A 67,909-nucleotide genomic window follows, 5' to 3' on the forward strand; every position below is an offset into this window, starting at 1 on the left:
ACTGACTGGCACTTCTGACTTGCTGGGTGCTTTCTACCTATCACGAGAGGTGTTGAAAGATTTTCCTGTCTGAAAAAAAAATATCGAGGCAAAATCAGTCCTAAATATGAAGTTTAAATCAATGTAAATGCAACATGTTAAAAATTTTAGTTATATTGAAATGAGATCTAAACTTCGACTTATTAACTTGTCGTTGATTAAACCCAAAGAATACATAATACATATGACTTTTGATATTAAAAATGTTTAACTAAAAAAGGAGTCGCAATACCAAAGCATGCATAATATTGCTCTAAACACCATTTTTGTAACTGTGAATTTACACAACAGATGTCAGCCTGATAAAATCTACTGATGTTACAAACAAAAGAAATGTAGAAAAGTGTCTTTGTTATTTACCTGTAAGTATTAAGCCGCCCGGAGCAAAAGAAACGGGAAGACGTCGAGAAATTATGTCCATGTTTGTCGGAACGTTAAGCAGAGTTTTCCTCTCGCTTCATTTCAGCCAATAGCGTGACTCCTTTACAGTGCGGCTCATTTAAATATGCAAATCGTATGTAAATGTGATTCCAATGCCGTTCCTGTGACAGAGGAAGACTTTGATAATCAATATTCCAAAAGCAGCAAATGGAACCAGCCTATAGCGTTTAATATCAGAAATGTATTATAATTAAGTTACGGAAAATGCTACGCAATATTCCCTCGAGTTACTTGATATCTCACTTTTTTCATAAATTTTATGACCATTCATTTGATACGATCAGGCATTCTCTTTAACCAAGTTTAAGGCAAACATCGGTAATCAGGACTCAGCATTGAAATCATTGTTCATATATTAAATACAGCAATAGTTATCGACGTCATCCACACAGAGGCGACCCGAGTTTTTCGTCGTAGGAAAATCTAATTAGTCGCTGCCAACAGTTTGAACGCGCAACACCAGTTTCTAGTGACTGTTTACTAAGTGTCTCCCAAATGGATTACCCGTACTTGGGCCAACATAACTCTTTCGATGCATCGTGTACTCTACCTGGGATGGAGTCAGCACTCCAGAACTGTAATATTCCTTGCAGTTATGGAGATTCGAACCCTTTCGGACAGATGGCGGCACAAGGGTATCGGTACAACGGGGTGCGGTCGTTTCCACCCGGTCCGGCTATGGGGTCAGCTTCCTGCAGCATGATGCCTCGACCACGAGATCCGACACAACCTGCTGTATTTCCTTCCGGTAAGTAAACTTGATTTACCAGTGTATGTTATGGCAACAGCGCGGCGAAAATAAGATTTGGACGGGGTAAATTGTTTTAGTACGGCTTAACTATGTTAGAGTCGTCTACTTAGCGCCGGTGATTGGGAAAAATTGAATTACTTAATGTAGAAATGCGAGTTTTGCATAATTTTCACCCAAGCCGAAAATTTTCTATTTATTTATGACACAAGGGTGAAACAAACAGGAAAATTGTTGAAAAATCAAATTTGTCCGGTCATCAAGTGGTGTTAAGGCGACTGTATCTGACTGCTAGTCGTTTCTGGGATACTTTTGGTTATATTATACGCCATGTGGCTTTTAAGAAACTCTGGGAAAGAAATCAAATTATTTTGTAGATTGTAATTTTATAAAGAATATCAAATAACGTGACTTATTTCATTGTAGCCTGTTAAGTGGCCACAAATTACATCAAAAAGGAGTAGAGCACCCGCGTGTCTTTTAATGAACTTAGGTGTCTGGAATAATTTATTTTTGGGGTTTTTATCTCTAAATGAAGACGACTTAAATCTTAATATGCTCTGCTGACCCAATAGTGATCGTTTCTTTCACAGATATAGATTTAATAAAGCTGGCAGATTTGGTTAGGCTAGTCTTGATGAAGTAAAATATTTGAAATTAGGTAAACGCGAAGTATATCAAATCATGTTTGGAAATATGTTAGACATAACCATATTTGGAATTCCCTTGGACAATTTGAAGACTTTATCATCAGGGTTTGGAGAAGATTTTGTAGAATTAAATAAACGGACTCTCATCAAACGTTATTACAGTTTCAAAGCGCAAGGAGAACAATGGTTACCGGAGATGTAGGAATATTTTTTTTCTTTGACAAAATATGCTTCTCTGATGTTCTTTGGATATAATTCTGACATTACCTTTACCTGGACTTATTTAATTAGAACTTTTTTTTGGATAGTGTCATTGGATTTAGTGCCACTTTAAAGTTGTTGGATGTACTCGTTATTCTTACAGTATGAGATAGGGGTATTTTGTCAGTCCGTTATAGAAATGGGACATAGTAATTAAAACTCACTGCCGAATAAAAGACCCATAATTGTATAATATCTATATACCTGCGTAGTATCAGACATGTTATTATCATAAAAGTACTAGACATAAATGACACAAGATGAATTCTACACCGAAGAATAGCGCTTAAACTGTATGTTCTTTTATATTGCGCCACGCCATTGACTTTCGGAAAATTGTTATATCACAAGACTATTTCTGGTTTCGAAAGAATCAAGTGCTGAAATTGCGCGACTTTTCTGCTACTGATTTTTATTTATACTATCTTTTGAATTTGCTTTTGTAATTTATTATGTTCTATATTTGATTTGTCCTGAATAAAATTGAGAAAAAATATAATACGTTCGCTTTGGTAAAGAAAGTTTTACATACATTCCGTACAATAACCGCATTGAATATAATTTAGAAATATGATTGTAAACTTAAAGATGATACGTCGTTGATGGACCAGAATTATGTAAACAATAATGTGAAGTGTATCTTTAATAAGATATTCAAAACAAAAATATGAAGGATATAAGAACCGCGTTCATGACACAAAATGTCTTTATTTAATAATTAACTAAAACATGATTATATGTTTCTTTTTAAATAGAAGGGTTTTTACTGAAACGGAATAGGTCCACAAATGCATATATCATTTAAAATTAATTGCTAGGCAAAATAATGATCATTACTTAAAAAAATATTTCATGTGACTCGACTTCCACCATATACTGGATTGCTGTCACGTTATTTTAGCCTTACTCAAACCAGCTATATCATATGTCTTTAAAAATATAAGTATCAAAAAGAAAATCAACCAATAGGATATTGCAGACAATATTAACTTAAGAAGTACTGAACTAAAATTGTTTCAGTATGGCGATATGCAAGCGGTTTTCGCTTGAACACCAAAATTAAATAACAAGGAAAACACCTTCCAGGGAGAAAGTTAAACATGCAAAAATACAAAACTGAATATATTTTAGTTGCAAATGTACGTAATTGATTACGCAATTAAATCACGCGTTATTCAAAGTACATTCATTTTATTCTGTAGTTCTAATGGTTTGCCGAATGTAGACCGTTGGATATGCACTTGGTAGTGTTTGAAATGATGTTTAAGAAGCCTTGTAATTTACTTGTTATCACTAGTACGACATAACCAGTTTAGTCTACACCCTTGAGCTAGAAGAAAGAATCCAATTCCGAATTTTTGTTTTCATTGAAGTATTGCGACATTCAAGTCGGGAGAACTGAAAATGCCAAAATTCCTGCATTTCAGATTAAATAAATAAATAAATAAATAAATAAATACTTCTGCTTTAAGTTAGGTTTTATATATAATAGTAGTCCTGTTAAGAAACAGATTATCTTTCATGAATATTCTGGTTAGGAATCTACCAAAGCTATGTCTGGGATTTTGTAGAATTTCGACCGCTGCTATGTTTTATATTTTGGATTACATTCCCTTTTCGGCTCATTTGAGTAACGTGAAAGAGAATCAAGAAGGAGAGAGTAAATGAGGCGTACATAAGAAATAAAATGAAATTAAGTTCTTTTTAAAGTTTCATCTAATATATTTTCCAGTAGAATGCAATTTAAAGTAATTTACTAGTATTTCATTCAGATTTCAGTTGCCGCGCGGCATGCTGGGAACAATGTTCATGTTACAGATGCGACTTCGAGATTAGTTTAGTGTATGTTTTAATAAAAATGACCCTATGCCGCATTGCTAATGGTACCACAACAAAATGATAATATGGTAAATGTGTTTTTCTACAGTTGTTTTAATTAATTGTCGTTTGCATATATCAGATTTTCATTTCTTCATTGATAACTTTTAATTTGTAAAATAATAGAGAAATCAGTGATTTTCGTAATTTGATACCGAGACATGAAATAATAACAGACTGAATGTATGTTTTCCCCCAAAAAATGTAGGAACGCTTATCAGAACAGAACAGAACAGAACAGAACAGAATGAAATATATATATATGCATGATATACTGTTTTAAGTTTTCTACTGGCATTAAAATATGGTTTCGATAATGCAAAATAAAAACTGAAGTACAAATTCATAGTTGACTCAAGATCAAACTGTTCTAGCAACCTTCCATTATGAATTAAGTTAGACTTTTAGAAAATGTGTTTAACTAGAGTGTTTAATCAAATTTTGAAATCCCTAAACTTTCATTTGAGATTTGCTTTTTACAAACCAGGAAATTTTAATTAGAACTTGATCTTGTTATCATCAACAACTTCTTTAGAAACTTGTTAAGTTTATATATCTGAGTTATTTTGTGTTTCAGTCTTTTCAAATATTACGGATATATATTAAACATTTCTGCTCTGTATTTTTTGTTTTGTTATTTCAGTAAATTGTAATTTGACATGTGTTTTGCAATGCACAAGAAATTCGTATATTTTCAACATACGGGCAAAAGTAATATTTTAATGATCTTTTATATGTTACAACCTCTTTAAAATAAATTAATTTTCATTTGCATATTAGGCCTTCTCCATTAAACGGCATATTAAACATTGTTCGGACTTTCATTTTTTTCTCATGAATATATTTATGACGACGCCGTTCAAATTACATATTTTTCCTCGTGAAGATAATTGATAAATAAGACTTGCAAATATTGAATTGTAAGAGTCTCTATGTAAGTCTGGTATAGTATAATAAACAATAAATATGACGCATTTCTCGATATGTGGTCTACGGACAGGGAAGTCAGATAAAAAATGTGATATCCCCCTCAGTCCCGATTCCCGTTGTTTGTAAACTTGCTTACAGAACTAACCATCATGTATCTAATTATACTCAATAAGGTCAGTTTTTCTGTTTATTTGGTTCTTGGAGAATTTTGGTTGTTAGATAACTCGTAAAACAACAATAACAACAACAACAACACACATGCTGCATAAAATGTATGTATTGGAGAAGACAGCAATGGAACCATATAAACTAATAGTATGTCAGCAAAAACATTTTTTCACTTAATATTTTGGTTCAAGCAGTTTCCATTTTTAATGTGCATTTACTTTATACAAATAAATGACACAAATAGCGCTATGCTTCCAGATTTATCTAAGCATGTTCCTATATGTGTGTGTTATTGAACTTAAGGATAGTAACAGTAAACTGTTAGTACTAAAGAAGCAAAAATGAAAAAGAAAACAAACAGTAAAAAAGGAACAAGCATTACTTTATTTACAGTGCTAAGACTTTACAAGAAAGAACAATACTAAATGATGTACTAGATATTGTTAAAAAAATAGCAGTACTTCAACAGTACCTGTACCCTTCTTTTCAAATTGAATAGTAATTTGATATATAATGGTTTGAAAGAACCAAATTTTTCGAATGATTATATTGTACAATCCATAATAAGACGAAAACGAATAAAAGGAATAAATATTGCATACAAAAGGTGTTCGGAGCGTTGCAAATACCCACCCACCCCACCGGATCCCAGTCTGTTTTACATGGCGTAAAACTGTTTTTGCATAATAGTTCCACCTTCTAGTACACAATATTTTTTTTTAAAAAAAGTGATACGATTATGTATACATTATCATATTTTTTCAGCGGTTTCAGGATTAAAGACATTAAAATTTATTCAGTAAATTTAATAAAAGGTCTTTATGACCATTGCTACATCTTTCAGATTCATTCAATGCAAACATAGATAATAACTAAATTCATATTATGAGGGATAGGTATGTCATATACCATTATTTATTTGACATGTATACGTTTATGGAATGAATGTGTACAGAAGATAATCTTACAGTAGCATAAACATACACAAATGTCATAAAATTGAAACAATTAATTTCTTGCAAAATTCTATTACACAGTACCCGCAAACATGAAAGAGGGACTAAAATGTAGTAAAATATATGCGTATGGGGGCTACAGATAGTGGCCATACTTTTAAAAAGAACACTGGTGAAATCATTCCTTTAGTTACTTAGTTTTTCTATTACCTGTTCAGAGATTTCCACGACCTTTCCAAACATGTGTACGCTTATGTACTGTCAGTTTATAAAGAAGAAAGATACAAACCTTTATGGCTTCAGCGAAACCATTTCACAAACCTTTTTGTTAAAAAAAAATAAATCATAAGAAGATCACTTGGGAGTATATCACGCAACCAAGCAAAAGATAATAGGTAAGGGTAGATTTCTCGGAACCACAGAGCACCACAAACACAGCCTCAGAGCCATGCATTTGCAAAGTAGGCCCACAACAAAAAGAATCTGTAACGGAAAAACATCATAGACGGGTTGCTTCAAAAATCCAACAAGTACATATTAATTTTATGCAAAATATAGAAAAAGTGGGGAGGAAGGGGTAGGGGGTAGAAAGGAGAGAGAGAGAGAGAGAGAGAGAGAGAGAGAGAGAGAGAGAGAGGTGCGGGGGTGGGGGTGAAGGCGCAGTGAAGTGGAAAGTAGAACAAGGATGAATATTCAAAAGGGAATGCTACGTTCCTTAATCATAGTTACCCTACAACGTAAACCAAAACAACACAGACACTCATGTACAAAAGACAAACACACATACACACACGCATAACTAACTTGCATAGATAAACAGACAAGTAAGATATAACAACACTGTAGGGCACCGCCCAAGACACACAGACGCACAAGCACACAAACGCACACACAAAAGCAGGGAAAAAACAAGAACAATCGGGCACCGAGCTAGGATTCCGGCAGCCAAAATTAAGGTGGGCACGATAACATACTCGTAGTAAAAGGGGAGGGTATGCCAAAGCAAGGAAGCGCAACATGACAGTAACCTCGGTTTGTTTAAGTCTATTTATGATGGGTAATGAAATATGCAACACCTTCATACACTTCAAATACCGGTTTAAACGGAATTATTTGATACAGAGACGTTAAATGAATTCAATGGCTCCAAAGATTGTTCTATAAAATACTGACAAAATCATCCAACGTAGTTTCTAGTTTCTGCTGTACATACGCATTAATTACAAGATCAAAAGTACAACGTATAGCTCAAACAGTATTTGCAATAGAAAAATAATATATAAATATTATGTATTGAGGCCGCTGAATCAATTTGATAGCGAAGAAATTGAAGAGCAGGCAAAAGCATTACACGAGGAAAATACACTTCACTTTCTGAAGAAAATCCCATGTATGTAAGATGACATATTTACAGATATTAACCTCTATGTATTTTAGTGTAGGTCAAAAGCATTGCAAAACACTGGTAATAGTGAGTGTAACTGAATAAGTAGATATTTTCTTAGAAGAAACAACATCAATATTGGGACTGGGAAAGCTAACATAAACAACAAATCGAGTGTTACTGGAAGTCTGTGCTTGATATTGCTGGCGGGTGGAAGAAAATTAAAACAACAATGTCGGTTTTCTTTAAGCAGATGCTTTTCAAAAGAAGAAATGGACTAATGCACCAAGGACATTGTTAGACATGTTGAATATTTCAGAAAGAATCCACTACTCATTTATACATATACTTCCAAATTGCAAGTTTTGCATATCAATATTAATAAATAAAATACAATAAATAATTGAATAGTGTGTCGAATGAATGCAAACTGAAACTTGAATATCCAAAACGTTTGCTTGCATTATTTTTCTCATAGCAAATGTAGGGACATAACATACATACTTTTAACTCTTGCATTGTTGTTGTAACAACACTAAGACAGGAAAGACATATCTTTTTTTTTTATAATTTTACGGATATTTAACATTCGTGTAATAAGTTTTTCATAAAAAAACGAAACATACAAAATTCTGATTCCACCATACAAAAGAATATGGCAATGTACAACATTCTTTCCTCCCTTAGTTGTCCACTTCCCGTCACACTCTCCACAGCCAACACTCCTCTTAATTGCTAGTAAGATAAGAAAATATTTTATTATAGTGAAATGTGTATGGCCTCTATATGTACATAGAAAATATCACAAATTTTAAACACCCGGTCCAACAGGTCTATAAGTCATCTTATATAAATGTCCAACAGTAATTCACGGATATACACACTAAAATATTACAATAAAGAACATTTTAAAGTTAAAGTGCATAAATACTTGTTAAGTGATTACGTAATTCATAAACATCTGATGAACTAATGGATAACATCAATTAAAGAAAATGGAATACCAGTTGCTGATAATCTAAAACACTGCTTTTATTTTGTTTCTATTTAACAATGAACTTATTTTTTTCACGTGCTATAAAATCAGCTATATATAACGATTGTTTTTCTTTTTCTTATGGCAATTTCAGTCGGGTGTCATGTTTTCCTTATGCATGGCTTGTATTGTCTTAAATTGTGCTCACAATGTATCTTGACATAATACTACATATTGTATAATTGTGTAATAGCAAATCATTTTTTGTTATTTTACAAAAAATCCGTAATAGACCTGGCGCATGTATAAATTCCTACTTCAGTTGACAAAACAAATACTGAGAGTAATGTTATTACCTGTGTGTAATCTGACATTTAATATATAGTTGTTATTGAACTAGAACTAGAATATCGTCATATATATGTAAAATGATATCTATGTTTAAAAAATGAAACAAATGTATACATAGAAGTCTGCTAAAAGATATGCAAAATACCCAAAGAATACGACCAATACAATTATAATACAGACAAAATGTAAATTTAAAAGAAAAAAATCACAGCACTGATTGAATACAAGCCATTTAATTGAAAGTAATAAGATTCACAATGCCAAATAAAGATGAAGACAAGGAAGAGAAAAATCAAAAAATATGTGAAAAATTGTTCGAAACAGAAAATCTCAAATGAGCAATATATCTTATAATCTATGACGTCAATATCCCACTTGCAAAATTTAAATTTCATACATTGAGAAAATATTTAATGATGTATCGATCTATTCAAAAGAATAAAGAAACACAAATGCAAGTTAAAGAGAAATAAAAACATTATTTTATTACATGATCCAAATCTAGTATTTATCAAATGATAAAGGTGAGAAATTAATAGAAAAAAAATAATTAAAAAAAAAAATCATGGAAAAAGACTGCTTAAGTAGATTGTAAAGTTCGATTTATCAAACTGGTTATTTTGGGATAAAGTCAAAGTTTCATTCACTTTATCAAAAAAAAAAAAAAAAAAAAAAAAAAAATTAGTCATTTTCTTTAAGGCACTGGACCCGTAATGAAAATCAGCAGTTTCCATTTTATTACATATTTCGGCATTTACAGCCAGGTACGGAAATCCATGTGTTTATAATAATTCCGAAGCAAGATACGGACAATAAGTAGTAGCACGAATTAGCCGTCTACTGCCATGGCCATTAGAAAATGTCTTTGTATAATTCTGGTTCATAGAATCTAAAGAAATATCTAAAACGCGAACATAACGTTTTAATTTTAATATCAAAACTAATATATTGTGAAAGTCTATTAAATGAAGCTGAAGTTTAAAATGCCTGAAAATTGCAAATTGAAATACCCACAACAGAATTGATAAAGTACTCCTTCAAAATTGTTTTTGCGAAAATAACCTCGATGCAGCTAGGGATTTTTGTACCTAAAAGAAAACGCTGATTTTCATTACGGGTCTATTGCTTTAATGAAAATGACTAATTAGTTTTTGATAATGTGAATGAGACTTTATCCCAAAATAATCAGTTTAATATCAAAATAACCCAAAAATTTTGATATGATATAATTTTATTATGCACAACGCCTTAGCTCAAAATAGTTTGATATCCATGCACCTAACAGTTCCTTACTTTACAACATGTGATGGGGTAGGTTAGACATTATCTGGACAGCTGAAACTTATTTGCAATTTTATTTAAATATCACATCGGATTCACAGTAAGTAAAAGAAGGAATTGAGGTCATTAATACGGCATTTACGAAGTATTTAATGACAAGTAAATATGTATATATCAAGCACATTCTAAATATCCAGTCAAACATAAAAGGCTATCTTGCAAATATCCTACTACGAAATGTTCTCCAAAAGAAATCATCCCAACTTTAAAATGATAGACAGTCAAAACTGTATTAAGCAGCCAGTCAAGGGAACTACATAATTCGGCTGCTTAAGTCAGTTGACTGCTAAAGACAAGTTGAAATATGGACATAAATTCAAATTGGGATATAAGTTGGCTGGCTGCCTGCTTAATGCAAAAGGTTGCTTAATACAGGAAGTCACCAAAACAGCTTCAACTGCAAATACATACCAAGCAGTACCGTTTAAGTACAGTGGAAACGGAATTGGTTTATCTCGAAGTAAAACACTCGGTCTCTTCGCGATACCAGGTTACAACTGTATACATATACTAATAACCACAAAGTTAAATATTTTTCATCAAATTAGTGATATTCAATGTTCATCAACATTTATAAAAAATATATAAAAATAAAAACTTTCCGCAAAAAATAATTATACAATCCAATGAGTTAGGCATACCATGGCGTATTTCTTAATGAGTTAAGATAATTACACATGAATTTCGTAGGCGGTTAGGTACAGAAATATCACATTGTTTCCCATATTGAGTCCGTACTTACACATTGAATATGAATAATAAGCAATATATGAGCCGTGCCATGGGAAAACCAACATAGTGGGTATGCGACCAGCATGGATCCAGACCAGTCTGCGCATCCGCGCAGTCTGGTCAGGATCCATGCTGTTCGCTAATAGTTTCTCCAATTCCAATAGGCTTTAAAAGCGAACAGCATGGAACCTGGCCAGACTGCGCGGATGCGCAGGCTGGTCTGGATCCATGCTGGTCGCATACCCACTATGTTGGTTTTCTCATGGCACGGCTCATATGTATGTAATTGAAACAAAACATACGGGAACTACGACATAGGAAGTTACTAGACAATGTTAAGATCCTTATCAGCGGATGGTTAGTAATTAATGTTTTACAGAAATACATAACATAATCTATAAAAAGATCTTTTGGAAGCATAGAAAGAAGCCGAGCAAAGTAACAGCAGACTCGTTTGTTCATAAGAGGTAATGAAATATGCAACGCCACCAAAGTCCGCGAGCACCGGCTGTTTACAGGAAAACTGAATGGACTTTATGATCCAGGAGGACAGAAAATTATCAACCATGTACGGGAAGATTTTGTTTGCACTTTCAGAAGACTCTACAAATAAATGAAAAAGTGACGACAATATGTGTAGAACATCGATGTTGACAGACGATTGCTTCCAATACTCCTAACAAATTAAGGGATTGTACAACTTGTTCACTATGTTAGAAACTTGTTTCTATTAGCACCCTAATAAAGAATCGTTAATTATAAAAGATCAATATGTAAAACAATGAAACCGAATATAGCTAAATTGCAAACGTTTATCGTTTAATTAAGTAAGTAGGATATAGCTTCAATTTACCTGGTGTCTAGTTTTTGTCTCAGTTTTAAGTCATTCCTCAATTTAAGGAATACTTGGATCTTCTGTATGGCATTGAAAAATGTAAAAGAAGTTGGCTTTTATTCCAGCACTACCCGATTTATTTCCATTTTAAACAAAGAAGACTTAAAGTTTGAGTTATCGTGCAACACATTTACTGTTTGTACGTTAAAGTAGTGATGTCATAGCGTCAAAAGAAGGCCACATAAAACAGGAAACTATTTGGAGGATATCTCTAAGGATGTAGACAATCGTTCTTGATAACGTGCTAGAATCGAAACTGTGATTTGCTTTTAATTGAAATCGTTGTTTGTTCTTCAGATGCATATTATTATATGTATAATTCATTCGAACTCCAAACAATGGTTATATTCAACGATAATTCACTGATTGGGATATATTGTTTCTAAGATCCACAGAAAATTGATATGGAAAAATACAAAAGGTGAAATAAACTATACAGCTGAAATAAATTGTTTAACATAAGTTTCTCATTTTTAATGAGATCATTTATGGTACATTGACGTATTCGTGCTTTGCAAACATGGTTATTACGTTATGAAACATATATTTCTAGAGACAACTAGATGCTAATATGTCATTTATAAACAAATAAGGCTTTTAAGATGACACTGTTAAGCAGTCCATGTTTAGCTATTGTTTCTGTTTTTGTGAAGTGGTCACAACAATATACAGAAGTGGTCACAATAATGTACAGATGTAGCTGAAATTCAGATTTAGAAGTGTTTCATTGTCTATCGTAGTTATATAAAAATGCATCCATCCAAATAGCCAAATGGTCTTTCAGATACTCTAGACCAATTATTTAAATAATGACATAAACTGTATTTTTTCAATATTTATAGTAATATTAACTATTGATTAATCATGGTGCCCCATGTATACGCTCTAACCAATGTTCTTAACTCTTCGCGGACAGCTGTTTCAGAAACATATAGTCTGCAGACTTTGCCCTCTGTTAAACAATAGCAGAAAATAAATTAACAAATGTAGCACATATGCAAACTGAAAATTGTGAATTTCTTTTGGAACTCAAAAATATTCATAATCACCTTCAACAAACGGAGCACCCGATGCTGTTGTAGCTATATTAGGTATTTTCACAGTTATTCTTTGGAGTAATTATTCTCGTGCAAAACACACAATGACTGATGCAGCAGCAAGTACATGGAAGCTAAATTCCGAACTTCAGTGATGTATTGTCTGTGCACTTCTGCGTTAGAAAATATCAATCTAACTTTTGAGAGCTTTGTTTTGTCTCTAGATATTCATACATGTTGGGTACGGTGCTTTTAGATTTGTGAGCACCAGATTCTTACATGCGATGCCCAGGTTTTATTCAAATCATGGGATAAGATTGGTATAACAATTACAGTTGACACTTGAGGAAGTTGAATGTTTCAAAGGTAGATTTGTTACCATCTATTGTAAGGTATATGGTAAAATATTTTATATACCGGCGACTAAAGAATAAAAAACCATGTATTCAACAACCATCGGATACTAGTACTGAAAAATATTCAATAATTAGACTACATGCTTTAGTTGTGACGTCAATATTACGTCCGAAATGACGTAATGAATGCGTCTCGAAGTTCTATGCGTCAAACCATTCACCCTTTTTAAAAGAAATTTCAGTCTTATTTACCTTAAGTTATAGTAATTTTAAATGGTATATGTCATTAAAGCAGCACTTAGATCTGCATTGATGCATTCATCCCTCGTGGGTTTTGCCTCGGCGGGATTCGAGCCTGGCAAAATCAACCCGAACCGAATGCAATATTGCAGATCAAGTTACTGTTATAATAACCCTATTACATTATACCATGCCTATGGAACAACCGTTTCATGGTTAACACGTTCAAATGTACTTTACATTCAAAAATACAAAAACACATGCAATGGCGCCAATTCATTCTCTTCTCTATATGGAGTATTGAAAGTAAAATTAAGTAAAACATAAATACGGTACATATTGTAATATTGAAAGCAGAAGTAAGTTAAACATGACTATTGTACATTGAAAGCAGAAGTAAGAAAAAGATGAATACGATACCTAGCACATATAAGTAAAACATGAATATTGTAATAATGAAAGCAGAAATAAGTAAAACATTACTTTTCTAAAATTGAAAGCATAAGTAAGTCAAACATGACTATTTTAATAATGAAAGCATAAGTAAATCAAACATGACATTTTTAATAATGAAAGCATAAGTAAATCAAACATTACTTTTCTAAAATTGAAAGCATAAGTAAGTCAAACATGACTATTTTAATAATGAAAGCATAAGTAAATCAAACATGACTATTTTAATAATGAAAGCATAAGTAAATCAAACATGACTTTTTCAATAATGAAAGCATAAGTAAATCAAACATGACTTTTTCAATAATGAAAGCATAAGTAAATCAAACATGGCTTTTTTAATAATGAAAGCATAAGTAAATCAAACATTACTTTTCTAAAATTGAAAGCATAAGTAAGTCAAACATGACTATTTTAATAATGAAAGCATAAGTAAATAAAACATGACTTTTTTAATGATGAAAGCATAAGTAAATCAAACATGACTATTTTAATAATGAAAGCAGAAATAAACAAAATATATACGATATCTGTTGTAAATACGTAAATCATGACTAGCGGAATAAATAAAACATGACTATCAGAAATACTTAATGAATGAATACGATACCTATATGTAATATTTAAAGCAGACGTAAGTAAATCACTTCTACTGTAATATAAAAACCATAAATATTTAAAACATGAACACGTTACATAGTGCGGTATACGTATTTTAATATTGATCAGACTTTTTTTATTAAGGTATAAGGATGACAAATATGTTTATTGTTTTCATTTTCATGATGAAATACTAAAGAATACGGCACAGTAATCGATGGTGTTTGTTATTCATAGTGTGACGAAAATTTACTTGAAATAATTTTCGTTCCAGAATTGTATAGTAAAAAGTTACATTTGTGTTTTTTTGATTGCAAAGCTATGAACTTACTACGCATTTCATTTCTAATTGTAAAATATTTCAAAACTGTTTCAAATATATTCGCTTGAATTACTTTGAAATGAAATTTCGCCTATGGGTAGAAAATGTAAGTTAAAACTGTTTCTTCGTTGTCATGAGGTTTTAGAGTATACTTGTACAAACAAAGAGAACGTTTAGAAATCGTTGAAACAAATATGACAAGGTTTTGTGGTTAGATCTTCGGGTTAGCATTTTAGAAATCGTCAATTTATAAACTTTTTACTTCAAATGACTTTTATATGAAGTGTATCAATCTATTTGCTTTCATACAACTACTTGTTAGCAGATTTCCAAAGAAGATATGAAACCAAAATATGTTCAACATTTGCAACGACTCAAGTTTTAATTTTAATTCATTAGGTTCCAGAATATTCTCAGTTTTTAAACCAATAATCGTCAATTTTCAAAAACCGAAATAACTAAATGTAATTTTGTTTTTGTCTCCGTGCAGTTTTTGTTATTTCTTGCAAAACCAACTGTCTTTATGACAGAAGCAATGCATTTTCAATTAAACAGAACATCTATTATTCATACCGGTATATAGGCTGCGGATATTATTTCTCAGTCACTTCTTCACTTGTAATTATACCAAAGATATTTCTCAGCGTTTTATTCCCGCTGGATCTTACAGCCACACTCCGAGTGTCGCTCACATTTGGGATGTCACCTCAACGGGTATAAAAATTGCCTGAATTCACACCTTCCAAATGAAACACTTTCATTTCGGGAAATATTTCAGTCCCATGTTACGTTTGGCTCTCTGTGACTGTGACAACTTTGTCTGGGAGTGATGTGACGCCAATAGATATATACAGTGAGGAAAAATCTGCTGCCATTTACAGGAATAGTGTCAGAAGTGTCGAAATAACTTTGCTGAGTGCGGAGATGATGCAGTGTTTTGAACGCTCTTCTCATATAATAACGTCCAATGGTGTGACTTTGTTTTAAATTATTCAAAACTTTCTGAAATATCTACCGCCACTCTGCTATCATTTTTCTGGCTGGTAAAAGAAAACAGTTTTATGACTTGATATAGATAGATTTTGAAAACATTTTATTGTCAACTGACGAAATATTTCCCTAGCTACCGGCTCAGCAGTAATTTGTTCAGTGTATAGAAAATGTGATGCTTATACACATGTTGACTTGACAAACATACTGTTAAATTGCATCTAAGATATTTCCATCGAAGTCTTGCCAATGAGCGTGGACTATCTTAGATTCGAGTTAACGTTAAGACATACAAGATCGTTTTAAAGAAAGCTAGTGACATCACATTCTTCTGTTCAAAGAATACTTACATTTTAGAAAATCTTATATATATATATATGTTTAAGAACGCCTGTTGTGCAGCTGGCGCTTTATTTGTGAAAAAAATTCAATAAGCTAACTTAAAAGTGAAGTTTTTGTTTTTCTTAATTCTCTTGTATTATATACTTTTTCAATCATTAAGATCTGTTTTGTCAGTGTGATGATAAAGAAAAAATAAATATGTATATATGGTGGATAGTTTAGATAGATATAAAAAATGAAAATACAAACAATAAAACCAATGATGATTACTCTTGAACCAATAAAACAATAACCATGAGTTGGTTGCTGACGTTGATAAACGTTCAAATAAACTCCATAGCAACCATAATAAATGACTACTGAATGATACTTTGACGCTTTGCATGTTATAAATGATATTGCGCAAACACAGTCAACCTTCGTTGCTGTGTCTAATTCAATTCTTCAAATCAAATAATCAAGATATTTAATCGTGTAAGTGCAACATATAGAGACTTACACTAAGCCCTCTTTACACAAGGGAAACAATTTGTTTATAGAGTGAAATTGTTGAGTGAACATCGTCCTGTCCATGATATATCAGTGCAATGGAAAAACAAGCTTTCTATGTTACCTGCTATACAGTTATAGGACAAGGGGTAGCTGGAGAATCAATTTTGATTTGGAACTTTCAGGCCTGTTATCTTGTCAGCATGATGTCCCATTAAGAATCAGATAATGTGAATTAATGGCATTGACCAATTTGATAAGCTTGGAATCAGTTCTAATGGTGGTTTGAGAATTTTAGAACATGTTCAATGATTGTAAAACTTTAGTCAAAAGGTTAAATTCTGTGTCTCACAACAAGAATGAATGTGATAACCCAATAGTTGTTTTATTTTGAGATGTGTTTTATTAAAAATCTTTATTGAAACTGTTTTACATAATGAAATTATGAATAAACAATGTAATCATTTTATATTGTAACTTGTGATAAAATATAATGTAAATGGCAATATTTCATAATACTATAATATGAATGCAACTTTGAATCACAAGACTTTAAGCTAGAAATTTATAATTCAGGGGCGTAGTTAGGCTAAAATGGAATTGTAGGCCACTGTCCAAGGAGGGTATGGCATGCTTCCACAGAAATTTTTCATATTATAGATGCAAAATGGTGCTTTTTGGTTTATATCTGGACTTTTATGTTTTTCATTTTTCAAAATGAAGTGTAGACCAGGGGAGCTATTGTACAATTTAGAAAGTACACCAGTGTCAAAGGCGTAGCTGGGCCATAATGGAAGTATGAGTCACTGTTCTAAGGGGGATGGGGTGATGTTACCCCTGAAAAAATACGTTCTAGATAAGACTTGATGTGTTTTGGTGAAGTTCATAATTCAGGGGCGTTGCTAGGCTAAAATTGAAGTGTATGCCATTGTCCTGTGAGTTCTGGGGCATGCTCCCACGTAAAAATTGCACAAATTAGATGCAAAATGTATTTTTGCAAAATTCATAATTCTGGGGTTTAGCTAGGTCAAAATGGAAGTGTAAGCCACTGTCCTAGAGGGTTCGGGAAAAACTGGACATCATAGAGGCAAAGCGGTGCATTTTTTTGTGTGTGTGTAACTGGACCTTTAAACTTTTTCATGAAGTGTAGACCCAGTGGAACTACTGTACCTTATAGAAAGTACACCAGTGTCAAGTGCGTAGCAGGGACAAAATGGAAGTGTAAGGCACTGTACTAGGGTGTTTGGTTGGGGAGGGGGCGCAGTCATGCTCCCCGGAAGATTTTTACATTCTAAATGCAAAATATGGTGCTATCTGACGAAATTCATAATTAATGGCGTAGCTAGGCCAAAATGGAAGTGTAAGACACTGTCTTAGGAGGGTTTGGGAGCATGCTCCCTGTAGAATTCTTACATTATAGATACAAAGTTAATTTCTAAATGTAAAATGGTGCGTCTTGGCGCATTTTGTAACCTTTCCGTTGTTTAAATTGTCAATGGTGCAGACTAAAAGGGAATGCATGGCCAGTGTATAATAGTGATATATTTTCGCACTGCCTCTTTTCAAAATTAAATATGCTAATGTTATATTTAGTACACATATCTATTTCCCCTTTTTCTATAAAACTGCATGCACATTTAGTGAAGAAATAACATAAGTACTTTAATATTCAATTTATATTTTAACATTATGTACAATATTTAAAGGTCTTTTGAATTTACTAATACAGAATATTACTTTTTGTCGACTCTACCTGACAATAATTCATAATACCTATGCTCTGAACCTTTAGACAAGCCTGTAAGGGGTTTTCTAGGCCGGGTAGGAACCTCTGTTTTTTAGAGATTAAGGATCATTACATTTCAAATTTTGTTGAAAATGAAATAACAAAAAAGACTTCATCAGTATTCACCTTAAACTTGGATCTATTAATGCTTTACAGATAACAATGTTCACCCTATCTTTCAAAATGTAAGTAACCGAGAAACACAATTTAAATCACCAAATAAATCACGAGGATTCGAACTGGCAGAAAAAATATAAAGATTAAACAAAATAATGTTAAATAAACAAAATAATGTTAAATATGTTGTGAAAAAAACTATTTTTAATGATAATTAACCCATATGGTATTTATGTTTCCATACATTTGGTAGCCGTTACGAGATACAAGAGACGTTTTCACAAACAGTTTCTTTTACTTAATGACGGTTAATGGATTATTAAACAATCAGTTCCTTGTCTATTATTATTATCTCTTGCTAAATATCAAATAAATAATTGCATATTATTATGCCTATTAGCTCAACTATTCGAAGAATGAGTAGATCTATCCTACTCAACTCAACGTCGGCGTCACACCTGATTAAGTTGTTCAAAACAGTCCCTATTTTGACAGTCTTTTGAGATAAAGCTTTGAAACTTTCAACACTTGTTTACCATCACCATGTCCAGTTATAGGCACGAGTACATAGCTCCATCAGGGATTTTGGCTGAATTATGACCCCTTTTGACTTGAAATTCTTGATTAAGGTTTTTCGTACCAGTTCATATTTTATATAACGAGATTGACATATGGCTTTGAAACTTTTATCACCTGTTTATCATAGCAACCTCTATCTGTAGACAAGAGTACATAACTCTGACAAATATTTTGGCTGAATTTTGGCCCTTTTTTGAAAATTGGTTCAGTTTTTGTACAAGTCTATGTTTTGTCAAAATTATTTGACATATTATGGCTTTTAAACATTGAACATTTGCTTACCATCATGATTTCCATCTGTACGCAAGAGTACATAAATCTGACAACTATTTTGGCTGTATTATGGCCTTTTTTGAACTTGGAAATCAGTTCAGTTTTTCGGACAAGTCAGCGTTTTGTCAAAACTATTTGACACGTGGCTTAGAAAGTTTGAACACTTATTTAATATCATCATGATTTCAATCTGTAGGCAAAAGTACATAACTCTGTCAACTATTTTGGCTGAATTATGGCATTTTTTGGACTTGGAAATCAGTTAATTTTTTTATAATAGTCCATATTTTGCCTAAACTCTTTATCATATGGCTTTGAAACTTTGACCACTTGTTTACCATCATAGTCTACATAATTATGTAGGCAAGACTTCATAACTAGGACAAGGACATTAGCCCAGTTTAGCCCTTTTTATGCCCCCGAAGGGAGGCATATAGTTTTTGAACCGTCTGTCGGTCCGCAATTTTCGTGTCCGGTCCATATCTTTGTCATCGATAGATGGATTTTCAAATAACTTGCATGAATGTGTACCACAGTAAGACGACGTGTCGCGCGCAAGACCCAGGTCCGTAGCTCAAAGGTCAAGGTCACACTTAGACATTAAAGGATAGTGCATTGATGGGCGTGTCCGGTCCATATCTTTGTCATCGATGGATGGATTTTCAAATAACTTGGCATGAATGTGTACCACAGTAAGACGACGTGTCGCGCGCAAGACCCACGTCCGTAGCTCAAAGGTCAAGGTCACACTTAGACGTTAAAGGATAGTGCATTGATGGGCGTGTCCGGTCCATATCTTTGTCATCGATGGATGGATTTTCAAATAACTCGGCATGAATGTGTACCACAGTAAGACGACGTGTCGAGCGCAAGACCCAGCTCCGTAGCTCAGAGGTCAAGGTCACACTTAGACGTTAAAGGATAGTGCATTGATGGGCATGTCCGGTCCATATCTTTGTCATCGATGGATGGATTTTCAAATAACTTGGCATGAATGTGTACCACAGTTAGACGACGTGTCGCGCGCAAGACCCAGGTCCGTAGCTCAAAGGTCAAGGTCACACTTAGACATTAAAGGTCATTTTTCATGATAGTGCATTGATGGGCGTTTCCGGTCCATATCATTGTCATTCATGCATGGATTTTAAAATAACTACGCATGAATGTGTGACACAGTAAGACGACGTGTCGCGCGCAAGACCCAGCTCCGTAGGTCAAAGGTCCTAAACTCTAACATCGGCCATAACTATTCATTCAAAGTACCATTGGGGGCATGTGTCATCCTATGGAGACAGCTCTTGTTTGACATTAGTCTGTTATCAACAGTTTATAATCAGGAAGGAACAGTGTATTAATTTGGAGTTCCTTTGTTATTTAGGTTTTGAAAGAGAAGGTAAACAATAAGGTGAACGCTGGTATCTGTAAACCATTTTGATCCAAGTTTTAATTGTACACTAGTTAATTCTTATTTGTTATTTCATTTTCAACAAAATCTATGTAAGTAACCCTGAATCTCTAAAAAAAATGGAGGTCCGTACCCCTAGAAAACCCCAAACAGGATTGTCTAGCGGTATGGATCCGTACCCTTAGACACTTCCTTTTATGTGTTCTAATGTTAAATCAGTTTGTTAACTGTGCACACTTATAACAAAAATGACTTGTTTAAGTAACTACAGTTACATGTTTCCTTTTTTCGTAATTTCAGAGCTCAAAAATAATTGATTCAATATCTGAGTTACACTTGAATCTGTATAAAAAGTTTTAAGCTACAAGTACTTTTCTGTATGACTGTCTACTTCAATTTTTTTAGTTTACACGTTAAATATATTTTAATTCACAAGTTTTTGTTTCATTTTTTTAATGACTTTACTGATGCTTGAACAGAGTTGTTTCAAATTCATGAGCTATGCCATTTTATGCTGTAGTGTATCACAATGTTGTGGTTTTACATGTTTTACACATTCCTTCTTATCATTTCACACACTGTCCAGATTTGACCACTGTTGTAATTTATAGCCCCACTGCTGAGTTTAAATGTCCATTTTATTGACTTGGGGGCTAATATTAATTACATGCATCATTTTAGCAATCTAGGAGAAATTCCCTCTCTACCCTTGTCCTATAACTGTATACAGGATAACACAGTCACGCATCTACAATAAAGTTTGATAGCAGCTGTCTCCATTTTTTTCCAAATATTTTACGTAGGATCATTTTTTTTTTCAGCTCAAATAACTCTTTTTCAGAAAATGATATATAAATTATTTTTTTCCAGACTGTGTACTTTGATGCAGTTAACTACACAAATATCTAAAATAGGTAGTGCCTACTTGAAGTTTGTGTTTTTAGTTCCACTGCCCATAACGTATGATAAAATAGAATATATATAAATTAGCCCTTTCGGGTAAGATCACGTTCTAACATATTACAATTTTGCGTTTTGTATTTTCTTTAATGTTGACTAAAGATTTATATCCTAAAACCTACTATATCCTGAACATGGCCCGGCAATCTACCCTGTGTATGACCTGGCAGTCTAATGCAATCAGAATGTATAGTATAAGTTACTACAAGAATTCAGTTCTGTTCTGTTTAAATATGTAAATTTAAATCATAATCCTGAATCCAAAGAGATTATTATGGACATATAGTCAAATCTGGTACGAATTACTTTTTCGATTTCTACCATTAGGGTATGAGCTGTATCCTATATAACAACAACAACAACAACAACAACAACAATAATAATAATAATAATAATAATAATAATAATAATAATAATTTCAACAATAATTTTTTTAATAATGATAGTAATCATTTATAAAATAGTAGCAGTGATAATAATAATAATAATAATGATAATAACAATAATAATACTAATTAGCGAAGAATTTTCTATATCAAATAACCATTATTATTATTATTATTATGATCACCATCATAATATTGCCATTATTCTATTTATTGTTATAGTAATAATTATAGCATTCATCTGATGCGCAATATTGTTTTAGGCATGCATTTCATGTATGACTTTTCTCAAATTTAAACATATTTCCATCATTTTGAAAACAACTTAAAGAAAATAGCGCGCCATATTTTCAACGATTTTATCGTAATACTCCATAAAAGCCATTTTCTGAGACTGTAATTTTTTGAAATCAAATCCCTATCACACCTAAACAAGCGGACGTTTATGGAACATCAATCAAAACTGTAGCCATCTAAAGTCCCCACCCGCGGCGAGTGTAATTAATATCCCGAACACAGAGTTAAAGGACCATTCCGCCTTGTGACCTTGATTAATCAAAGTCACCGCAAAAGTGATCAAGTTAATCAAAGCGCAAAATACAAGTGTAAAATTACCGATTTTAAGGGGAGAGCTGTAGCAGAAATGACGAAGGAACTGGTGAAAAATGAGCTGAAATTATCGCAGCAGAATGTATACGTTCGGCGAACAATTTGTTATAGTTTACCGTTCCGCTCTGTTGATTTAGTCACGTGGTGTCATGGTGTTGCACGCGTTTCTTTCAGATTAATCAGCAGGAATTTGCATGCTAATCATAGATGCCTGTCGCAAAGTCATTAAAACTATATTGCCTTCATTTAACAATAATAACAATTTGTATAACATTTTGTAACGGTTTGATGTCGCACTATGATAACCATAGAAACACAATGGGTGCCTGTCACGCGACGCCGTCACGAAACATGTTCAGTTACTGAGCCTTTTGTTATGTTCATGTAAAGGAGATGTTAATGGTGTTATAATATACTTTCACGCTGACTTAATGGGCCCTAATTGAAAACCTGTTTTCTATTGTTTTGACTTGATAATGTGTGTGGTATGGACATCCCGCAATCTGTTGAGGAATTAAATGATGGAAACGTTTTCTAGTTCACACCACGGTTATAGAATATTTAAGCTGTATACATTATTGATATGAATTTAAAGATAAATATTCTTACTAAATTTGGAAAGAACATATTTGAACTGTTTAAGCTAACCGGACGTTATACCAGAGCGACCTAACAAAAATATGTATGGTCTGATTTCTTATTTAAATATTCAACGTAGTCTTTCAAAACCTTTTCTTTTCGCGTAGTAAAATATGAGAAAATTCTATCAGTATTTTACAATTGATCTAAATCATAGATTAAAATGAATTCATACCTAACTTGATGTTGCGAGGTTAGTAAAGTCCTACAAAAAAGGGAAGGAATGGGTGGATTTTTATCATCCATTGTATTACTCGCCCTTAAAAATACGCTCTTGGTGCTTTCATTTCAGACATTCATTGGTGGACTGATATCTTGAATGGACCCTGTTCATATAATCGGAATTTTTGTTACTTATTTTAGAGCTTATCTCAGTGGGGAAATATTTTATTAAGTCTCCTCTAGCAAGTTGAATATAATGTGAACGCAAGTTTAGCGTACTCCGGGGTACACCAGTTCCTTTTACATAGATAACTGACCGTACCAAGGCGCCCATATAATCAACGTAGTTTTATATGTCCTGTATGTTGTCCTTTATGTTCTTCTATCATTTTACGCTCTCTCCGTTTTTTTAAACTCTTTTGTACCTCCACTCTCCCTTTTAAATACATGTATATCGTTCATATAATTAAATGTGTCTTGTTTATGGTTGTATGCGGTATTGTACCGCCACAGTGTCTATTCCGGAGAGGTCTTCTTTGCGGTGTGTTTACTTGCTCAATGCTTCAAAGGAGACAACTCTTATTTTTTCATTTTTCACAATTAGAATTATATGAATGGTTTAAATCTTTTCTAAACTACACAATATATTAAAATGGATTTAACCGATTTTCATACATTTGAAATACTTCTATAACAAACATTTTTTCAGTATTAAACAGATTTTCGAAATTATATTAAAATTAATTGAACCGATTTTCATACACTGTGGAACCACGTAACAAGATTGTTGTTATATGATATAGCTATAAATCAAGGAAATAAGAGAAACACTAACTCAAATGTAATAAAACATGATTATTTAAGCATACATTTCTGATTTACAAATACTGATACGGAACATACTTTTTTAATCATGTTACACATTGCAAAAATATCAAGCATAGCACTAAGTAACAAAAAATGAACAAAACATCATTTAATGAGAGAAACAAATTACAAGTCATGTCTTTTGTAATAACGTGTGACCAATCATTCGAATTGCATGTACATGCACAATGTATATTTCATACAAGTATAATGCTATATACAATGGTGGACATGTGTCAGATTGATGTTATGTTCATCTCTCATTTTTGACTAAAACAGACGAATTCAAGTGGAGATATATAGCTTTAACAATGTAATAATCATTGGCAAAAAAATGCTAAATTTCAACTTGTGAAGCCAATTATCCAGGCAGCTTTGTCAAAATGCCACTAGGATGATTTTTTTCTCTTTTACTTCATTTCGATGTTAGATTTAAACTTTTGTTTCTTGCACGGTTCTGTAATGTTTGTTGGGTCCAAATACATAAAATGTAGAAAAATAATTCGACGGTTTCAATTTAGTTGTTCACTTGTCCTCTAGTCATTGTGTCATATAATATCATTCCATAGGTGACTTGTCTTAAGGTCACTGTATCACGTAAATGTTATTCCATAGTTTAAATGTTTGCTGTGATCATTGTGCGACATACTATCGATTTAGATGTTAACTAGTGACATTGTCGTATAAAATTCATATGACAACTTTGATGTTGACTTATCTTGTAGTTTTTATATAATACACGATAATTCGACGGACGGTTTCAATTTAGAATGGTAATTGTGTCATATACGATGATTACATTGTTTCAATTAGAGAATTAGTTATCTAGTTGCCGTTGCTTCTAATATATTAAAAGTCTAAGATAAAAAAGCAGGTCTCCGAGATAGAGGTAAGATAAAGAAATAGTATTACTAATATAAGTAATTCTATATGTTGTAAGTTACAGGATCTTTACTGATACCATATAACTATGAAAATGATCGTGAAATATTTACTTTTTTGTCACAAAAATACCCGTAACATTTCAATCCCGTCATTTCACCATTTTACGTGTATAGTCTACATATATAAAAATCTCAGTGGACGCGGTATAGTGTGATTTGTTAGTGGCATCATCGCGACAGAGACTTCGGTGAAAAATTCGTCTGATTAATTATTCAGGGAGAGAACGGGGATTTATTCATCACAGAAAATACTTTAATCAGTTTCTTCGCTTCTCTCGGCAAAACGACTTCGTACTTGACAAATTACACGTCATTTGGTTCGCCCTTAATTGGAAATTTATTAAATAAAATTTTACCAAGCGTCCCACGGCACGATGCCGTTGATCATGTGCTTCTACCCAGTCTTTCTGTGATCGTCCTTTTATGATTGTGCGCAGTTTCGGATCAGGGCACTGAATCTCCGCAATGAATACAAATGTAATCCATGCCAAATAAATTCAATTATCTCGGTATAAAAACTGATATCAATATGCGCCACTGAAAAATTCTTGTTTGGGGAAGGTATGTCTGATATTCCTTAAACTTGTTACGGCACCCATGGGTATGAACGGAGTTTAGGCAGGAATATTGGTACACAGTAATCGATAGAGAACCAAATTAAAATATACGCTTATACATACAAATGCAGGTTCCCGCGCAGTAGGAAATATTAAATTGAAATATTTTTTTTCAGAAATTCTAAGATAACAAAACAGTTCGAACGTAACAATATTGCAAAAGATGAAGTTTAACCAGTTACAAATCATTTAGAATCGGAGACAACTAGACAGATTGACATACGTTTATTATTTGATATGCTTAAGCCAATCACTTAACAATAAAATATTTACAGTTTATTTACCGACAGACTGTTGTCAGAATAATAGCTGTGTTCGTACATATCAAATATTAAAGAATAAATCTGCTTTTATCAATATGATCAACTGACACTTCACCCCAAATTATTAGTACTTTTTCTTAGCAGAAACTGTTGCAGACATTGGTTAGACAATTACAGGCAAATGCATGCTTACTCTACATGTATGTAAGTGTAATTCCAACTCTTTATAATTATACAAGTAATACAAGTAATTAATACTAAAGTGGCTATTGAACAACAGTTTTCGAAGAAATACTGCCACATATTTGTTATACATGTATATTGTTTTCTTTTTTCTTGTGGAGAAGGAGAACAGTTTAATGTTCTCTAATATACCACACTGTAAGAAGGTGCTAATATGTATTATACATAAATGAGTAAATTCTATTAATGAGTAACATCCAACACGCTGGTGTATGTGACCAACTTTTCAGTTTTGAAGTTATTTTCCCATACTATGATTTAGATTCATTAAAATCAATTTTGAGAGCCATGGACACATATATAACATCAGCGTAATTGCCAGAATTGCTAACTTTATCCAACAAGATTTTCTTTTCAAATTTGCATTCAGAGCAAAACACTGAAATTGCCGTTCTTTGCGGAAAAAATCATCAGGTGTTTGAAATTCAAATTGATTTGTCATAGATTAATTTACTTTATGCTTTATCAGGTATATTTCGATTTTTAAAGTTCCATAAGGCTGGAAAAATTTATCTTAAAAGCAGATAAAGCAGCTGTCCAAATAGATGTTGTACATACTTAGAGGGCTTGAAAAACACTTATTTCAATATTGCACATGACGGTTTACTGTAGCACTATAAAGGAAGGTAATCAAAACATCAAATTGAGTAATATGCTATACTGTGTTAACCCATATTCAAACCTTGGACAATTACTATGAGGAAACAATTATCGAATATAAGATATAAAAAGATATTAATATATTTCATGTTTACAACAAAAATGTGGCAGCAACATTAATTAATACACAATCCCAAAACCATAGGTGTATACAATATTTTGTCTTTTTTTATTGCATATACATTTCTTACAGTATTTGACACTATCCCAGAAGAAAACATTACGTCATGTCAAATAGCCTTTCGTGGCTTGTAGGGAAAACCTTTGGACCCACGATATTTTTAGAATAATGCAATAAGAGTATTCAAAAAGAACGTTGTTTCAACAGTTATTTTCATAAATATGAAAGCAGATAATGAAATCGTGAAATAAAACATATCGTGTTTAATACTCAAGGTTGCTTTGAATGATACACCCTTTCACAATATTATCATATCTTTAGATAAATGAATATCATAGTAAAACGATTTTGAACATTTATTTTAACTCGTCTGCTGAATTTTCCGTTACAGTTCCTTTTTGTTGCGGGCCTTCTTTGCGATGCATGGCTCTATGGCTGTTTTTAGGGTGTTCTGTGCTTCCGGGAAATCTACCCTTACCTTTTATATTTTAAGTTGTCTGTTGACTGTATACATATCAGAAAGTTACTCCGTGGTACAATACAGTAATTTAAGATACAGAAAACATAATTCTAAAAAAGTATCAGTCAAAAGTAAACTTTTGTATTATACAGATTTATATAGTCTGGCAAAAAAGGCAAACGGAATGACTCGTGGGAGCTTTTGCCAAAAAATTAGATATAACTAAATTCATTGTGTAAGAATTAAATATTTGCCAACAAAATCTGGCAGCTACAAATTGAAAAAAAATGTCTCGAAATATTTGTCTGTAAGTTTTTTTCTCTCCTTTATTAAGATTAACACAGTGATATGTTTGATGGATACCAAACTAGAAAGTCCGTAAACTTATAAAACTTACAAAGTGTGAAACAATTTTTTCTGTTAGTACGTAATATTCCGGTCTAAAAGACTCTTGTAAAAAGTACATATTTATTTTGAATATTTTAAATGCCAGTTTGAATTAGGTTTAAACATCAATGTGCATGGCGAGTTTTGATTTAAGCATTTTATGCAAGTAATATTAAAGGCAACGATGATGACGTAGACAAATAAATGACAGAAAAATATACATTGTATTTGTTAGTTTAAATTTGTTTATTTTACAAGGATTGTAGAGAGCGTTCTTACAATTTAAGACTGCTTGATCAATTCTTAAAGTGAACAGATGACGTAAACAAAATTGTCAACCTCCTCAAATTCTATTGTGTATTAGGAGTAATAAAATTTAAAAGAGAATATGAAAAGTATTATCAGACGGTGCTTCATTCACTCACTAGTCAGGATTAGCATAATACACAAAATCGGAAAGGAATACGACGTAAATTGGCGAATCCAAACAAAATGTCAGGCCATATAATACTCAAGAATAGTGTTATCTCAGGAAAACGTTTTCCAAGCTTTTCATTTTTCAAGATATACGACATACAATACGGATCAATAGTAATTATGGACGAAGCGATTCATTACAAATCGTTGATGCGGATTCGATTCCTTCGGGATGCCATTACGTCCCATTTTCGATCTTCCGCGAGACATTGACAAACTCCAGACCACTGTGTAAAGGATCGTGTTTTCTATAGGTTGCCCTCTCTTTCCATTGTTCCAATTTTGTGCCAGCTAACTCGCTGGAACAGACAAAATGTAGGAAAATTATTAGATAAATATTTAGATAAATAGATGTAAAAGATTGACCGTTTAGTATTGATCAACTGAAGATGGTAATGGCCCGTCTGGACTATCGTATAATTCGCTTTCCCCGTCGGGTTAAGTCCAATATTAAAATGCGGTGCCATCTAATTTTTTGCTATGGGAAAATCGGCCCAAAATACGAAATCCCTAATTTTGTAAAGACAGTCCTTCCCGTAACGTCCTGTTATTGAAGAGTAATTTTTTAAGTGATGTAAAATTGCCAGGATCTTATGTCATGTTTCTGATGTCATGATCGATAAGAAATCCCAGTTGGCACGAGATCAATGGGCGATATCGGCTGCACGAGTTAACTGCTATTTAATGAAACAAGATGGAGCTATTTAAGGGTAAAACGAGTAGTTTAAAATCTCTGATAGAATAGACAGAAGTTGACTCAAATGTTGGTTAGATGAGTAGTTCTTTTTATGAAAGAAACAAATGGGCAAAACGAAGACATAACTAGATATTAATCACCGCTGCCGTCATTCCAAAGTTGATGATAAAATGATAGTTTAACATTTAATGGAAGATGTATTAAATCTAATTGCAATCTAATTAAGCAAATATCCTAATTAAATAACTCGGCGAGATTTTCATCTGTTATATTTAAAAAATTCATATATCAGTATTAGTGATCATTATAGTTTTGGAATTCTTTGATGAGCAGTAATTTGTAAAATGTAATGACTTTCGTAATAGTCTCTTCATTATGTATGACACAGCATAAATGAATCGTTAATTCAAAAGACATAGGAAACATGTTTTTAGCAAAGCAATTGTCCCATCTAACACAAAATCGTTTCCAAATCAACGTTCATGTACTTGTTTATTTCACGTGAACATTCATTTTGGAACGTTATACTACATACACCATTACTCTTGATAATGCATACTAATTTGTGCAGAATATTTAAGAAAAATCTGTCAGAAACATTGCAACAGAAAGGTCTTGTTTTTGTCACGATTTCTGACTGAAACACGAGATGATATACTGATAGTCATACACGATTCTTATCAAATACAATTATAGACGATACTAGGCAAGTAGCACTACAACCTGATTATTTGAGTTTTATTAAAATTCAAACAAGGATCTGATTTTTTTTTCTAATTTTGTATTATAGGGCTTTCGTACAAGATGTACCAACACAGTCACGAGAATGGCATCAGTCCTGAGAAACGGAAACAGCGGCGTATCCGCACAACGTTTACCAGCGCTCAACTAAAGGAGCTTGAGAAAGCCTTCTCAGAGACACATTATCCTGATATATACACACGAGAAGAAATAGCCATGCGTACTGATCTCACAGAAGCAAGAGTACAGGTGGGGAAATACGATTTTGGCAGGATTCATACACCAAAAACAAAATTCAAATTTCGCATATACTAAGTCTAGGTGTAGTAAAAATAATTCTTTAACACTACACTTTTAAATAACAATTTGCTTTGGATAAGGGAATGATCATAGTCACTTTAAAATAAAACGTTAATATACATGATACCGTGTATACATCGAGTTACAAATTAGAATTAGAAAGTGCATCAGTTAATAGATAAATGTTTTATAGATATATTTTTGCTAAACTTGAAGTCTAGGATTTAGCTGCCTGTTAAATCCTTAGAACAGATGTATCTGTATACAAATACTATGAGTTCTATTATTCCAAAAAGTGAAAATATAAAAGTGAAAACTCAGTTTTTTAAACAAAGTACGAAGGTCGTTCACAAAATAAGTAGATGGATGATAGCCAACAAAGATTTCTGAATTTATAACACTTTAACAAATATAGTAATGTATCTATTACAGATGTATCAATTCTGAGATTATTACCTTGTATTCTATTTGTTTTGTGGTCATTTGTTTATGTATAGGACACACACCCCACGTCTTCATAATAATCATTTCTGTTTAAGCTAGTCTTTTTTTGTCATCGATAAAATTACTTCTTTTAATCTGAACAACTTTTCTAATTAAAACCAGAAGTTTCAACAAGATATCAATGTATGTTAATGTAGTAAATACATTTAATTGAAGCTTTTCTCCTGAAATCATAAATCAATTTATTAATAGGTATATTATGTCTTATGTGGCGTGAGGGTGTTGTACATTTCAGACGTCAAACGTTGACTGGGCATCTGACGCGTTATTATAGTTATTAGATAACTTCTATTTTGTATAGCGTGACCTTATACTATTTAGATATTTATACTAAACTGTACATAACGGGAACAAAGCTTAACAGCCAGTATACGTATTAATTGAACACCCATCATAAATATCTGGTGTAGTAAAATTGTTACCAAATTATTAAATTGAAGATGTATTATTCAGGTATGGTTCCAGAACCGCCGAGCAAAGTTCCGTAAAATGGAGAGAGCTAAACAACAACAGCAGAACCAATCACAGCCACAGAGTCCGCCAGTAAAACAAGAAAACAACACTGGAAACAGCAGCAATAATAACAATAACAGTAATAATAGTAATAACAACAACAATAACAACAATAATATTAACAAGGACAAACCTAAACCATTGGAGGACACGCAAGGTATTTCATATTATTAAAGACATGAATATGAAAAACAAAAATAAAGCAATTAATTAATCATGCATGTAAAACACATATTACTGCACTGAATCGACCCATACATCATTCAGCCATAACATGTTTTTAATAAAAAAAATGTTCACCTTGGTGACCATTTACGATATTTTCTGTTAGTAACAAAAGCCAAAATGTGCCAATATAACTCTAAAGCAATCTCTTTACTATCAAAGGTACTAATTTTTTTTTTTCTGTTTCAGCAAAATCTCCAAACGAACCACCAAAATGGTCAAATCAACTCAGTAACGCCAACAAGATGACGTCATCAATGTTGGGCGTGCCTGCACTTCCGGGACCTTATTCCAGTATCCTATCTTCGTCAGTTTCTGACTACCCACAGAGTGCAATGGACACGAAAATACCCATATCGGCGCCAATGTTTTAATATATAATCTCATTTCATATTGGTCATTTTCTGATGGTGAATGAAAATAAACAGCAAGGGAGGCAAAAGTACCAGCCCATAAAATGGAAAATATAATGTTTGTGATGGGCCTTTAACATGAGATAGAAAGGCGAGTTACATTATGGGTCGAAAGTGGTACACACTCTATGGCTATGGACAAGGGAACTTTGCATCGTATGAATACAGGAAGCAGATAGGGAAAGTGCGAACACAGAGACTAATTCGTTTGTTCTTTAAAAACTATTTGTGGGTGTATCTGATTGCTTTTTACTACTGTGAGTAGTTGATTTAACTGAACTTAGAGCTGGCACTGTACTAACAACAGTGAGGCATAATATCATTACTAATTTCATCATTTTGGCCTAGCTGATATATAAAGAAGTCCCCCTCCCCTTTTTGAAATAACATTTATACTACCTGAGTTTTACGGAAAAGAAGCAAAACAATTCTACTGAACGTCAAGGGAATGAACATAAATAAACTGCCCGAGAACAAATTGGTATGCATTCACATCTTTTATATTTATATGTGAAGTGACAAGAAAATTTCTCAGCACAAAAGCGTCACTGCATATTGCATTATTGAACTGCATTAAAACATCCTGTCTCAAGTAGTTACTCATGTCTCCCTCCTACGGTACAGAAAGAACTATCCCAATTTTGTGCAACTGAACAAAAACTAAACGATTCTGGAAACCAAAAATTAAAGACAAGAGTGATAAAATACGTTATTTATTTCGACACATTTTACTATGCACAACATTCTGATGGTTTCCAGTAGGAACATTTAGGCTTTATTTATATTTCTGCGGCGCTTTCTTGCATTTTCAGGAACCTTTGTCGCACATGTCAAATTTTCTTTCGTTGCAATATTTTAAGAATACAAATTACTAATAAATTGATCACGCTTTTTTTTTCAAACGTACTAACTTGAAACTTTTATCTTCACTTGTATAACATGTAAGTAACCGAATGCAAACATAGCTTTTCATGACCTTTGCAAAATTGTGCATACTTAAATGGACAATGTGTAATACGCCACTATATTTTCTAAATTTTATTAGCGAAATAAAAATGCATCAAATACTTTTTAGAACTATTGTTTTAAACAATACTCATTACTGAAAGAGAGATTAAAAGTTATGAAAGGTTACTAAAATTAGAACACAGATCCATTTATACATACAAGTTAAGTGAAGATTCAAATTTATTGTTTCAACGTTTACATTTTCTCGATTTATTTTTGAAGTTGATATAGGTCAATATAACTTTTTGTATGAATGCTTGTGCTACGGTTTCAGATGAAGCTGTGAAACACCACTTGTTTACATATATATAGTACTTGCCGTTCCGTTATGATTCATGTATACATTGTGCCAAATATTGATAGAGCTTCCATTCAAATTTATATGATTAGTATTGTCGATATTCCACTGAAAATTGTACCAAATATTGACAGAGCTTCCATTCCTACCTTTATGAGACGCATGTTTTATATAACATTGAACAGTGTTTCAAATATCGATAAATTCACCTTTCTAAATGTATATGATTGGTATTTTCAATATTCCACCGGAAATTGTCTCAAAATACGGATGGAGAATCCATTCAAAATCATAAAGCAATATGATGGTCATTTTCAATATACACTGGACATTGTACTAAATATTGATAGAACTGCCATTCAAATTTACATATGTATATGATAAGCACTAGACTTTATGAGGAAAAGACAGATTTATGTAATTAGTATTCAATAGTCCACAAATATAACCAGAGAAACCTTTAAAACTTATTAAATGACAAGGATTTCCCGCTAAACATTGTGCAAAGTAGTGACAAAAATTTCGTTGAAACTTATTTGATTGCCATTTTCAATATTCCACTGGACATTGCGTTAAGTATAGACAGAGCTTTTATTAAAATGTATATGATTTATACTGGACATTGTAAAAAATACTGACAGAGCTTCCGTTCAGTTTTATCTGATAAGCATTTAAAATTTTCCACTATGAATTGTGCCAAAATATTGTTAGAAATACCATTCAAATTTATACGATTAGCATTCAGTCCACTGGACATCGTGCCAAATATTATCAGAGATTCCAATAAAACTTAAATAATTAACATTTTAATATTCCATTGCACACTGTGCCAAATATTGTTAGAGATACCATTCAAATTTATACGATTAGCTTTTAGTGCCAAATACTATCAGAGATTCTATTAAAACTTAAATAATTAACATTTTCAATATTCCACTGGACATTGTGCCAAATATTGTTAGAAATACCATTCAAATTTATACGATTAGCACTGGACATTGTGTCAGAGATTCCATTAAAACTGACTGATTTACATTTTCAATATTCCACTGGAAATTGTGCCAAATATTGACAATATTTCTGTGAAACTTATATAGATGGCCTTTTTTCAATATTCCACTGGACATTGTGCTAAATATTGAGAGCTTCCATTTAAATACTTATATATGATCAACATTTGCAATATTCAACTGGACATTTTCTCAAATATTTTTGATCTTTCATTGTAATAGGAATCTAGTCAAGCAATCATATATTTGTCTGCAAATACATTTTTGTGACATGTTTAATACATTGTAAGACGTTTGTCTTTCATCTTATCCTAACTCTATTTCATTTTACATTTCTTTTGGAGTTATCTTGTCACAGTATCAGACTGAGTTGTCATTGTTACCCAATTACATAACTATTGCACATTTTTAACTGTGTTTCAAGACAATGATCTGGCAATTAATTATGAAAGTTAACACGAACAGTATAGCCAAACAAAGTGTTGAGCATCCTCTTACCAGAACAGCAAGTTTCTAACCTTTGATTTGTGACTAGTAAAATATGCTTTTACACGTCTCATCGTCAGAAAAATCTGCAGTTGGTATTGTCTTTGTTACGGAAAGGTGTTTGCAGCCAGTCTTTACGACTTACCGTTTATATTTTGATATTGTGTATACTTTTTCGTCAGTTATTTAGACCGTCTTCCATGGGACTCATCTTGCATTTTACATACAGTAATATTTAGAATTCAAAGGGTACTCATTTATTTTTTTTTGTAATATGTGTCGTTCTTCCATATATAATATTTCATTGTAAATAATTATCGTGCATACTGAGCAAAATTTGATTTTCTTTGTGAGAAAATAAATAAAATGTGTTTATTACTTCATGTTTTGTGTTCTGTACTACTGGTATTTCAAAATTAAGTGGTTTGTTATATACTTACTATATTGATATAAAATATATTGTACTGTTTAAGGTGTATGGAGGTCGAAGGCGCATACTTTAAGAAACCCAGTATATCTTATATTGGGATGGTAAGTAAATAATTACAATTTACTCCTTATATTTAACAGTTTCGGTAGGTGCAACTATCTTCACATTGATTTATAATGCGTACCTTTAAAGCAAAGTAACAGCAAGCCTGCTGTTGTAATATCAAAAGTTCCAACGTCGCATTACAGTGTATACATTACTTGGTCACGCAGGCAAATTTCCCTTTTTTGTTTTATTTCTTTTAGAAATAAAACGACCTGTATAAATGTAAATAACAGCTATATTAATTTATTAAAGTAGGCTTTGCTATGCTATGTGACCCCTAATTACTTGTGGTCATCAGGTATTTATAATTAAACAGTCTAGGAAATATGATCAGATAATTTTTTAAGTATTTTTTCCTATATAACTCATATAAAAGTGACCCCCGGGGTGGGGCCTCTTTTCACCCCAGGGGCATAATTTGAACAATCTTGTTAGAGAACCACAAGGCAATGCTACATAACCAAATATCAAAGGCCTAGGTCTTGAATTTTCAGACAAGAAGTTTTTTTTAAAGTTTTTTCCTATATAAGTCTTTGTAAAACTTGGGACCCCCAGGGCAGGGCCTCTTTTCATCCCAGAGTCATAATTTGAATACTTTTGGTAGAGGACCACTAGCCAATGCAACACACCAAATATCAAAACCCTAGTTTTCTATTTCTATTTTCTATTAAGAATGGCATATGTATTTTAATAACATTTTATTATTTTTTATTGTGACATACATATGACGAGATGTAAATAAACTATTTAAATTTTGAATTTGAATTTGAATTTGGCGACTGGACGTATTAAGGAGGTAGGTTACCTTGTTACAAGGGTAAATTCAAATTAGTTGAACTGCAGCATCTTTTTGTATTTCGTGTAATATGAAGTTTTAACTGCTACAATCTCAGTTTCGTTTGTCTCTGTTCCTTCAAGTTCAATTTTTATCCAGGTTTGAAGAACATGACCCTCCAAAGGTATTTCATATTGAAAGAAGAAGGAAAATACGGATATTTAACACTTTTCAGTGTATTTTAGTTTCATTGATATCCGTAGAAGTCAGCATAATCTATACTTTTACTAGTATGCACGTTAGCTTTCTAATATAAGCTTAAAATGTATATGTCGCGGGGCTCGTGTTTCCGTGGTAACGCATTTTCTCTAATTTTTAAACAACTATGTATAAAAATAGGGGTTTTCGACGGCTTCAGTACCATTCTGTTAATGACCAACATGTAATATCTGGGTAATATTATTAGCAAAATACCAAGCACTATACATGGTACCCTATTTTTCTTAAAGTTTAAAGTAACCATGGCAACAGAGATGTTTAAAATGGCTTATATCTTGCTTTTTGTCGTAATTTCTTATAAAATGATATTGAATAAGATTATCTTTCTAGTTGATGTAGCTTTAAAACATATTATTTCTAACGTAAGTTATATTTTCGTGTTATCTGCATTTATTCAAACAAATTTCTAAGCTTAGAATACTTACAGCAGTACCCCTCGTCTGGCATTTTTCATGGAAAAATCGTTCAGCATGCTACTATTATTCTCATGGATATTGTTGAAATGAAAATAAAAAGCCGAAGCTGTGTTTCTTAAATAGACTAGTGTCAACGCTTTTGAATTTTACATTTAGATACATAGGTCACGGGCTTCGTTTCCATGGTAACATCAATTCCATTCAAGAAACAACAATTTTCTACTGAAATTTGAACAATTTTAGATCTTAGTTTTAGTATATAAGTAACAAATTATCAACGGAACCTGAAAAATAGGTATAACAAATCAAACTGCTAGATTTTTTATTTGAAAATGGCCGTAACAAGTAACCTCACACCAAACTGTATTCCAAATAACATTGGTTACCATCATCCATTTTCTTACATTCCGCATAACATTTCAATACAACTACATAAAAGAAGCAAAATATTGATTATTATTCAGAGCAAAAGACTCATAAAAATATTTCAGCAAATATTGGTTATTTGAAAATACTTTGAATGAAGAAAATGCACAGAATTATGTACTTTCAAGATAAAAGCTATTAAATTTGCGCGGTAACTGACACGTAACGTCATGACGTCAATGACGTCATTTTAAGGCAACATTGTTTTGAAGCGTTTCTGCGGCAATTTATTCATTATTTCTGCATTATTAAACCATAAAGCGTCAGATCGAAGACAGGTCTATGATTTGTTTTTAGAAGAATGAATATACAAACACATTTAGTTTGTCGTAAACGTCGTCGTAAATCGTCACGTTAGCTTCCGGTTGGACATGCGCGCATACAAATATAAAGGTAACCTACCTCCTTAAAAGAAATGTAACGGTCTCTGGAATGCTCCGCTCCGTCTATGCGGTCCAAAATTCAATGGAATTTGGAATGCATCAGCAGAAAATTTTGGCTAAGGAATCTAGTTTGGACGATGGACTTTGGACTGTAAACACTATTTGTGATAGGGTATGCATAAATGCCGTAACATGTTCTGTGAGACCATTTTTGACATTTGTCTGGTCAAATATCAATAAGTAAAAATATCTCATCTATAGTTGATGACTACCTTTATGAGCCAGGTGAATTGTCTCATACCTCCTTTAAGAATTACAGATAAATACAGACATGAGTCCTATTTCAAACATGCTAGTACACAAAGACTACTTTAACGTGATATTTCAACGGATTTAGTTATGATTATATGATACAGTTCTAACAGTAAAATCCACTTATAGAATTAATATATTAGACATTTACTAATTTATTATTTACACTGACAGTACATGCAAATAGTGTATAATCTTATTATGCTCAACGCGGTATATTTAAAAGTATCAAAGGAGGTAACAACAGATGAGCCGCACCATGAGAAAATCAACATAGTGCGTTTGCGACCAGCATGGATCCAGACCAGCCTGCGCATCCGCGCAGTCTGGTCTGGATCCATGCTGTTCGTTAACGGTGTCTCTACTTGCAATAGGCTTTGAAAGCGAACAGCATGGCTGGTCTGGATCCATGCTGGTCGCAAATGCACTGTGTTGGTTTTCTCATGGTGCGGCTCATATATATTTTCAAACGTTCTTCTCTTAAGGCTTAATTTACCTTCAACTTTCCTGAAAACATAACATTGAAAATAAGATAAAATACCTTTTAGACAGAACGAAATTAGACGGTAATGCAAAATTTCACACTTAAATATTTATTAAAAATACTTTACATATAGGGTGATCTACAAAACGACAGCCATATCCGGGCCTTTAGTACACGGAAGGATTGCCAGCCAATGAAACCCGTGCAAAATGACACGCCTATACCGATGTAATGAGACTTTGTAGCGGATAATTCAATTAGGAATAATTACTCGGAAGCCTAATGATCGCTAAAATTTCCCTGGGGACACGTGACGTTCTCTCCTGTAATCTCAAAGCAGAGATCCTGTGACATATTATTTTGCCACAATATTTCAAGAAAATATATTGTCTACTCGGTTTTTTGTGTGTGAAAAAAAAGCTTTTTGTCTGTTAGATATGTAAATGTTGAAGATTTTTTTTACAGCAAGTGTTTATATATAATATGAAAAAAAGATGAAATTTACTAAACACAATTCAAAAAATAAAATTCATAAGAAAAGCCTTGAGAAGGTAACTATACAAAATAATAGCAGAGACGGTTTGATTGTGTCTGTTCATATGAAGTAATGAAATGTGCAGCACCTCTCACACCATCTACCATCGGCTTAAGCGGACCTCTACAGTAAAATTGAATGTACTCTGTAATCACAAATGGACTAGCAAATATAAAAGCACGAGCCCCCCAAAAATCTCATTGTTCAAACGAATGGAGTTATTTCATTCGTAATGATTTCTGCCAAAATATTTCCAGTTTTATCCTAAATATTTATTAAATTCGGTGCTAAAATGTAAGAGATAATCGTCGAGCAAAAGGAAAAAAGTACCTTTGGCGTTCTTTGTTTCTTTGCGTCACATTTCTCTGCAAAATCGCCGCCTGTGTTTAGCATATAATTAGAACAAGTGAAGTTGAATGACAAGCTGAAATAAAAAGAAAGTTTAGGCCTCGTCTTTGGCACCTTTGACAACAGGCAGTCTGTCATCACATCCAAATCAAATTGAAAAGTGTCAGTCAAAATGCTCAGGTACCCTAGGAAGTGCACAATAACAGATGATGTATATGGAACGCCAAACACGACTTTGTTTCCACTTTTCTATTTCATTATCAGAGCAGCGTTGTTTGTGCCGTGTGGCGGCCGTAAAAAGTCTTCCCGTATATTCAGTCAGGGCTGTTATATTTCGAACTTCTCAGATCGTTCAGCAAGACTTTTATGTCGTGTTATTGGTACTGATTAGTTTCTCAGCTTGAATATTTCGGCCTGGGCAGTTCCAATACACCCGCTTTTATAGCTTTGGGTATTGCGTAATCATCCCTTGGATGTGGTGCCTGATTTTTAATTTTGTCTTATCGTAGTTCCTGTGATATGCAGGCTTCATACATTCAGATCCCCTCTCTAAATTCCAGTTTGTTTTGTTCTGCCCATTGTTTTCTCGTTTAGGGCAAACCCATTTTCAACTCGGGAATATACGCAGCTTTTCATGAAATTACACGATAGTGTATTATTGAAGGTTCCATGTATGAACACATCTGCGGATCTCTCAAAATTGTTTTTGTACTTGTAGCATGTGTAAATGTTGAGTTTTGCTCAACCCGGGGCTAGAGAGCGTTGACGGTAGCATGCATTTCCATAACCGTCCATGAACATACTCAATCAAACCGAGCCCGCATCATTTTCGTTTTTGTCATGTTAAGCGACCTGTGGAGTTTCCACTTTTTCTATTTGATGGTCATTTTCATTCGGTTGTGGGATGTTTTCATTCGGCAGTGGTTACTTGTCATTCCCAATGCTAGCTGGTCATTCGGTAGCGCTACCTTGTCATTCGGCAGTGGTAACGTATCTGATGTTTAAGTTTACATCATTCGGCTGCGGAACGTTTTCATTCGGCATTAGTTACTTGTCATTTAGTAGTGCAAATATTTCATGGGCAACGCTTCATTCTGATTTTGCCACTTTATATCATGATGAGGTTTGGTGTCATTCAATAGAAATTACTTATCTTTCGACAGTGCTAACATGTCATTCGACTGTGCTAACTTACTATTTTGGTATTGCTAACTTATCAATTGACAATGCTTACTTGTCATTGGGCTGTTGTTGTTGCTCGTCATTCGTTAATGGCAACTTTTCATTCTGATGTTATCACTTTAGATTATGGTGATTCGACAGTAGTAACTAGTCATTCAGTCCTGTTGACTTGTAATACAGCAGTGGTAACTTGTATTTCGGCAATACTAACTTGGCATTGGCTGTACACTGCAAGACTGAAAGTTACCACCGCCGAATGACAAGTTAGCACAGCCGAATGACATCGAACCACATTAGAAAGAAAATGTACCATGTCATAAAATAAAGTTACAACATCAGAATGGAACGTTACCACAACCGAATGATGTAAAGTAAGTATTACCGAATGAAATCTTACTACAGCCGAATGACAATAAATCATCTAAAATAAAAAAGTGGAAAACCACAGGTCGCCATGGTGTTCCACAAATGTACCATCTAACTTGTTTGTTTGTTTGAATATAAGCTTATTTGTAATCGCCACCGTTAACCCATACGGGCAGAGACTGTTAGTAATGTTAGTGGGAGGATAGTGCAAGAAACAGAAGACACTCCAATACCAGAAGCTTCCCTGGTTCTTCAGAGTACCAGGTGTGTGTAAAGCACCCATACACGATACTCTTATCCCAATGTTAGTAATTTTAATTGGAGGCGCAGTAGCTCGAATTCACGATGCGTCCTCTGCAACATTTTAAGTCTTTTATAACCGACTTTCATCGGAGTTATGGTTGCTAATCATATCTTAAGTTGACCAATCGTCATCATATTTATGATGAGCGTTGTTTGTCGTGGTGATATATTCAGTGGAGCGATTTTCTGGTATTAAACAAACGACGGGGTATTAAGAGAGACGATGCATTATACCTAAAGTTTGATATATATTATAATACTTAAGCAATAAAGAAATAAAATATTTCCTTCAAATTTATCTTCGTTTTTCTTGTATATTTGAATATATTTCATACTCATCTCTCATCCGATGTATTGTGTTTACTAAAATTATAAATAGTCAATCATGGATAAGAAAAATAGTCCGCTGTTTTCTCTCGTCTTTTTTTTTTTCAGTAAAGACATAAATTATGATCTGTTTTATGTATGAGGTACAGAAATGAGTTTGTAGCAAGAATATGATGATTTAAATCTTAAAATGAAATTCTTCCAACTTTACATCTTTTACAGTTTTTTTTTTTTTTTTTAGTTTGTGCAAAATTCCTCAAACTCTATATCGGAAATTCCCACTACCCATTTGTTTGGTACCATGACACTTTTTCGTATCTGTATTTGTACTATAAAACAAACGTTACATTTTTTTTTTACTTAACAATTTTGAATATGGATTCAAATATGTTTGTCTTATATTTACTAAACCTGTTTGCATTTTGCCTTATTATATTTTTCTTTCGATTGTTATATTTTACACTAAAAAAAAGTTCCTCTTCTCGTCTACTTGAATTTTAGGTCTTACTAAGATCTAAAATTCCCTCATTATCGAGTAAATACACCTAAGTGTATGATACTGTTACGGTACCAGTTCTCAAAGTATTCCGTTTTTATTCAAAATAGTGGTTACATGGTAAAAGTAAGTACAGAATATATACTATACAAGTACGAAATGCGCAAAAGGAAACTCCGCACCAAACAAAGCAGTATATGTAGTACTGATAGAAAGGAGATGATATAACGATACTGGTGTCTTTGCTGTAGACGCTAGGCAAACACACAGTCTGATGGGTTTCATGAATGTTGCAGAAAAAACATTACCTTTGTAGTGTGAGCAGGCCTTTTATTATTGTATTAAGTGACCTAATCATAAATTGATTGATCATGACCCATATGCGAAATTGACATCTATGTTTCGGTATATAGAATGAAATGTATTGCATACACAAGGTTGTGCTTAAATTCAGGCTTCCGAAATGACTGAGTTTCAAACTTAGCTCAGATGTTATCAAGACCATTATTCTGATAAATGTGGGCTCTATATATGATATATCAAGTTAAATGATGAGGAATGTAGAAGGACTAAGATGTACAACGAATGAAACACAACAAACATCATTTTATCCCGCGTGAAACTCACAGTTTAAAAGGAACACGAAAGTTATAACCGAAGTGTTTTATGTTGACGATAACGTTGGTGTATTTACTTAGAGGTTCTTTACCTTCCCCCCCCCCCCCCCCCACACACACACCCTCCCCTTTAGGAGAACAGCTTCCGAAAATGAATATTGACTAAACAGTTCACTATTATAAACACTTTTACCACTATATACAGTCATATGCTGATCAACTGGTATTTTGGGAGGACAAACAGTCAATGTTGTGCATCAGCCACCTCTCAAGAAAGACCATTGTTCTGATATTGCTAAAGGTAAGCCTGTAAGAAACCTACATTGAAATAATAGAGCAGGGATACTTTAAAATGCAAGTCACCTTGGTTCAAAAACCAGTTTTTGCCTTATTGTTAGGTGACATTTGTAAAAAGTTTGACTATAATTATGCATATTAAACATTAAACTCATAAATCTCATAAATATTTAAACTTAAAAGAAAATCAAGGTATAAAATTAAAACAGACAGTGTTTATTCCAGACGTACGTACTGTGTTGATAACTGAAAGAGGAATGGGCATAGCCTACTTTAACATGACAGAGCCTTGTACCTTTAAAGAACTGCAGTGTGAGTTATAAACTTAATACACAGAAACAACGACATAGTAATAACACAATACACAACATCCAACAATCCTCAACTAATGCACAAAAATCTTTAACAGAATGCTTATACAGAAATAATAGTATAAAACTTACTTACATGCAATCCAGTAAAGGTAACACAATAAAATGGGTTTAAAAATTAGCATAATTTAACTTTACAAAGCAGTATCCGGAATTTCGGTGGAAATTAAAGGCCTATAGATACCCCCCCCCCACCCCCCACCGATATCATATGAAATAAATGTGGCAAATAACAATGCCTACAATACAATAAATCAATATTTAAAATGAAATAAAAAAATAAAAGTATTGCACACGAAAAAGGTAACCTTTTTTCTAGCGCTTTCTTCAAACTGAAAACGAATGGAATTTTCCACATGATGTCCGACACAAATTGCTTTCTTTTCTGCTCTTTGATTTCTTTCCTGCTTCTTTTTTTCTAGTGAAACTTATTTTTCCCGTTTGTGTTGTTAAATCTGATGCCATTATTTATGTTTTTGTAAATTCACAGGAGACCTGGCTGTTGCATTTGGCTAAAAATCTTATGATATAAGAAGAGACACACCACTGCGTTCGCATCTCTTACTCTTGTCGAATGTACTGTATGCATACATCCTCCTGGATTTCCATCAGTATAATGGAATATACTAGTACCACTTAGTAACTTAGAAATTTTGTTTGTCCATCTATTTTCTTGTTTAATTTGCATTTTTGGAGCTCCTTAAAGTGTTTGGGTCTCCGGGGCCGAGTGATTAAAGTTGCTGATTTCTAATCTCTTGTCCCTCCCTGCTGATGGTTCTAAACCTCAGTTGGGTGTAGAATTCTTCCATATAAGGAATTAATCCATTTGTCTACATGCCGGTTATATACAGATGCCCGCCAGTGTTTGAAATAATATCTTGAGATGGTACCTGTATCTTCCTACGCCATGCTGCTTTAAAGTTGAGTCGGTGCTACTTTATACTCTACAGAAGTATAATATTGGACGGTGCTCATGTATGGTTTAAAGGTATTCTACAAGAGGCTAGTATTGTTTGCGTAAATGGCAAAAAGTGGCAGAGACGTAACGTTTCTAGATGCGTGCTTCCAGTTTTTGTGTAAATATTTTTAACTGTAATTCAACAAGAACAACGTTAAAAATATTACAATCTAAAACCTTTCTCTCGCAAAATTAAGGACATTAAGGCCTTGAATTAACTCTATTTTTGTTACCTCTTTCGAGTTTTTCCTCGGCATTGTATAAATGCATGGTAACTATGTGTTTCAGCTTAAACTTTTTAAAAAACGATAAAATTTCGGAAAAATTATATGTGCCACCCCTTCTGGGACCGTTAGTAGTACTAGCAGGATAGTGAAAGATACAAAAGACACTTCATTTTCAGAGGCCTCCCTTGTTTCTTTAATGTGTAAAGCACCCATTCAAAAGACTTCTGTTTCCATTGCTTGTGTTAGAGATTCACCTGGTGGGGATTTCTTTTATTTACACTGCCCCATAACTTTGGAACATAGTGGAGGTAAGAGTGAGGCTGGGTGCGCACCATAAACCGGATTAAGCTCCCCAGTGGTGTTTTTGCCACTGACCGTTCAAAGGAGGTTCCCCACTATGTTCCTTTATGTGTTCGTTTTGTCCTCGTGTGTTTGCTTTGTATGTGAGTGTGTGTGTTGGTAGTGTGCACATCTGCGTGCTGTGAGTTCCGTTTGCGTGTATGGAACTCCCTGTTTGATATTTATCCTTGTTTTTTTTCTGTCCCGTTTTTAGTTATTTTATGTGAGCCCAAACTCACGGCCCCCTAAAAACGTAAAAGACATATTTCCTTTAAAAGATGTAGGCGTGGGCCATGTCGACGTTTCCCCAGGCACCTTTTTTCTTCTAAAAATCCCTTTACACACAAATACTGTGACCGGATTTTTGGTAATCGATTTTTTTTTCATTTGACTAAAGTATAAACTATGGAAGAGCATTAGTGCCAGGTGTGTGTTGATTATTAACTCGAAATTTCGAGTTACTAAGTCGAAATATTTTGAGTTACGTATCTCGAAATTTCGAGTTACTAAGTCGAAAGTTCAAGTTACTAAGTCGAAATTTCGAGTTAATATCTCGAAATTTCGAGTTACGCATCTGGAAATTTTGACTTAGTAACTCGAAATTTCGACTTAGTATCTCGAGTTACTAACTATAAATGTTTACGTTGATGTACAGGTCCAGGCCAAGATTAGGCACCTGGTGTATCCATCGGGTAGCCCTACAGGGACATATGATTAAGATGACTGGGCAGCGTTTGCTTATAGAAAATATCACTATTTAAACCATGTTTATTTATTTATTTATTTTGTTGGGTTTAACGTCGCACCGACACAATTATAGGTCATATGGCGACTTCCCAGCATTTATGTTGGAGGAAAACCCCAGGTACCTAAACCATGTTTATTTCTGGAAGGTTTTCGACCTAGCTTGAGCCCATATGGCAATGAAATATAGACATGCCCTAAATGAACGTGTAGTTATGAGTCTGGCCAAGATCAGGTACTTGGACGGATCTAGATTTTGAGGAGAGGTCATTGAAGGTGACGTGACCGGGAAGTATTCAAACTTAAAATATTTCACTATTTTGACAATATCTGAAAGGTTTTCGACCAAGTTCGAGCCCCTACCACCTAAACATGTAAATGAAGGTATATTTCCTGGATACAGCTTGAAATCTGGAGTAGCTCTATGGGCTATGATAGGTCATACATTGATGTATGGTAGTATATGTTCAAGTCCCTACATGTTCGGTACAGTATATGGATGTGTAGACTTCGAAGGCCTTTGACAGACAGACAGAAGTTAAAATTTTGCGGATAAAGGGCAAGATAGTAACTCGAAATTTCGTGTTATTAACTCGAAATTTCCAGTTACTATCTCGAAATTTCGAGTTACGTAATTAATAAAAAACACACCTGGCGCTAATGCTCTTCCGTATATACAGTATATATTTGTGTGAAAAAAAAAACCCGCAGAAAAAAAAATAGATTTTGAAAAAAAAAATACAAGGACCAGTGCATACCCAGCTGTAGGTACATTGGGGATAATTTTACCACACAGACAGGCCTACCACATTGTAAAGGATATATCTGAATACACATCTTGTGAAGTTTAACACGAAACAAGATGTAAAATGACATCTTAAAATATTTCAAAGTATTTTCAAGACTTGTTTTCAGAACTGATAACGGAATAGCTTTTTGAGGAGAGTTCTTTACTTGGTTTACATATGGAATGAGAATTAAAAATGACCAGAAGACAAAGAAAAAAGATATGTACACTTAAAGTCGTTTTCTTGAGAATAAGTCCGAACTTTCTACTATTAGGCCTAAAAAAATCTTTGTTTCCGGTAACATGCTAAAAATTTAGGGTAGGTAGGTCGGATTTTTTTTTTTTTGATTTTTTTTTATTAAGTGAGACTTTTCGGAAATTATTTTTGTGGCAAAAAAAAAAAAAAGGAATACAAATAAGGGGATTAAATCTATGCCTTTAGACAAACAGGATTAGATCTATGCCTTTAGACAAAGAGCTATAATTTTACTATGATAGTTCTTTGTTTTAGAGCACCAGTAAGTTGATTTGAAAAGTTGAAAAAAATATTCTCCAAGGCCATAAAAACATTTAGGGTTGGGCCAAAAAGGACATCGGACATTATGCTAGGGATTTTGCCCTAAGTTCAATGCTATTTCTTGACTCCAGTAGCTGATAGTTTAATATAACAGCTTCAAATACTGATAAATAAGTTATATTCCTATCAAACTGTCACAAAAAATAGTTTTATTTTATATTCGTTTTCTTGAAATTCGAACAGTTTGTAACTAAGGGTCATATTTTTGAAAAATTTGAAATGTGTATTTTTAGTTAAAATATGCATTGATGTTTAAGGTATGTCTACTATGAAATATTTTAACACGATAAATAAACTGATACCATGCAGATTATCAGTTTTATTGACATTTTTGAAAATAAACGAAACGGAAAAAATAAAAGTGGAACAAAACCTTTGGTCCCTAACTGTACTTCAGTTATTTCCACCCGAGTGCCCATGATAACACTGATGCATTGATCATGTCCTATTGTTTGTTTTCTATACATCTATTGCTATACTGTATTTATACACAATACTGACCGGGCATTATGTGGAGGATTATTATTGAATACTAGTACATGCAGTGGTGTAGCTGGCCGTACATTGGCGTAGTTGGCCTTTTTCAGTTGAAACAGAGGGGTGCAGGAGACTGCCTATTCCACTGCGGGTTCGGGGATGCCTTACTTTTAGCATTTTATATCAGTGGAACAGAACTTCACTAGCTAGTATCAATATTTGTATAGATATATTTGGGGTGTCTGTGCTAGTTCTTTGAGGTCCTTACTAGTATTTCGGTTGGCTTCAAAATAAGTTTCAGACGTGTGAACGAATTGATGTTAATTCTGGGGGTGTCAGTGTTAGTTATGGGCGAGTCAGTATTAGTTCTATGGGTGTCAGTGTAAGTTCTGGAAGCAACTAGGTTAGTTAATGAGATGGTGTCTGGTGTAGTTCTATTAGGGAATAGGATGCTTGATTGAATAAAAGCAAATGTTGCTCTTAAAATGCATTCTAGTTTCGCTTCAAATGTGTCCTACAAAAGGTAAAAATGCTAAAAATAAGTGGCACTATTCCCAAAGAAGTTCGTCTGTATTTCTTTGTCATGTTTTTGTTGAAGACACATATGTAATATGTCGAAGCCACTTGCTTGGTTCTTGACTTACGACAGTTGCAGTTGTCTCAATCCTGATGACACTCAATCGACGGACTTAGACTGTCAAGAGGTAACAGATCTGATTGAAAAATTCATAAGATATACATAAGGATCTGTCTGCTTTCTAGCTTCACTTTCTATGTCCCCTATTTATTTAGTTTATTGTTTCCTGTGCTTGAAATATTTACAGAAATGAATAAAGCTGTAGATATGTAAGGTTTAGGAAACACATGCAATAAGTGTCAAATATTTATGTAAAAATTTATTTGCTGACACCCTGTACATAGTTTTTTTTTTCAATTTTAAACACTTTCCTACCTGTGACCAAGTGCCATTTTTGCAGCATACGTATATGATAATTATTTACAAAGGCATGTGAACTATTTTGTTGCGTCACTGGGGGGAAAGATGTTTAAAACGTAAAAATGATTTATGTTCATATTTTAATAGAAAAGAGAATGAGAAATGTCTACAAAGTCTTCTTTTTTGTTCATAAACTTGTAAAATGAAGTCGCATTTATCAAGAAATGGTCTTCAACTATCGTAACTATGCAGTTCCAGAAGTCTATCCCTATGTCACTTTTTCCTTAATCGGATAGGCAATCTAAATAGGAAAATGTCAGAGGTACTTTAGCGTATGTTGGGATAGAATCTACCGTAAACGAAGATTTTTTTCTACGCCTACCTTGTGTAGATTTAAGCATTTTATGTTAGATCTAACAAAATGTTTGTGAAGTAGGGGCCTATGAGTTTTAATATAAAATCTAGAATGTTGTCTGTATATTAATACCGACTTTAAATAAAATTTGTATCTTGTATCTAGAATGAATCTATATATCTTTATTAAGATAAGATAAGATTTATTTTGAGTCGGCAAGACATAAGCTCGCGGTTCAAAAGCTCTTTAGAGCTTAGGCCTATGTTTTATACAGTCGACTCAAAATAAAACTTATTGTATTGTATTGTATTAAACATTTGCCAATTTCAATCATTGCATTCTGATGGTACCCGTTAACAACTGTTAAGTACCCGACGCCCTTCCCAGCGGACATGCAATTTACGGAAATTACCGAATGAGCTGACGGAAACGGATAACTTACAGCATAACTAAAATCTTTGCTATAGAATTAAATATTTCAGAGAAGTTTTCATATTCCTTCCAAGGAAATTGTACGTCTCATTCCAGATTCATTCAGCGTTTATTAATCATTTAGTTGAAGGAATATTGTCTTCAAAAAAATGCAGAATTTAATTTGTTGTAGAGTCATATCTTTTACAGGGCCGCAACAGTCTGCTGGAAATTAGGTCATTTCCGGATACTGACACAACAACACGCAGGCAAAGACAAAATATGAGCAACGGTTATATGCGAGGTATTCATTTTACTGTTAGAATTTTGTAAGAAAACAGTACATAGGGGGAATCAGTTTAATTTGAAATCGGTATGGTTTAGATATATAAACATCTAGAGCTGATGTACGCGAAGGCCCGTTTTGCATTGAAAGCTTCGTACTCAAATCTGTTCGTACATAACAGGTCCCAGAAAAGTCACAAATTAGATATATAGCTAAATCTTGTTATAAATAGCTAGAAATAGCTATAAAACCAATACAAATAATGCAAAATATGTCAAAACAAGAGGCAAAATGGTCATAATTAGGTCCAAAAGGTTAATAATATGAAAGACAATAACACAAAACCAAGATCTTTGTAGTCACATTTTCAATAACTGCGGCAGTATTTTGCGATAAATCATTACTGAATTTTTCACTTGTGATAATTATGGTAGTATAAGACAAATTTATAAATGACTAATCGCAGAAATTCGCAACATGTATTGAAACTGAAACTGCATAGATCTCCATTCTTTGTGAGTGTCTTTTGTCTCGTAAACCATTTAAATGGGATAATAATTATTTTATATTTAATATTCACATATTTTGAACAATTGTTATTGGTTTTATAGCTATTTCTAGCTATATATAGCTAGATTTAGCTATATAGCTAATTTGAGACTTTTCTGGGATCTGCGGCCTTGCCTATATAACGCTTGACATCCATCTAGGTTACAACACATTAGATAGCTGTTCTTCTTTATTCTATATAAAATTGACATATTTCGAATGGCTGCAGCACACATTAGGGCCCATTTTAAATATCTGTAACTTCATTTTCTTGAAGATTATTGTCACTGCTGAATAAAAATCAAATGAAAAGTGGGGGTCATGTTTGATGCAAGACAAATATTTTCAGTCAAACAAACTGCAAAATCAGCTAAAAAATGAGACCCAAAATTGCAGTGGTGATGTATGACCTAAGATTCTAAAGTAAACACTGGCAGAGAAAATTCTAAGGTCCCCTCTGAGGCTCGAACCCCAGAGTTCGTGATCTGTAGGCGGACGCTCTAACCATGTCACTACAGAGTTAACCCAACAGCAAGGCAGGGTTTGAATTTAGCCAGATTTTCTACTTGCATTTTTTCGCAAGTGGTATTTTTTTTAACTTGCTAAATGAAAAAACAACTTGCATTTTCTGCGACTTGTCATTTTATTAGAACATTAACACAAACATCCACGTGACGAGTCCAGCCAATCGTATTTGTGCTATATAAATAGTAACTTATTATAGATTACCAAAAAACCCACCGGATGCGGTAAACGTCATCAAAATTGGTGCAGGTACAGTTGAAAAGACATACGCACGGGACATGTATCGAGTGTAAACTTCCGTTTACGACGAAAGATGAAAGAGTGCTCCGAAATTCGTTATGCAAATGACAATGCGCTGCAATGACCGCGAGTTGTTAAAGAAAGAACAGTAAGATCGAGACGACCGTTAGAAATGCACATTATTCGGCCAAAAAGTTTCACTTGCAAAAAAATGCTGGTGTCTGAAATCTCACCTCGCAGTTTGAAATTTGCACTCGCATTTCGCGAGTATGCGAGCTTAAATTCGAACCCTGCAAGGCTGTTGGAAGTGGCCTATAAACCTACTATCACTACACTTCTCCCCTTTTATTTTTTCAGAGCTTACCAGCTGTTCAGAAATACTCCATGTTCATCACATGAGTCCGTCAAACTTCTGACACCATTATAAAGTAAACCCTGGGAGAGAAAATATCAAGTTCCCTATTGGGGCTCGAACCCTGGACCTTGTGATTCGTAGGCAGACACTAACCACGTGGCTAAAGGGTTAACCCCAACAGCACGGCTGTTGCAGGGCTTTTCATCAGAAAATTGGGAAGAGGCCTTTGCCTTTCAAATTGGGAAATTTAGGCGTGATATTTGTCCATTTTGGGAAAAATAATCAACCGGAAGTAAATGCCGAAAGACAAATTAAATTTATCTCCCCTGAAACCATACTAAAATCCAGGCCATGGAACATAACGGATTAGACTTGTAATGTGTCACACTTGGTTCTGTGCACTGTAAGGCTATTGTGCAACAAAAAATCAATACCAGACAAACGCTTTCTCTGGAAATACTAAACTGTAAACAAAATCGCATGATTTTGGGAAACCTTACCTTGCCTTTTGGGAAACATCTCTGCCACAGTTGGGAAAAAATAATATATTTTTTGATTGGGAAGTGGCCTTGTACAGGCCTCTATCACTACAATTTCATGACAAAGTCTTGTCATGCTATCATTTCATTATGAAAATGCTTACAAAATGTCAGGCATATATCTGTCATGTGATTTCAGCAAAAAATTGCAAAGAAAATAAGGAAAATAGCTCTATACTCTACAGAGCAAAAAATTTTTTTTTAAAAATGAGGGCTATTTGAATCCACCAATATGCAACAGCCATTTTTTCCGCGCCAATTTTAGCTCACTTGAACCAAAGGTTCAGGGTTAGTATTAGTATCGGTGGTCTGTCATCCACAAGATCTGTATTCTTTTGTATGTCCATGATGGTAATTATACATGATTTGAATGAGAAAAAAAAGAGAGATATATACAAGTATTTAGGTACAAATTGACAGTGACATATATAATTAGACCAAGACAGTATGTGTAATGTCTTAATATTTTATTGGATAACTGTAGCAGTATGTACAGAAATCAGTGTGTTTAGTTAAATTTCAATCACATTATGTTTCTACAATGTAATATAGTAATTTGTCTATATTTTTGAAACTGCTGAAAAGAGATTGACTGGATAAGTTTGCATATGAAGTTGTCAAAACACATTTATTCAAGAAAGGCCAAAATTGTCCACTTGAAAACTTGTAGTATAGCTGTATACATGTATTACCTCAGCATGCCCACAGGATTTTTAAGAAGTGGGTACCTGTACCCACTACTTTTGGAAAAAAGTGGGTACAGGCTTAAAAAATCTGGGTACACTGAATTTTCCCAAAACATGAACATATGTACTGGTATGAAAACTAAAAGCAACAGATATTAGATAATGTTTACAGTATTTATTCAGTAAACTCAGTCATACTGTATTTATATAGGCCTAGCCTGTTTACTATATGCTGCTAAGGCATAAAGAACAGTATTTAACTATTACGAATGTCTAAGGCCGAAATGCTTCAGCAGCTTTTTCTCTGGCTTAGGCATTTGCTTACAGTAGTACTCGATGACCATTCTGTTCTGCACATTATCAACAGTACGCCTGCAGGAACTAATGCTGTATGATGCCTATTTTGTAGTGAAAACCCGGCCTTTCATATGGCACTGAGGTCAATTTAATATTTCCACCCAGAATGAAGTTTTTCATGCTCGTGATGTATTTGGAGTAATCTAGATCGCGCAGATGTTTGCCGCTGGAAGCTTATTGGTTTTCTGTTCAAAAGCAAGCGTTTCCCGGGTTTTAGGTTAGTGACCACCAATTTTTGAGCCGAATTCGTTTATTTGCCGGCCACAACAAATATACATTCCTGCATGCACGGCCATCCAAAAATTTGCGTGCACATTGTGTTTTCTGCGTGAAAAACGCAGGATTCTGCGTGACTGGGCATGCTGTTACCTGTATTATAAGAATGATTTTCATGAAGTTTTTGTAGATGAAAAAAGTAGGTCACTAGGTTATGGTGGGTGTTTAACACTCTTGAGGCCACATTTATGACCCTATCTTTATGAAACTTGGTCAGAATGTTTATCTTGATGATTCCTAGGCCAAGCTGGAAACTGGGTCATGTGGGGTCAAAAACCAGGTCACCCACTCAAATCAAAGGAAAAGCTTGTTAACACTAGAGGCCACATTTTTGATCCTATCTTCAAGAAACTTGGTAAGAATGTTTATATTGATGATTCTTAGGCCAAGTTGCAAACTGGGTAATGCAGAGTCAAAAGCTAGGTCACCACTCAAATCAAAGGAAAAGCTTGTTAACACTGTAGAGGCCACATTTATGACCCTATCTTCATGAAACATCTTGATGATTCCAAGGCCAAGTTTAACTGGTGAGCGATATATGGTCATCATAACCCTCTTGTTTATCAAGTTATTGACCTTTGATTATAGTATACTAAAGTATAATTCTTGTCTGAGTATTTCTCTGCAAGCACTGGTAGGAATTAAGCCGTACTTCATAGGAAGCTTCATCACCAAGAGGAGAAGCATATATCATCTTTGTGTTTCTGTCGGATAATTTTTCACCAAGTTATTGCCCATTGATTATTATTCAACAGTAGTATATATTATAGTACAATTCTTGTCGGGAGTATTTCTCATCAGCCATACTTCATAGGAAGCTTTACCATTAAGAGGAGATGCACTTATTATCTTTGTGTTTTGGTTGGATGATTTTCATTGATTTACTGCCCTTTGATTATTCCACATTAGTAAACTAAAGCACCATCATAGTCAGGAGTATTTCTTAGCAACCACTGCCAGAAATTCAGCAAAATCTCATAGGACGCTTCTTGCTCAAGAGGAGGTGCGCAAATTTTCTTCATTATCCATTGGAATGAGTTTTCAATGAGATATTGCCCTTTGATCAATCAACATCAGTAAACTATATAATTTTTATGTGCGAAGTCTGTAAATTCCACTTTTTAGCTCACCTGAGCACAAAGTGCTTGGGGTGAGCTATTGTGATCGCTCACCGTCCGGCGTCTGTCCGTCCACACTTTCCTTTAAACAACATCTCCTCCTAAACCAACAGGCCAATTTTGATGAAACTTCACAGGGATGTTCCTTGGATGGTCTTCTTTAATAATTGTTCAAAGAATTTAATTCCATGCAGAACTCTGGTTGCCATGGCAACCAAAAGGAAAAACTTAAAAAATCTTCTTCTCAAAAACCAGGAGCCCTAGAGCTTAGATATTTGGTGTGAAGCATTGCCTAGTGGACCTCTACCAAGTTTATTCAAATTATGACCCCGGGGTCAAAATTGACCCCGCCCCAGGGGTCACTTGATTTTACATAGAAAAATCTTAAAAAATCTTCTTCTCAAAAACCAGAAGCCCTAGACCTTAGATATTTGACATGTAGCATTGCCTAGTGGACCTCTACTACAGTTGTTCAAACCATGTCCCCGGGGTCAAAATTGACCCCGCCCCAGGGGTCACTTGATTTTACATATGAAAGTCTTTAAAAAATTTCTAAGAATAAACCAGAAGGCCTAGAGCTTAGATATTTCACATGTAGCATGGCCTAGTGGACCTCTACAAAATTTGTTCAAGTCATGACCCCCGTGTCAAAATTGCCCACACCCCAGGGGTCACTTGATTTTACATAGGAAAATCTTAAAAAATCTTCTTCTCAGAAAGCAAAAGCCTAGAGCTTAGATATTTGACTTGTGGCATTGCCTAGTGGATTTCTACTAAAGTTGTTCAAATCATGACACCGGGGTTAAAATTGACCCTGCCCTGGGGGTCACTTGATTTACATATGAAAATCTTTAAAAAAAATTGTAAAATAAACCAAAAGGCCTAGAGCTTAGATATTTCACATGTAGCATTGCCAAGTGGACCTCTACAACATTTGTTCAAATTATGACCCCCAGGGTCAAAATTGACGCCGCCCCAGGGGTCACTTGATTTTACATAGGAAAATCTTCAAAAAATTTCTAAAAATAAACCAGAAGGCCAAGATCTTAGATATTTCACATGTAGCATTGCCAAGTGGACTTCTACAAAATTTCTTCAAATCATGACCCCGGCCCCATGGGGTTACTTGATTGTACATAGAAAAATCTTCGAAATTTTCTAAAAATAAACCAGAAGGCCTGGAGCTTAGATATTTGACATGTAGCATTGCCTAGTGGACCTCTACAAAATTTGTTCAAATCTTGACCCCTGCCCCCCCCCTCCCCCCGGGTCAAATTGACCCAGCCCCAGGGGTTACTTGATTGTACATAGGAAATTCTTCATAAATTTGCTTAAAATAAACCAGAAGGCCTAGATCTTAGATATTTAATGTGTAACATTGCCTATTAGACTTCTACAAACTTTGTTCAAATCGGGACCCCCGGGGTAAAATAGGCCAGCCCCAGGGGTTACTTGATTGTACATCGGAAAATTTTCCAAAACATTTCTAAAAATCATCAGTTTGACATTAGAAACATGTAGCTGATATTACTTTGGTGAGCGATCCAGGGTCATCATGACCGTCTTGTATTCTTTTTAATATGCAAATTTCCAGGAGCATCCATCAGTTTTACAGATTTTTCTTGTTTCAATATATATGAATAAGAATGAAACTTAAAATTTTAGTGTCTTATCTATATGTCATTGGCATTTCTGATGCACTAGCCCAAAAACAACCTACATAAGTTCTCTACATAAAAATTTTAGAGAGGTTATCGTAAGCAAAATTCTTTTTTTTTGTCCCTTGAGATAATGTTGTCAGAAGTCTAAACAAAAGGATGTTTAGGGCAACATGGTAACTTACTTCTTTACTTGACACTGTCCTTGGAGACATGGCAACTATTAAATATCAGATCATGATCATAAAAAGAGCTGTCCTGATAAGGACAATGGGTAAGTGTATTTTTTTACTCGTATAACAGTTATGTTATTAGTATATATGAAGTAGGACTAAGCACATTGTTGTTTTTTCAGGATTAGCAGAGTTGGCTCATGCCGAGTACCAGGCAGGTGATTATGAATCAGCAGAACAACATTGTATGCAGTTATGGAGACAGGAACCAGACAATACTGGTGTTCTACTTCTGCTTAGTTCTATACACTTCCAACAGAGAAAACTAGATAGGTACTTACAGTGAGAATTACTTGTACATTTGTAAATTAAAGCTTTGATTTACCCGAGTGCACTATACCTGTAACAAGACCGTCTCAGTATTAGAAATTAGCAGGGCAAGTATAAGTGCTTATATTTTTAGTTTATAATAATTTCTGTTGAAACTTCTTAAATCTTACACTAGTCAAAATCTGGTATTAAACATACATTTGCATATATACACTTTGTAGCATCAGATACCAAGTACAGTATATGTCAGAAGTGTAACTTCAAATAAACTTTATGACATTTGTGTACCTCTCCAGGCAAGTTGCATGAAGTCATTTGGTTAAGTTCACATTACATCTGGGGGCCTTCTCTGCCATTCGCTTGATGTAGCCAAATGCTACAAATTCAAAGAACTAGCTACAGATTTATAAAAGTGGCTGCAAGAATTTTATTAAAATGTGACCAAATTTCAGCAATTCAGCTTCAGTTTGGCAGTTTCTCCCAATAAGTGGCTACAACTTTCTAGGACCCAGTGGAGGCCCTGTAACAGGGGAAAAAATAGGTAAAACACTGTCATCTTGACAAATAGAATATCAATAAATACTTGAGCTGTTGCTGGCAGTAGCACTGAACTGAGGAAGCTTACCTTATACTTGAAAAATGATTTACAAAATAATTCCCTCCATTTTGCAGATGTGCTTCAGTTTTTAATACTTGACTGGACAAAAATTTATATAATGTTTGTATCATTGTTTTTCCAGTAGATAAAATGTTTTCTGTTAATAAATATTTTTCAGATCAGCATATTTTAGTCAGCTTGCTATTAAACAGAGTCCAACATTAGCTGAAGCTTATTCTAATCTCGGCAATGTATACAAGGAGCGAGGTCAGCTACAAGAAGCATTAGAAAATTATAGACATGCGGTTAGATTAAAACCAGACTTTATAGATGGCTATATCAACCTGGCTGCGGCCCTTGTGGCTGCAGGGGACATGGAACAGGCAGTACAGGCTTATGTTACAGCACTGCAATATAATCCCGTAAGTGGTTGTAAATTAATAACTTTTATCCTGTCACTTGCAGTATTTTCGAACCGATATCAGGGTGCCGTATATATTTCTTGATATACCGTCATTTGACACATGACCAGTGATATACGGTCAGTTGATCATGTGACTTTATGATCCATATTGTTTTCATAAGAAATTTTGCATTGAAACCATCACCATTGTGTTGGAAATGTCCGAACTAAGAAAATGAGTGGTCAAATAATGAGTTTTTATTCAAAAACGAAGAAGTTATTGCGATTTTGTCGGTGATTATGTCATTATATAAGTGATGTCATTACGAATATGACGTCATTAAAACGGTTGTCACACACTTATTTTTGTAAAATAAATTGCCAAATATCGGAAAATGAAGTAATGACAAGATAAATAGAATAATAGGTTAGTGCCTAAGATGGAGAAAGTTTATCTGGCTCGGCTCCGGACGTTATCAGGTTCGCCTTCGGCTCACCCGATAACCTCCTCCACCTCGCCAGATAAACTTTCTCATCTACGGCACTAACCTATTATTCTCTATTTCTTTTTTGTAGATACAGTTAAAAAAAAAACATCATATAGAATTTGCTGTTGTTAGGTGAATAAGGGTTTTCCTTAAATGCTGCAAATAAACTGTCAAAAGTTACAAATGAAAATTTGGCAAAATGAAGGAAAATGTAGTAAACAAGAAATTGTGGCTTTTGAAATGGAATATAACATTAGACAAACAATTACAATTTTTTTTGTGTGTTTATTTTTAATTATTAGTTATGTTATTGTGCAAACTGGTGATAATTTTTCTTTTTCCAGGACCTTTACTGTGTACGGAGTGATCTTGGTAACCTGTTGAAAGCTCTTGGAAGACTTGATGAGGCCAAGGTAGGAGTGGTTACTATAGAAACATGCTGAAAAATGTCTTGTACATTTGTATATAAAGCTTTTATAAATAGTTATAGCAGAACTCTTGCACATTTCTTTAACACTCTGCTACATTGTGGCAGTGCACATTTATGTCTTACAAGTGGAAGATGTACCTTGAATCGAAATGTGCTTTTAATTAAAGAAATAATCAAATAGTTAGGATAGAAAATAGTTGTTTGTAGGAAGACAGTTTATTTAGATATTAAGTTTTTGTGGCCATTGTTGAATATATTTGAATTAAAGAATTTTTATTTATTGTAGACAGTAACCAGAATTGTCATATGGAATCTTAAAATGAAATTTTCAGCTTTTTTTCAAATTTTCTTCATTTCTAATTATCAATTCTCATTAGTGTAAAATAAATAGATTGCATTACAAAGGAAAAGGTAGAAAATTGGCATACAGGAGAAAATTTCATTATGCTAGACTTCATATGGTTAACTATTGGTTTAAAAATTCACTTTCCTTGGATTTCAGAGACAAGAAAAATCTGCAACCAAATAACACCGTACCTGCAGTTAACTTTATACATGCACAGTTTAACTTCAGCATATAGTGCCTTGGAGATGTGAAAACTCTGTTTAGGTGTTGACCTCACATAAATCTTGCTTTGTGACAGACTATTTGGATATACTGCCCTGAACAATATAAAATGGTCAAATTCTGACTAATTTTGTTTGTGTATGCATGGTACAGTAATTAACAGCCTAGTTATTGAGCATGGCATAATAGCAAAGTTACAATTATTTTTTTACTGGCTATTTCAATTTTTGCGGTGGGTGCATCTATAAACATGTTACATGCAGACTGAAAACAAACTAAGCCACCCAGAATGAGACTGGCTTTTCATTTATTTTGACTTTAAATCATAAATATAATATGATTAAAAATCCAAAAGTTGAATTCATTTTTTGTGTTGCAGCTTTTTCTTATTTCCTAGATATTTTAAGTTTACTGAAGGTATATGGCATGGACTTCACATTGAAAAGCTTTCGTAATTAACATCCTTTGTCTTTTGTTTGCTTTTGCCAAAAGCAAAGGATAGTAGAATTACCTTGTGTTTATTCACCTATCTTACATTGTTTGCAAGCAATCCATTAATCAACTTGTTTTATTTCTATTGGTTTTACAAGGTTCTCGGAACACTGTATAAATGCGCCGAATAATGACGTCGGATTTCTACAGCTTCACAAGTACACCTGGTAGGATTAACAAAATGTGTATTCCATCTGCAGTGTAACTGTGTCAGAATATAATCTGGCTGGAGAAGGTATATGTATCACAATAGTCAGTCTAAACACTTTTTGGAACTTTTTTTATTCGAAATTTCAAATCTGGCCAACTATTTTAACAAGATTTGATTGGACAACTTTCAAAACTATAAAGAAAAGTATCATCCTGTGAGGGTATAATTAAGACTGGCTGTGGTTAAGAAAGTAATCATGAACAATTTTTTCAGAAAATTTATGGAAATTTTCGTGCTTGCTTGCGGCCTGCAATGCGTAGGATGCGACAGTCGCAGCGATAAGGGGAGGCAGTGTGATGTGTAGAGTGTGCCTTGATTGCTTAGTATCAAGTTTATTCTGTCTTCATTCAGACATTGTTTCAAGGTGCCGCTTGCATCTTAAAGCAATCTCTGCTTGTAGTATCAGGATTTTTTGTTTCCGCATATATATAATAAGTTTTTTTGCTTGCTGTTTTGTTAAGATGAAACTTTTACATAATTATATAGCATTTGTAATTTTAAAAAGACTGTTGCAGCATACCTGATCACCGTTTTAGTGTCAAGCTTTTTTTTTTTTCTACTGTATCGAGTTTTCTTTATCAACCAGTTTGATGCAATTGAACATTTTAAAAAGCAAAATGAGAACTTGATACTTTATGCAAAAGGAAAATATTTAATATTTTTTCACCTGAGCAATGTTACAGGTGCATGGAGATACTCATGTATACTTGTATACATTTTTAGTACTTCTGTGTAGGATGTACGCTATAATATTTCCGTGTAGGCACAACCTATATCTCACATTGCCTTTTCTTTTGGAACATGACAAAAAAGAGAATGTCAGAATATCATTTTGGCTATAAATATTTGAAGTTACGCACACAGCTGCTACAAGAATTTAGTATTTGGTTTGTTCTTTATCACTTTGTTGATATATCTTGTTTTATGCGTATGAAATAAATCACATGTGTAAAATGGAAGTACTATTTTCAGAGTATTGCAGTATATTAAAGCTGTGTGCATGATTTCTGTTTATGCTGAATAGATTACTTTTAATGAATAATTTACGACTGTTATGTGAGTGATGCAGTCTGTGAGATGAACATATGATGCTGTTGTAAAATGAGCTTAGTAAAATGAGAATTCATGTTTCATTGGGGAACTATTTTAAAGATCAACTCTTCACAAAAGATACCTTAACAATTTTCAGTAAATTCTGTCGAATTTATGATTTATAGGACAATGGTATCGATAAAGTATTTCACAGACTGGCAGAAGAAAGGTCATTTAGAAAAGAAAAAATAGAGAAATCAAATAAAAGACATCTTGTATGATATTGTCTCAATCTCAGTGATGTTCCAAGTCTGCATGCATTGCGTAGGAGTTTCGAAAGATTTGCGCGTCCATGCTGGCGATTCCTGAATGGTGTGAGCTCAATGTCTTATGTTGTTTAAATTTTCCATTTTTAGGCATGTTATCTGAAAGCAATTGAAACACAGCCGAACTTTGCAGTAGCCTGGAGTAACCTAGGTTGTGTGTTTAATGCACAGGGGGAGATATGGCTTGCTATACATCACTTTGAAAAGGTATGGATATTAAAATTGATGTTAAATGATGGAAAAATAATGTAAAACCTTGTCAGTTTTTGCTTTGGCATTAATTAGATTCATTTGGACTCAGAAGCCATGCTGAGAAAGTTTAAAGATAGAAATTTGGTGACTGATAAATGTCAGTATTGACTTCATATTGTTATCAAAAGTGGTAAAGAGGATTTTCTTAATTGCATATACACTCAATTGCATTCAGTGCTCCAGCTAGCTATTTACAGCAGGGCGCATCGCCCGTTCCGAAATTCGTTCCGCCCTGTTGCCCGCACCCTGCCCGTTTTACAACCATTCATTTCTTTTTTTTAGCCAAACTTCCCTTTTTTGCCTCGGTGATTATAATACACTGCTTTACTGCCCCCTTTTTATCGAGTGATACACGCCGTGGGGCATTGACATAATTAGCAAACAATTAAACAATTACCTGCTGTAATCGTGCCCGAGGCAGACCATGATATTTTAGACTGCTCCACTAGCATTAAAATCATTGAACCTTAGTGTTAAAACAGTTTGCAAACCAGTCTGAAATCATTATCATTTCGCGCCACCTGTCAAAGTGTACTTTCGTTTTCGGTAATATAGTCGTAAATACCCCTTTATACACAACTGAAACTTAAGTCCAGACAACAGACATTTATATGTAATTAATAAAAATCGATCACAATCAAATTCAAATAGGAAAATATTTTGATTTTATCGTTTTACAAGTTTTTGAAATCGAAAGTAAGTTGTCGTCTGCTATGTGAAATTGCCGATTTTTCATGAAGATTTCTTTGAAATTAGTTTACTAAGATGTAATGACAGGGTACACTTTAATGTCAGATACTGTGAAATGCTGTTAAACTGTCTTTGCATCATAATATTTTTTCAAAAATATTGTTTAAACTGGACATTCGACGACTTTTAGAATAAAGTGTAACCATATCCGGATATAAAATTTTGGATACCCGGAATATGTCTATTACAAGTGCTAAACTTGCTTTTAGACTGTTGTAAGTTAAAAGCTGCCCGATTTCATTTATTTAAGTGGAAGTTTAAACTTTATTTTCTGTATATAATATGTTACAGGTATAAATTTATAAATATCAAGTAGCCTACATGGAGAAGATGTGTACTGAAATTGTAACAAGTAAAATAGGCGAAAGAGCTATAAAAATAAATAGATTGGCAACTTGAAAGGCATATAGAGCAAATCTCGCCAACCTCCCGTGACAAAAAAAAGAGATCTCGTTACCGGAAGTGGCGCTTTCTCCACGCGCCATTTTGTATGCGAAAGCAATTATTCATCGGTAAAATAATTATCACCGTATGACCACGCTTCTTTCGATGGCAAAAAAACCCCTGTACTTCGTGTCTTAAGACCATTTCTCATTAAACTAATTTTGTTTTAGAAGCTAACATGTATTTTAAATGTAGTTTTAAAGGTACAAATTGTAACTCCATGCTCGCCGATGTTTGTTTTTAGTAAGATAACGCAGAATCACGCTCTGACACGAGCTCACGCGAGATTACAGCCAGTTGCCATTCTGTGTATTTTATACTTCTTTGAATAGGCCTAAACACATAGATATTGTTATTCAGTATGCAATTACAAAGAAATGTTACAAGTTGAAAATCAATGCCAAGTAAAATACAAACAGCAGAATTTTTAGTTAATAAATAGGTGCGTTAGAGATGACAGACAGCCTATTAAAAGACCATACCTAAAGTGTGCCAAAAAACATGCCTAAATTATGCCAAATTCCATGCCTAAAGTATGTTAAAATGCACTGTATGCATGGACCAGTTATATTTTTTTCCCGGGGGAGCACGGTCCCGGACCGACCACCACCCCAGAAGTGCCCTTTTCAGTGCCAGCACCCTGCCCTTTTTTAATCCTAGCTGGAGCACTGTGCATATATCACTTAATTGAATATTTCAGATAATTGCCTACAAAGTCAAAACAAGGAATCCACTTTAAATAATAACATAGAATTTTTACAGATTGAAAGTCTTTGTCTCTGGCCTTCGTCTATAAATGGTTTGAAATGATACAAATGAAACATTGAAGGATATTTATTATTTGAATTCTTACCTTTCATTGTAGGCAGTAGCATTGGATGCTAACTTTCTAGATGCATACATAAACTTAGGAAATGTTTTGAAAGAGGCTAGAATATTTGATAGGTAAGTAGCAGAACTAAAATTGAGAATAATTCTTTGTGTAAAGAATAGTCACTTTTGAAGGAACTTACTCGAATTGAAGTTTTTTCATTCGTTAATGTGAATACAATCTTGCATGCTCAGATGATAAAGCGTGATGTTTCATGTCATACAATGGTTGAAGTCAAACAGCGGGAAGCTATCAATTTTTCGAGCCATTCATTGGTTCTGCTAGTAGCCAGCTTCAACTGAAATAGTGCCGACTTTTTCTTTTACTAAAAGCCGTCATATTACAAGATGTCTTTGTGACACTAACCCAAAGTAATAAAGAAGAAAGGTAATATAAATGGGTAAAATAATGTCATGCACTTTCTGTTAATGTCAGTTGAATGTCTTAAATTGTTAAATGCTGTATTTCAGAGCTGTAGCATCTTACTTGAGAGCGCTTAATCTGAGTCCGAACCATGCAGTGGTACATGGGAATCTGGCTTGTGTTTACTATGAACAAGGGTAAGTATCCTCTATAGTATCTGTTAAACATCATAAAGGTAATTTTCTTTAAGTGAGAAAAAGCTTTGTATAACAAAATGCGCTGGATCATATGATTTTACTTGTACATATACTAAGTGAAAACTGTTAACCGTTATGAGTAGTAAATTCTGTGAATTAGGCAGTAAAAACGATTGACGATTTTCATGTTGACAGGTTGATAGATCTTGCCATAGATACATACAAACGAGCGATAGAACTGCAGCCAAACTTCCCTGATGCTTACTGTAATCTGGCTAATGCACTGAAAGAAAAGGGCAAGGTATGTTTATTAATTTTCACATTATTGTGATATTTCGCTAACAACGCTATTTTTATTGCTATTTTTGCACTAAAGTCAGATTGAAGACAGGAAAAATGTTGGTCTTTTCCTTTGGCTTCAGCTATTAAAATATATAAGATTTTTTCCATAGACCACTTGTTGATAAAAAAAATCAGTTTGCTGTAATTAATGCAATGTGCATAATGCTTTGAAAATGTATGTACTTCTTGTTTACAATCTGTTGAAGTTTAACAGCTAGATATTAATCAAAGATGACTCACTATATACATATACTCAAATTTAGGTGCAAGAAGCAGAGGAGTGTTATAACACAGCCTTGGCACTTGCTCCTAACCACTCGGACTCACTAAACAACCTGGCAAACATCAAGAGAGAGCAGGGAAACACAGAGGAGGCAGTACGTCTGTACTTGAAGGCCCTGGAAGTGTTTCCAGAATTTGCCGTGGCCCACTCTAACCTTGCCAGTGTTTTACAACAGCAAGGAAAATTACATGAAGCTCTTTTACATTACAAAGAAGCTATAAGGTGAGTTTATTTTCTCTGAAGAAAAAAGTGGGGCCTCCGTGGCTGAGTGGTTAATGTCGCTGACTTCAAATCACCTGCCCCTCACCAATATGGGTTCGGGCCTCACTCGGGGTGTTGAATTCTTCATGTGAGGAAACCATCAGGCTGGGTTACGAAAGGTCGGTGGTTTTACCCAGGTGCCTGCTCGTGATGAAATAATGCACTGAGGGGCACCTTAGGTCTTCCTCCAACATCAATGCTTGAAAGTCACCATATGACCTATAATTTGTGTAGGTGCAAAGTTAAACCCAATGAAAAATCAAGAAAAAATATTTAAAAGTTTCAGTCTGAAAAATACATTGTTGACATTTAAATTAATGGTGCTTGAAAAGGTTTTGGTTCTTTGCTCAACTCAAAAGCTGCAGGTTCTAACATGGTGTTAATTAATGTTATCTTTTAAGGTTCATCACATTAAAGTTAAAAATGTATTGAGAATATCCAGTTAATCTCACGTGTGATGAGTTTGAACCGTTAGTCAGAAATGTTGAAAAATATTTTCTAGGGTTGTATTAAGGTCAGTGAAAACTTAATACTGCTGTTGAACTTTTACTTTTCTTTTCTTTAAATATTTTGTGTTATTATTTCAGAATCTCGCCAACATTTGCAGATGCCTATTCCAACATGGGTAACACGTTAAAGGAAATGCAGGATGTACAGGGGGCACTGCAATGCTATACCAGGGCCATACAGATCAATCCCGCATTCGCAGATGCTCACAGTAATCTTGCCTCTATTCATAAGGTTTGTGTTTTGTTTTCATTGAATAGTTGCCTGATTTGTGATACAGTAATAATTATTGGTGTGGTCTATAATACAGAATTCAAAATTGGCAGCTGCTAGTTTAACTGACAAGGTAACAATTGTGTGTATGTATTAAAGTAATTTTTTGCGGACTGTACATTCATGTCAGAGTTAGTAGCATTTATTAAAGGTTCTTCAAAGGCTTTTAAATTACATTAATATTTACATTTATTGTTTTACATGTTGATATGTTCTATACACCCTTCCTCCAGGATTCAGGCAACATTCCTGAGGCTATACAATCATATAGAACAGCCCTCAAGTTGAAACCAGAATTTCCAGATGCCTATTGTAATCTTGCTCATTGTCTACAGGTAAGTTTCTACTTTATTAATGATATTTTAGCTATTTAGCATTGTATTATTGATAAACACGTAATTTTAATGGAATGTATTAAATGATATGTATTTATGAACATTATTACTTAGGTCCAGAATGTTGACTGGGGGATATAACTGAAGCTAATTTTGGCATTTCAAATGTATATATTATGAACAGAACTTAGGGAAGCTCAGTGTAGAATCGTGACTACAGTTTGTTAGAATAGACATACATTCTTCCTACCGAAGATTTAAAAGCTTTTATCTGTGAATTTACTGCATTTCTTGAATGATAGTCTAACAGGATTTGCTAAATCTGATTCCTTGTAACTGTTTATGTTTTACTATTTTGTTGCTAGATTGTGTGTGACTGGAGTGAGTATGAGGAGAGAATGAAGAAGTTGGTACAGATAGTAGATGAGCAGTTAGAGAAGAATCGTCTCCCCTCTGTTCATCCTCACCATAGTATGCTGTACCCACTTAAACACGAAATGCGAAAAAATATAGCAGGCAGACATGCTAATTTATGTCTAGAAAAGGTAAATATGTGATAAAGTTTTGTTTGATTTCTTATTAAAAGATACTATGTTTTGTTGCTTTTTCATCTGAATGGGAAAAAAAATTGCCAGATATAAGACTTAAAGTCATGTTGAAGGATTATTGCTCCATGGGCTTGGTAGAAGTAGAGTTTAGTTCAGGTGATTGATGCCAAGCAACAGAAATATATTTCAGTAAATAGATAGCAGGAAATGAAGGAGTTATTGCGATTACATGTATTCATACTGAGAGCTTAAAGCCTAGTCTTAATAGGAAATTGCAATGTTAGTTGACTGAAACTTGCAGCTGAACCTGATTTCACTTACGATATCACCTGTTTTCCAGATAAATATATTACATAAGCCACCGTATGAGCACCCGAAAGATCTGTCGGCCAGTGGAGGACGACTTCGAATTGGTTATGTAAGCTCAGACTTTGGTAATCATCCGACATCCCATTTAATGCAGAGTATACCAGGACTGCATGATAAAGATTCTGTTGAGGTATGGTACAGGCAAATTATATACTTTGCATTATTTTGGGTGATATGTTTGAAAACACTGTTCAGCTATTAGATATTTCAGCCTTGTAAATTAGTGAAATGTATTATTTAGAAGAAAGTAAGATCTGTTATGAGCAGTTGTATGCTGAAAAATCTTAAAGACTATCTTTTAACTTCTGTGTTGTGGTTTTAATTGAAGAGTGATTAATGCTAGTTTAGAAGTTGTCAGGCGATGCTTTGGTTGGACAGTTAACTGATGGTAGAACTGAAATATTGTTAATGCATTGAAGCTCAAATAACATAGTAACTAAAATCATTTGAGCATATATTAAATCTTATTATTTCAGGTATTTTGTTATTCATTGAGTGCAGATGATAGTACAAATTTCCGAGCCAAAATTTCAAGTGAAGCAGAGCATTTTGTAGATTTGTCCCAGATACCATGTAACGGTAAGGCGGCAGATCGCATCAATTCAGATGGTATACATATATTGGTCAACATGAATGGTTACACTAAAGGAGCACGAAATGAACTGTTTGCATTAAGACCTGCACCAGTTCAGGTAAGTTAGAAGCATTTAGTATCTATGGTAAGGTAGATGTTTTTACTTGGAAGTAGTTTCTTTGTAATCAGTCACATAGAGTAACTAGAGCCTTTAATCAGTACCATACTTATGGCCTAAGTTAATTCTCTTTTTGGTGTTCATACATTACCTTTATAAGGTATGTAATTGAATTTGGAAGCATTTTCTTGAATAAACCAAACGATTTTCATTGGACCTTTATTTTGAAAATTTACTGTTTTTCTCATTAAAGTTGCAAACAATGTTTAAAGTGTGGTAATGTTTTAAGGAAATGTTTTGGGGTTGAGAAAAATGTACTTACTTATAGCTCGACAATTAGTTGGCAAATACAAACCAAAATGTTTTATCCGACGGAACTGAGGTTTATTGTTTTTGTTGAGTTTCTGAGTAAAGTGCCTTGGATGAAAAGTCTGTCAATGCAGTTTGTAAGATATATATGTATGTACTGATTTTATCTAGAATAAATTGTTGCTATTACAGGTAATGTGGTTAGGATATCCGGGTACCAGTGGTGCCCCATTCATGGATTACATCATCACTGACAAGTTCACATCTCCTGTAGAATTAGACATGCAGTATTCTGAAAAACTGGCCTTCATGCCAGACACGTTCTTTATTGGAGACCACAAGAACATGTTCCCTCATCTACTGGAGAAGATTCTAATCAAACAGGATGAAGGTCAAGCATTCAAGGACAACAATATAGTCCTTAATGGAACTAATTTACAAGCCATGAAAGATGCCGTCCATTGTAAGGTAGGTATAATG

At 33.8% G+C, this 67,909-nt stretch overlaps 2 protein-coding genes across 3 annotated transcripts in view; both read left to right on the forward strand.

The window, feature by feature from the left end:
• Positions 1 to 755: 755 nt before the first annotated feature.
• LOC123556389 (paired mesoderm homeobox protein 2A-like) lies at positions 756 to 35,055 on the forward strand. Its single transcript, XM_045347053.2, has 4 exons — positions 756 to 1,228; positions 30,022 to 30,221; positions 31,230 to 31,446; positions 31,704 to 35,055. Exons 1-4 carry the CDS (start codon positions 976 to 978, stop codon positions 31,886 to 31,888), a joined length of 855 nt encoding a protein of 284 aa, XP_045202988.1. The 5' UTR covers positions 756 to 975; the 3' UTR covers positions 31,889 to 35,055.
• A 14,084-nt stretch (positions 35,056 to 49,139) lies between these two features.
• The window catches only part of LOC123556390 (UDP-N-acetylglucosamine--peptide N-acetylglucosaminyltransferase 110 kDa subunit-like), a 24,871-nt gene continuing 6,101 nt past the window's right edge, over positions 49,140 to 67,909 (forward strand). For both annotated transcript variants that reach the window (XM_045347054.2, XM_045347055.2), the window contains exons 1-15: positions 49,140 to 49,297; positions 55,938 to 56,088; positions 56,862 to 57,105; positions 57,919 to 57,987; positions 60,724 to 60,840; positions 62,945 to 63,024; positions 63,421 to 63,510; positions 63,706 to 63,811; positions 64,116 to 64,357; positions 64,984 to 65,137; positions 65,410 to 65,511; positions 65,877 to 66,056; positions 66,400 to 66,558; positions 66,905 to 67,120; positions 67,622 to 67,897. In XM_045347054.2, the coding sequence (XP_045202989.2) occupies positions 49,276 to 49,297; positions 55,938 to 56,088; positions 56,862 to 57,105; positions 57,919 to 57,987; positions 60,724 to 60,840; positions 62,945 to 63,024; positions 63,421 to 63,510; positions 63,706 to 63,811; positions 64,116 to 64,357; positions 64,984 to 65,137; positions 65,410 to 65,511; positions 65,877 to 66,056; positions 66,400 to 66,558; positions 66,905 to 67,120; positions 67,622 to 67,897 (2,208 nt within the window). In that variant the 5' untranslated portion in view covers positions 49,140 to 49,275. The remainder of the gene's footprint in view (positions 49,298 to 55,937; positions 56,089 to 56,861; positions 57,106 to 57,918; positions 57,988 to 60,723; positions 60,841 to 62,944; positions 63,025 to 63,420; positions 63,511 to 63,705; positions 63,812 to 64,115; positions 64,358 to 64,983; positions 65,138 to 65,409; positions 65,512 to 65,876; positions 66,057 to 66,399; positions 66,559 to 66,904; positions 67,121 to 67,621; positions 67,898 to 67,909) is intronic.

Source organism: Mercenaria mercenaria, chromosome 5 (assembly GCF_021730395.1).
Source record: "Mercenaria mercenaria strain notata chromosome 5, MADL_Memer_1, whole genome shotgun sequence".
Taxonomy (NCBI): domain Eukaryota; kingdom Metazoa; phylum Mollusca; class Bivalvia; order Venerida; family Veneridae; genus Mercenaria; species Mercenaria mercenaria.

What these genes read in the sequence shown, in the direction of transcription:
- LOC123556389 (XM_045347053.2), top strand. Translation starts at nt 976, where the DNA reads ATGGATTACCCGTACTTGGGCCAACATAACTCTTTCGATGCATCGTGT. An exon ending in ACCTGCTGTATTTCCTTCCG is followed by an intron (nt 1,229 to 30,021) that starts GTAAGTAAACTT and finishes TTTGTATTATAG; the next exon opens with GGCTTTCGTACAAGATGTAC. An exon ending in TCACAGAAGCAAGAGTACAG is followed by an intron (nt 30,222 to 31,229) that starts GTGGGGAAATAC and finishes TGTATTATTCAG; the next exon opens with GTATGGTTCCAGAACCGCCG.